The following is a 72,089-nucleotide window of genomic DNA, read 5'->3' on the forward strand; positions in this document are numbered from 1 at the left end:
TGCCTTTCTTCCATGGCTTGCTCAACCTACTTTCTTATAAGATTTCGGATGCCTGCACTGGAGTGGCACTACTCACAGTGGGCTGGGCACTCCCACATCAATTAAGAAAATGCCTCTCAGGCTTTCCCACAGGCCAGTCTAATGGGGCATTTTCTCAACTGAGTTTCCTCTTCCAAGATGAGTTTATCCTGTGTCATTCTGACACAAAGTTAACCAGCGTGAAGGTCCATGCTTGACTCAGCCTTTTCTTGTGTTCACAGTGCTTTTTGTTTGCACAAGTTGAAGAGCTTTGACCTATCATTCCTTCCCTACAATTATGATAAAGCTTATAGAATTGTAAACAAAACAATCCCTTTCTCCTTTAAATTGAGTCTTGTGTTTTATTCACTGTGTCACTAATGTTAACTGCTACTTTCAGTTTCAGTTTTATAGTTGTGTTGAAAATAGCACCTCTAAGCCTCAGTCTCCTCATCTCCAAAATGGGTTATCTCTATGTATTTGCCTCATAGAGTTGTCATAATAAGTTAAAATAATACATTCAAAGGCTCATAATAAATCCCAGTGCCAACTAAGCATTCAGCCTGTCATTAGTGTCTGGGAATATAATGTTCATTAGCTAATGAAAGACTAGATATTTATTCTTCAGGGAAAGGCGAGGTTCACAATTGTTTTAGTACCATCTAGGTTGAGATTTATGTGAAATTTAAGTATCAGGGCTGTAATTGCACATATGCACATAAGCTTGGAGGACACACATTACAGTGGGGACCATAGAAAGAGCTTGAAGGTATGCTGAGTAAATAGGAGCTAGTATAGGAAGATCTGAATTAGAAAATCCATGTCCATATTCTACTAAGATTCTGTACATGAAACATTTTCTTGGACATTTTACAGATGAGCTAGGGACATAGTGATATGTAGTTTGCCAATAAATATTTACTGTTGATAGCAGCATGTGTAATTTATATTTTAAAAAGTCACTTTCATACTTGCCCTGAGATAATTTACAACAGACAAATTAACATGATGGTTTACCTTTTCTCTTGATTAAAGGAATGTAATTGATAATCTGGCAGTAGTCTAGCAGTAGCTCCACCCACTCTATTATTTTCTAAGTACTGAAGAGTAGAGGATGTTATCTGGTGGGGTTGCTTGGCTCATTCATCTTCGGTAACAGGACAGACCTCCATTTCAAGGGGAAAGAGAGGAGAAAGACAAAGAAAATTCCTTGTTTACCAGAAAGAGACCATCTCCAAGGAAGCCCTAGGGGACTTTAGAATAAGAGGCAAATTTCTTTGGTAAGGATCATATGTACCACTTTGAACATCCACTTGGCATGAGCAGTATTTGAACTGATAGTATAGTTTTACTAGCATATTCTGAGAAAACTCTGAAATAAGAACAGTTCTCCCTTAAGTCATGTGGGGAAACAGAAAGCCAATGAGGACAAGCTTCTGGCCCGAAGACATCTAATGGATGAATAGTGGAACCGGAATTCAGGTTCAGATCAACCTGCACACTGATTGCTTTTCTGCTTCCTTGTGTTGTCTCTTAAGACAATCCTGCTCTAGGTATTTGATGAAGTTGGTCTGACATGCAAGGTGCTGAGCATTTAAACTGGAGTTCTCAGGATACCTGAAGAGTATAACATTTAGTTGTTGAGAAAAGTTTGTATTGCAGAGCCCCAAAGGGGGCTGTCTCTTCACATCACTCTTCAGTGTCTTCCCTGTGTATGCTCTTTTGGTTTATTTTTTCATCTGTTTGCTATATCTCCCATAAGACTAAACTCTACAAGAATGAGATCAGCTACCGAGATTCTTTACTTTCTCTACTAGCTGTGTAGCAAAAGCCATCAGTTGAATGAGTGCATTCATCTGAGTTGGTAATCAACACCTAACACACATGACTTTAGTATAGTAACCAGAATTTTTAAGTGAATAATTCTGTCCTTTTAAATACATTGCCTCACAGTTTATATAACGTATTCATGGATAACTTCTTAGAATACTAGTGCATTCCTATGGGATGGAGTCTTTTTATTAATGTGGCGTCCATTACAACAAAATGTTTATAAAAACTGACTTTTAAAGCTCTTACTTGGTTGTATGTTAGCTATGCATATCTGAGCTATGTGTCTTGGCTTTTCTTTTCTGGGATGTTCAGTGAGCAATGTAGTATTTAGCCCCTAATGGATTGTGGGTTGCAAGATTGGCAGAAGTACAAAAGAGAAAAAGGTAAAAATGGCATTTCAGGTGCCCAGAAGAAAATCCTGGTGTAGAGTCTAACAAGTGCAAAGCCATTGTTTGATTATTGGTTTAAATGCTATGATCACCCTGACTCGGGGTTCACACCTGCTCAGGCAGGAAAATTCAGCCCAGAATCTTGCTATGACCATGAAACCTGAGGCAAACACTTCTGGTTTTGAACACTAATAAATTTGAGGCTTCTACAACACTTGGCAGACTCCTTTCACCCACAGAGGCAAAGAAAATGACACAATAAAAAGGTGTTTGGAAGACTTCATCACTATACATTTCACAGAAGTTCTCAGATGCATTCATTACCTCAGTAGGGTAAAGAAACTGCAGACTAAGGGTTGGAGTGAGTGATCATACGAGACAAGGTTAGGAGTTATTCTGCAAAAGCCATTAGAATCAGAATGAGCCATGCTACTCAGCCATATCCGAGCTCAGGTGATAGTATTCCCATATGGCTGTTCTCAATTCCTCATAAAGCCTTCTATTGCTTCTTAATACTGACATTAAAAATATTTAATTAATGTCTTCTAGCACAAAAAATTCAAAGCAAATGTGAGTCCTGAGGAGGACCTATTTTTTGTTATAGTTTTGTTGACAACATGATTGTTAGAAGAAATATGAAAGCTTAAATTCTTCATCATCATTTTTACTTTTTTTAAATTAGACTGGGTATGTCTAAGAACAGACAGGCAGGCTTTAAATGCAGTTTTTAGGGACATACAAAGGCACGCCTCACAAGTGTTATTGATAAAATGTATCATGCCGTATGACAGCTAATCTGTCTAGGCAAGGACCGTATTCTTGTTTAAAAAAGAACAAGAGAGCATCCAGGCTTTAGCTATGATTTATTTAGAGATAACTGTGACTGTTGTCATCTCATCTTGGTTCTGACATCTTAGGCACTAAAAGGTTCTGATGGTGTTTATGAAGTGACTTCTCGAGCTGGAAGGGAAGCACTTGTGCTTAAAGGTGCTTTTCCAATCCTCTTATGGTATATAGAGTGAAGTAGCCTTAATTTAGCCCAAAGTAACTTTACTCGTATGTAAACACAAGCATGTACATGCACACGTGCATGCATGCAAGCACACACACATATTCACTCACGGTTTCATGTAATACACATACACTCACAGTCTTATGTGTGCACACATATGCATACATACAATCTATGTACACACACAGACAGTCTAATAGGTAGACACATATTCATAGTCTTTTGTACTCATACACAGTCTTATATACACACATTCAGTCTTATCTATATACACACATATTGACAATACCGGGTACGAATAAGCTAGTACACAGCTAAACACATAAAATAATCTCATGAATTAATATGTGGAGTGAAAAAGGATAAATCCCAAGACTGTTCTATTGGGTGGAAAATATGATTCTGGGACACACTATAGTATGATTGATATTTATTTGGGGAGAAATCACTTGCACCAGAAACAGATTTCTGCTACAAGGATGCCCCCAGATGCTCTCTGCAACGCTACTAGGAAGTAAGAGAGCAAGCTGGGGTCTGGGACTCCAGACCTAGACCCCACAGGGCATAGATGCAGGTGGGTTGGATACCTTACTACAGTGTTCACTTGTTCCCACTTTTCACTGGGTGCCAATGACAGACCCTGTGGTAGTAACATTAGAATTGATGGTGATCTTATGACTTTCACAATAGGAACAAGCTGTCCACGAGAAATTTAGAGGAGAGACTTGTATGTGAAGTGTTGGCATGACAAGTGGGAACGTCACTTAACAAAACATAGTTTTACTTTTATACTTATTTTTCCCATTTCTAATGTGGTGTATATATCTGTGTACAATTATAATTACATTTATATATATATATATATATAACATAACATGTATAGAATAAGATATTATAGGTCCATAAAAAAGCTTTTCTTTTTGAAGGGGGGGTCATAAAAATTATTAGTTAGACTAGATATTGTTGAGAGTAGTAGCTTCTAAAACCTGTGAGTAATTATTCATGAAAACACCCACAACTTCCTAAGCCTGATATTATCAGCAGCACCTTTGTGTCTGACAGGACTAAATGTCAAATGTATAACTTGAGCAATTAACTGAGACTTCTGGAAGGCTTCCATTTTTGAAGCCTTATTAATCTCGATACATTGATATTTATTTTTGCCTCTGATTTTAATTCTTTAATATTGCCCCAAATAATGAAGCTCCTTTTAATTCATGGCAAGATGCATTTTCAATGCTTTATTTTGTTTACCTCAAGAAATTTAGAAATGTTCTTTGAAATCCATGTGAAAATCTATTGAAATAGATTTCTGAGTTCTAGATTATGGATTTTTAAACTTACTGATATTTAAAAGTTCAGATCCCCAAAGAAAATGAAATTTATAATATTTCTAACTTGTATGTACCATTTAATAGTCTCTACGATCTGTCTGAAAGAATGTGTGTATTAAAATTACTTCTTCAGTAAATATGGTCCAACCAAGGCCTCCATATCACAAGTCACTGGCTCATATAAATTAGATGCTTTAGGAAGCTGATAGAACTGGCTAACAATTCAGATCTCAGGGCTCAATTACCCTGAATCCGTGGTTAACTCTCTTTCTTTAGTGAGATTGCCTGTCAGGGTTGGTTCAGTTCCATGCTCTGTGCCAGAGAGCCTGGCTTTTCATCATAAGACAAAGCATCATCAGTGTTTCCAGTGGAGCAAATGCAACCCTACATTAACATGTTGAATCCTTGCTAGCTCAATACACAGCCAGTTATCGCTTTATAGATGCCACAGTTAAGAAAAGTAAGGTTCTGAGGGAGAAGTCCTTTACCCACTGTAAAATACGTAGTGATAGACAGAGCTAAAACTTAAAATCTGACTCCAAGACTGTTATTCCATCAGCTTGCTACATTAGCACTGAGGAACTTGAACTCCTGCTGAAACAACAGAGCTCATCTAAATAGCACGTTGATTGCAGGATTTATTCCCTTGGAACCCTTGGTGGGGTGCCTAGTTACAAGGTATAAGACCCAATTGGTTCTGGCTTGCCAATGACCTCATTTCTAAGTGCCTCCTTCTCCTTCCCCCATCTTCTCTCCCTTCACCTATGATAATCATTGCCATCCACTTATGTCTAGAGTAGACCTGTTTTCAAATCTCAAGTTTGGGTACTTTGTTGACTTCTAAACCTTTTTCAAATGTTTGCATTTGAAAACTCAAGCTTTTTCTGTATAATTGGTTTAATATGAGCTCAGAAGAGTAACACTTCTATATTTGGCTTATACCAGAGCTGCTGGTATAAGGAAATGACTTGGTAAGATTCTACAACGTTGAAATTGGTATTCAGGAGACAGACTCCACACCCTACAGGGCAAAGGACACACAGACATGTAGGTACACATGGGGATATATTGCTGCTTCACCTGTACTTGGTCTGACCAAAGAAGACCTGTAGGAAAGATTCAGTGGACATTTCTCTAGTGCTTCTGGTGACCAGCTTATCTGATGTTGGGATTCCATGTTGGCAATCCAGTAGATGGTTCTCAGAGTACTCCTTTGGTAAAAAGATGAAAACCTATTTGGTAAGAGTTAGAGGCAAATTGACTAAAATCAACCAAACAAACACAAATTCCCCCCCAATGAAACCTCATGTAAAGTTAAAATGGTAGGAGAAGATGCCTTGGTTACTGTGCCTCACATGTGATGGGCTATAGGGTGCCTAGATTAAGCATTATGATGTATCTATGAAGAAATTCCCAGATGAGGTCCTGAGATAGCTCAGTAAGTAAAGTCATTTTCTGTCAAGCTTGATAACCCAAGTTTGATCCCTGTAACCTACTTACACAGAGGAGAGAATCAATTCCTGAAAGCTGCCCTCTGACCTCTCTCTCTCTCTCTCTCTCTCTCTCTCTCTCTCTCTCTCTCTCTCTCTCTCTCTCTCTCTGTGTGTGTGTGTGTGTGTGTGTGAGAAGAATTCTTAAAAATAAAAAGAAGTATCTGATCACCTCTGGTGGATATCTGATACTCTGGTGAAGCACACCAGTTCAGAACAGGTAAGAACCCTGCCTGCCCTCGGGATACTCCCACATCCTGGGTTCAGAGCCTAGTGACACAACCTCGTACCCAACCCCCCCTACTGTCATGCTTGTTCCTGTGCTAATACACACCTACTACTCAGGAACAGACCATGCCAGTCAGCCAGTCAGAGGAACAGAGATGCTCTGTTGGACCAAAGGCCTCATTAGCTGACAAAATCCCAGCCCCTAACTCTGACAGAGATTGCATGCTGAACCAGCACTCATGCCACTAGACAGAAACACACACAACAAAGATCAGAAGACCAAAGTAGAATCAGAAAACAAAGTACCCATCCAACAAAGACAAACTCAGAAATTGGGACCTAGACCTAAATTTAACCTAAACCAGATGCCTAGATACTGGTAAAAACACAAAATCAATATCAGCCAGGGTACCACCTCAGCCCAACATTCCTACTACAGTCATCCTTGAATATTCTAATACAGCTGAAGCACAATAAAACCACCTTAAAACCAACTTTATGACAATGATAGAAGTCCTTAAAGAGGAAATGAATAAATCCTTTAAAGAAATCTAGGAAAACACAAACAATGGGAAGAAATAAGCAAATCCCTTAAAGAAAACCAAAAAAAATTAAACAGGTGAGGAAAATAATAAAACTATTACACAACCTCAAAATTAAAATAGAAGTAATAAAGAAAACACAAACTGAGGGAATCCTGCAGATGGAAAATCTAGGTTAAAAAAAACCCTCAAACTATAGAAGCAACTATCACCAATAGAATACAAGAGATGGAAGAAAGACTCTCAGGCAAAGAAGACACAAAAAAGAAAGTATTACATCATTCAAAGAAAAAGTAAAACCAAAAAATTCTTGACACTATGCAAATGACCAGACCTAAGAATAATAGGAATAGATGAAGGAGAATTTCAAGCTCAAAGGCATAGACAATATTTTCAACAAAATCATAGAAGAAAAATTTCCTAATCCTAAGAAGATACCTATAAAGATACAAGACACTTACAGAACACCAAATAGATTGGACTAGAAAAGAAAGTCCCCAAGTCACATAATAATCAAAACACTAAGCATACAGAACAAAGAAAGAATATTAAAAACTGCAAGGGGGAAAGACCAAGTAACATATAAAGACAGAGCTATTAGAATCACATCTGAGTTTCAGAGAAGATTCTAAAATCCAGAAGGACCTGGAAAGATGTCCTGCATACTCTAAAAGACCATGAATGGCAGAACAGACTACTACTATACCCAGCAAAACTTACAATTCCTATAAAAGGAGAAAACAAGATATTCCATGACAAAGTCAAATTTAAACAATATCTAGCCACAAAGTGGCTCTGGAAGGTACTAGTTATAAAATTCCAACCCAAGGAGGTTAACTCCACCCATGAAAACACAGCAATAGATAGTCTCACAGCAGCAAAATCAAAAGAAGGGAATCATGCATGCACACATGCATGCACACATGCATGCACGCACACATACACACACACACACACACACACTACGGGGAGCTCAAACAACAGCAACAACAAAATAACATGAATTAGTAATTATTGGTCATTGATGTCTCTCAATATCAGTGGACTCAATTCACCAATAAAAAGACACAGACTAACAGAATGGATATGAAAACGGGATCCATCCTTCTGCTGCATACAAGAAACTTACCTCAACATCAAAGATAAATATTACCTCATTGTTAAAGGTTGGGAAAAGGTTTTCAAGCAAATGGATCTAAGAAACCTGCTGGTGTAGCTAACAAGATAGAGTTCAAACTAGAAAAATCCATCAAGATGACATAAAATTCTTTACATCTATATGCCAAACACATGATCAGCAACAATTCTAAAAGAAATATTGCTAAAGTTTAAATCATATATTGAACCTCACACATCAATGCTAGGAAACTTCAAAACCCCACTCTCACCAATGGACACATCATCCAAACAAAAACTAAACAGAAATAATGGACATCATGCCTTAAATGAGCCTGCAGGACATTTCACTGAAACACCTAACAGCACGTCACAGAACTTTCTCCAAAATAGAGCACATAACCTGGTTACAAAGTAAGTTTCATCAGATATATAGATATAGATATATAGATTTAGATATAGATATATAGATATATAGATATAGATAGATATATGTAATGAAATAAACCCCTCCATCTATCTGACCACCATGGATTAAAGTTGGATTTTAGAAACAACAGAAAGCAAACAAAGGCATGGAAACTGAACAACAAATATCTCCTGAATGATTACTGAGTCAAGCCAGAAAACAAACAGATTAAAGACTTCCTAGAATTCAATGAAGTGAGTAACACAGAGACTAATAGGATACACTGAAGCTGTACTAAGAGGACAACTGTACTCAGTTCATAGAGCAATTCCCTTCATAAAGTAATTGGAGAGATCTCAATAGTAATGTAACAGCACACCTGAGAGTACTAAAATAGAAAGAAGCAGACACACCCCCAGGGGAGTAGACAGAAGGAAATAAATGAATTGAGGGCAAAAATCAGTTAAATAGAAACAAAAGAGAACAATACAAAGCATCAGTAAAACAAAGAGTTCTTTAAGAAAATCAACAATCCCCCTCTTAGGCATATACCCAAAGGATTCACATCAATGCAACAAAGACATCTGTTCAACTATGTTTATAGCAGCACTATTTGTAATAGCAAGAACCTGGAAGCAACCTAGATGCCCCTCAATTGAAGAATGGTTAATGAAGATGTGGCACATCTACACAATGGAATACTACTCTGCAGAAAAAAATAATGGTATCTTGAAATTCCCAGGCAAGTGGATGGCACTTGAAGAAACCATCCTGAATGAGGTAACCCAGTCACAAAAAGAGGAACACAGTATGTACTCACTCATATATGGATTTTAGACCTAGATCAAATGATCACCAGCCTATAATTCACATCACCAGAGGAACTAGGATACAAGTTGTATTCTAAGAGATTCATATAAAGTCCCTCACAGAACTGGGAAGGGACAAGTCCCCCAGACCTCAGGTATAGTGGGGGAGGACAGCTAATGGAGAGAGAAGTAGGAGAAAATGAGAGGGAGGAGAGGAAGGCATGTGCGACCAGGAGGATTGAGCCTGGTTAGGAATGGAAAATAGGAAAGAGAGAGAGAGACAGAGACAGAGAGAGAGAACATAAAAGAGGGAGCCAATATTGGTTTGAAGATAAAGTTGAACACAAAGAAAGGTCGAGGGAACTACAAGACTGCTCCCAACTAACAATCTCAGCTTCCGTGGAAAGGCTATCATAAATGCCCTTCCCGGAGAGTGAGATCAACAACTAACTTCTCCATGGAGTCCTCAACTAATGCCTGTTGAAAACAGGAGCAAACACCCATACATAAACACTGAGTCAAACTAGAACCCAGAAGCAGATGGAGAGGACAAGACCATGCGGTAGAAGTACATAGAGACAGCTTACCTGAACAAGGAGGAGCTAAGGGCCACTAGACTGATAGCTGGGAAGCCAACAGGGGTCTGACTCGGACCCCCCTGAATATGGGTCTCAGCCAGAAGGTCTGAGCAGTCTAAGAGACCTCAGACAGTGGAGCCAGGATGTATCCCTGGTGCACAAAAGGACTTTGCAAACATATCCCCCATGGAGGGATAACTGCCTTATTCTAGAGATAGGAGAGAAGCCCTAGTCCCTACTTCACAGGACCTGTCAGATCTACATGACCCCAACTGGATGGCATTCCCCTACATATTGTATTGTGGTGGGGGGTTGGGAGGGGAGGGTGTTTAGAGTGCATGGGAGAGGGTAGAGAGGGCAAAAGGGAGGGAAGGAGGGAGGGAGGGCTTGGGGGGAGGGAGGGAGGGAGGGAGAGGGAACTGGGATCGACATGTAAAATAAAAAAAAAAAAAAAAAAAAAACGCTTTGACTCCAAAATATAAGTTGAAGAACAAGTTACTGGGGAAAAGTATTTCTATTTTTGTTTCCACAGAAAATGAAAAGATGTGGATTCCTTCCAGACTAATGTGGTTTGATCACACCAGACCGCCTGAAACAGAGTACAAGCTGATCCTACATTCCAAACAGCTGGACAAAACAGCCCTACAGACTACAGCTAGGATATCTGAATCTTCTTTGAATCCCCCAAGACAGCGCCCCTTACCAGCAGGAAGTAGTTTGGAAAGAACGACGCCCAAATTCCCAAATATTGTGTATAAATGTTTGTTTTCCTTTAATTGGACTTTGTTATATAAAATTAAATAAAAAATACTCTATATGCATAAAAAAAAAAAGAAATGGAGGAAAAAGCAAACAAAAAAGTGGAAGAAATGAACAGATTCCTTAAGGAAAGTACAGAAAGCCAAGAAAAAACAATTAAGCAGGTGAAGGAAACGATTCAAGACTTGAAAACTGAAATAGAGAAAATAAAGACAACCCAAACCAAAGGAATGCTGGAAATAGAAAAACTGGATAAAAAATAGGGAACTACAAATACAAGCATAACCAACAGAATTCAAGAGATGGAAGAGAGAATCTCAGGCGCAGAAGATAAACTAGAAGAAATAGGTCATCGGCCAAAGAAAATCATAAATCCAACAAATCCTTAACACAAAACATCCAGGAAATGTGGGACACCATGAAAAGGCCAAACCTAAGAATAATAGGCATAGAGGAAGGTGAGGAAGCCCAGCTCAAAGGTGCTGAAAGCATATTCAACAAAATCATTGAGGAAAACTTTCCAAATCTGAAGAAGGACATGCCCATGAAAGTACAAGAAGCATACCGAACCCCAAATAGGCTGGACCAAAGAAAAAAGACCCCTCGACATATAATAATCAAAACACCTAGCATACAGAATAAAGAAAGAATATTAAGAGCAGTGAAGGAAAAAGGACAGGTAACAGATAAAGGCAGACCTATCAAAATTACACCTGACTTCTCCATGGAAACCCTTAAGGCCAGAAGGTCCTGGATAGATGTTCTAAAAGTATTAAGAGAACACGGATGCCAGCCCAGGCTACTATATCCAGCAAAACTCTCAATCACTATAGATGGAGAAAACAGGATATTTAATGACAAAACCAGATTCTCCCAATACGTATCTACAAATCCGGTCCTGCAGAAATTATTGGAAGGAAAACTCCAACCCAAGGAAGGTAAGTACGCCCACAAAAATGTAGGCAACAGATAATCCAACTACACCAGAAACCAAGGGTAAAGCAGAACTAATATATCACAATACTACTGCCAACAACAAACCTAAATCAAACAAGCATCAACAATCAATGGTCCTTACTCACCCTCAACATGAATGGTCTTAACTCACCTATAAAAAGACACAGGTTAACAGAATGGATACGAAGACAGAATCCATCCTTCTGCTGCATACAAGAAACACATCTAAGCTTCAAAGATAGACATTACCTCAGGGTAAAGGGTTGGGAAAAGATTTTCCAATCAAATGGAAATAGGAAGCAAGCAGGCATAGCTATCCTAATATCTAACAAGTTAGACTTCAAACCAAAATTAATCAAAAGAGATAAAGACGGTCATTTCATATTGATCACAGGAGAAGTCCATCAACAAAAACTCTCAGTTATGAACATCTATGCCTACAATACAAAGTCACCCACATTCGTAAAAGAAACACTACTAAAATTCATAGCTCATATAAAACCTCACATACTTATAGTGAGAGACTTCAACACTCCACTCTCAACACTAGACAGGACCACAAATCAGAAACTCAACAAAGAAACAAAAGAACTAACAGGAGTTATGTCTCAACTGGGGTTAACAGACATCTATAGAACATTCCATCCAAAGACATGCTCCATCCATGCTCCACATGGAACCTTCTCTAAAATTGACCACATACTAGGAGACATAACAAACCTCAACAGATACAAGAGAATAGGAATAGTCCCCTGTATCTTATCAGACCACCATGCTTTAAAATTGGAATTCAACAACAACACAAATAGCAGAAAACCTGCAAACTCATGGAAACTTAACAATGTGCAATTGTACCACTCCTGGGTCAAAGAAGAAATAAAGAAAGAAATTAAAGACTTTCTAATATTCAACGAGAATGAGGATACAACATACCCGAACTTATGGGACACCTTGAAAGCAGTGCTACGAGGGAAGTTCATTGCGCTAAGTGCCCATATGAAGAAAACAGAGGATAGTCACATAAATGAATTAACAGCCCAACTGAAAACCTTAGAACAGAGAGAAGCAAATTCACCCGCAGGAGCAGACGCCAGGAAATAATCAACTTGAGGGCTGAAATCAACAAAATAGAAACCAGGAAAACAATACAAAAAATCAATGCAACAAAGAGTTGGTTTTTTTGAGAAAATCAACAAGATAGATAAACCATTATCCAAATTAACGAAAAAGCAGAGACAGAACATGCAAATTAACAAAATCAGAAACGAAATGGGGAACATAACAACAGACACAGAGGAAATCCAGTCAATTTTCAGGTCATACTTCGAAAATCTGTATTCCACAAAAATTGAAAATTCAAAGGAAATGGACAAGTTTCTGGATAACTATCACTTACCAAAATTAAATCAAGAACAGACAAACAATTTAATTAGACCTATAACCCGCAATGAAATAGAAGCAGTCATTGAAAGCCTTCCAACCAAAAAAAGTCCAGGGCCAGATGGATTCAATGCAGAATTCTACCAGACATTCAAGGAAGACCTAATACCAATACTCCTCAAATTGTTCCACAAGATAGAACCAGAAGGTTCATTGCCAAACTCTTTTTATGAGGCCACAATAACCTTGGTACCCAAGCCTCACAAAGACACAACTAAGACCAATATCCCTGATGAACATCAATGCAAAAATACTCAATTAAATACTGGCAAACCGAATTGAAGAATACATCAGAGAAATCATCCACCATGACCAAGTAGGGTTCATCCCTGGAATGCAGGGATGGTTTAACATACAAAAATCTATCAACGTGATCCACCATATAAACAAACAGAAAAAGAAAAAACCATATCCCTAGATGCGGAAAAATCCTTCGACAAAATTCAACACCCTTTCATGATAAAGGTCTTGGAGAGGTCAGGGATAACAGGAACATACCTAAACATAATAAGAGCAATATACTGCAAACCAACTGCCAACACCAAACTGAATGGAGAGAAACTTAAGCCAATTCCTCTAAAATCAGGAACAAGACAAGGCTGCCCTCTCTCTCCATATCTCTTCAATATCGTACTAGAAGTTCTAGCTAATGCTATGAGACAACAAAAGGAGATCAAGGGGATCAAAATTGGAAAAGAAGAAGTCAAACTATCTCTATTTGCAGATGATATGATAGTTTATATAAGCGACCCAATAAACTCTACCAGGGAACTCCTACAGCTGATAAACACCTTCAGCAAACTAGCAGGATACAAGATAAACTCAAAAAAATCAGTAGCCCTACTTTTTTCATACGACAAAGAGACAAAGAAAGAAATCAGAGAAACATCACCCTTTATAATAGCCACAAGCAACATAAAGTATCTTGGTGTAATGCTTCCCAAACAAGTAAAAGACCTATATAATAAGAACTTTGTGGCTCTAAAGAAAGAAATTAAAGAAGATACCAGAAAATGGAAAGAATTCCCATGCTCTTGGATAGGTAGGATAAACATAATAAAAATGGGAATCTTGCCAAAAGCAATCTACAGATTCAATGGAATCCCCATTAAAATCCCACCACAATTCTTCACCAACCTTGAAAGGATAATAATCAACCTTATATGGAAAAACAAAAGACTCAGGATAGCCAAAACAACCCTATACAATAAAAGAACTTCAGGAGGCATCACCATTCCTGACTTTAAGCTCTACTACAGAGCTATAGTTCTGAAAACAGCCTGGTACTGGCATAAAAATAGACAGGTAGACCAATGGAATCTAATTGAAAATCCTGATATTAACCCACATACCTATGAACACCTGATTTTCGATAAAACAGCTGAAATTATACAATGGGGTAAGGACAGCATCTTCAACAAATGGTGCTGGCACAATTGGATGAGGGTATGTAGAAGACTGCAGATAGACCCATGTCTGTCGCCATGCACAAAACTCAAGTCCAAATGGATCAAAGACCTCAACACCAATCCAGCCTACTTTCTCTTAGAAGAGAAAGTAGGAGGAACCCTTGAAAAAATTGGTATAGGAGACCGCTTCCTGAACATAACTCCAGGGGCAGAGACACTGAGAGAAACAATTAATAAATGGGACCTCTTCAAACTTAGAAGCTTCTGTAAGGCAAAGGACACAGTGGACAAGACCAAACGGCAGCCCACAGACTGGGAAAAGATTTTCACCAATCCTATATCCAACAAAGGGCTGATCTCCAAAATATACAAAGAAATCAAGAAACTAGTCAACAAAACACCAAATAACCCTATTAAAAAATGGGGTACAGAACTGAAGAAAGAATTTTCAATAGAGTTAATCAAAAAGGCTGAAAGACACTTAAGCAAATGCTCCACATCCTTAGCTATCAGGGAAATGCAAATCAAAACAACTTTGAGATACCAACTTACTCCTGCCAGAATGGCTAAAATTAGAAACACCAATGATGACTTGTGTTGGAGAGGATGTGGAGAAAGGGGAACACTCCTCTACTGCTGGTGGGAGTACAAACTCATATAGCCATTTTGGAGATCAGTATGGCGGTTCCTCAGGAAAATGGGAATTAGTTTACCACAGGACCTGGCAATCTCCCTCTTAGGCATATACCCAAAGGATTCACATCCATGTAACAAAGACATCTGTTTAACTATGTTCATAGCAGCACTATTTGTAATAGCAAAACCTGGAAGCAACCTAGATGCCCTTCAATTGAAGAATGGTTAATGAAGATGTGGCACATCTACACAATGGAATACTACTCTGCAGAAAAAAAATAATGGTATCTTGAAATTCGCAGGCAAGTGGATGGCACTTGAAGAAACAATCCTGAATGAGGTAACCCAGTCAGAAAATGAGGAACAAGTATGTACTCACTTATATATGGATTTTAGACCTAGATCAAAGGTTCACCAGCCTATAATTCACACCACCAGAGGAAGTAGGATACAAGGTGTATTCTAACAGATTCATATTAAGTCCCTCACAGAACTGGTAAGGGACAAGTCCCTCAGAGCTCAGGAGAAGTGAGAAGTAGGAGAGAGAAGTAGGAGAAAACGAGGGGGAGGAAAGGAAAACATGTGAGACCAGGAAGATTAAGCCTGGTTAGGAATAGAAGACAGGAAAGAGAGAGAGAGAGAGAGAAAAGAGAGAGAGAGAAAAAACATAAAAGAGGGAGACAATATTGGTTTGAAGATAAAATTGAACACAAAGTCTAGAGAACTACAAGACTGCTGCCAAATAACAATTTGAGCTTCCATGGAAAGGCTACCATAAATGCCCTTCCCGGAGAGTGAGATCAACAACTAACTTATCCATGGAGCCCTCAACTAATGCCTGTTGGGAACAGGAGCAAACACCCATACATAAACACTGAGTCGAAGTAGAACTCAGATGCAGATGGAGAGGACAATACCAGGCAGCAGAAACACATAGAGATAGCTTACCTGAACAAGGAGGAGCTAACAGGCCCCCAGACTGATACCTGGGAAGCCAGCATGGGACTGCCCCAGGCCCCCCTGAATATGGGTCTCAACCAGAAGGACTGAGTAGTCTAAGGGACCTCAGACAGTGGAGCTAGGATGTATCCCTGGTGCACAAAAGGTCTTTGGGAACACATCCCCCATGGAAGGATAACTGCCTTAACCTAGAGACAGGAGAGAAGCCCTAGTCCCTACTTCACATGACCTGTCAGACCTACATGACCCCTACTGGATGACATTCCCCTACATATGGAATTGGGGTGGGGGGAATGGGAGGGGAGGGTGGTTAGAGTGCATGTGAGAGGGCAGAGAGGGTAAAGAGAGGGAAGGAGCGAGGGAGGAAGGGAGGGATTGAGGGAGAGGGATCTGGAATCGACATGTAAAATAATAAATTAAATTAAAAAAAATGCTCTGACTCAAAGATTTAAGTTCAAAGGCATGTTACTGGGGTAAAGGATTTCTATTTTTGTTTCCACAGAAAATGAAAAGATGTGGATTCCTTCCAGAATAATGTGGTTTGATCAAGCCAGACCACCTGAAACAGAGTACCAGGTGATCCTACATTCAAAACAGCTATACAAAGCAGCCTTACAGACTACAGCCAGGATTTCTGCATCTTCTTAGATGTTTGGAAAGAACGACACCCAAATTCCCAAATATTGTCTATAAATGTTTGTTTTCATTTAAATAGACTTGGTTATATAAAATAAATAAATAAATGAAATATATATATATATATATAAAAAAAAGAAAATCAACAAGATAGACAAACCCTTATCCAAACTAACTTAAAAGACAGAGGGAGAATAACCAAATTAACAAAACAGAAATTAAAGGGAGACATAATAAAACCACCAAGGAAATTCAAAGAGTCATTAGGTCATCCTTCAAAAACATACTCCAAAAAATTGAAAAATCTGAAAGAAATAAAATAAAAATTTAAAAACAATTTTCTTGGTTAATACCACTTACCAAATTTAAATCAAGACCAGATGAACAATTTAAGTAAACATTTAATGCTACAAGCTGCAAGACCTCACAGTAATCATACAGCCATTTATCTTGAGGTAACTCAGAAGAATTAAGGGTTCTCCTGATGGATGAAACCAGTACAAAAAGCTGTATTTGGCATTATAATCTCGTGAATGAATTGGCTGTTTCTTGGTGTAGATTCTTCCTGTAGCTTTTTCCTCCCATGCATTTGGAGTTTTACTGATTACACTCCCTAGCATTGTGTAAAACCTGTTCTCCATTAACAAGTCCTAGTTTACTGATTATATTCCTCAACTATGTGTGTGACCTGTTTCCCACTGTTAGGTCCTTGTTCACCTGTTCATTTTAATTGCAGAGATCTGCCTTCCTGCAATTACCTTCATTGAGGGGCATTTGTTCAGTGTTTAGGGCCCCAGGCAAAAGTATCCATCTAAGACATGCCCAAATGTCCAAGGACATAGAATTACTACATCTCCAAAGTTGTTGATTCATAGCTGCCTAGATGGATAGAAAAAATCAGTATGTCCTTTGGCTTTGCCTCACTGGCAGAGAAGTGATAACCTAAACTAACCCTGCACTAAAAGGTTCTCAAACTTCTTAAGATTTTAGATCAGAGATTTACTGCTTCCTCCTGTTTCCCCTGAGAAGATAATGACAAAGGTAATCAGCCCATTTGCTCATCCTTGGAGAAAAGTAACTTTCCTAATGGCCTGTGCTACCACAGAGGCTACAGCACTAGAAGGAGCCAGATTTTGTTTCTTGTGCAAATTAAACTTAGACCCTTTCTTTGCAACTGATGCTAAAGGTTTCTTCTAGCAGTTTTAGTTTATTGCTCTGTGTGTAAATCTTACCTGCTTTGCTGACCTGAAGAAACTTAAGCCTCACTGTATTGTCAAAAGAATCACTGTTGCAAATGTGTATCTACATCTGTATTCCCAAGAGACAGAAAACAGAGAAACAAAGAAACAGAGAGAGAGAGAGAGAGAGAGAGAGAGAGAGAGAGAGAGAGAGAGAGAGAGAGAGAGGAGAGAAAGAGAGAGAGGAACATGCAGAGGAGCAATTGTGTGTGAGTCAATTTCTTTTTAGTTCTTTTTGTTTTTCTTTTTCTTTTTCTTTTTTTTTAAAAAACCCTGAGCAAAAATTTAGAAGCTGGACTTCTAAAGTTTTCGATTCTATAACACCCAAGGAAATAGAGGCAGTCATTAAAGGTCTTCCAAGCCAAAAACACAAACCAAACAAACAAAAACAAAAACAAAACAAAAAGCCCAGGGCTACATGGTTTTCTCAAAGAGTTTTATCAGGTTTTCAAAGATGAGGTAATACTGTTATTCCTCAAATTATCACACAAAACATAAACAGAAGGAACATTGGCAAATACTTTTTATGATGCCATGATCACTCAGAAACACTACATAAAGACTTAGCAAAGAAAATTACAGACCTATTTCCCTTTTGAAGATAGAAGCAAAAATACTCAAAAAACTCCAAGCCAAATCCAAGAACACATAAAAAAGATCATCCACCATGATCAAGTAAGCTTCATCCCAGAGATTCCAGGACAGTTCAACATATAAAAAAATCTGTCTATGTGATCCACCATAGATAAACAAACTAAAAAACAAAAACAAAAAGATCATCTCATTACATGCCAAAAAAGCCTTTGACAAAACGTAACGTGAGTTCTAATAGGTCTTAATAATAAAAACCCCTAGTCAGATATTGGGGCAAATGCTGAAAGAACAGTCAACTCTTACCTTGCTGATTCCTCAGCCAAAAGAGTGTACATTCCTGTCTCCTCCCACCTTATATTCCTCTCTCTGCCCAGCAATATCACTTCACTGGTAGGTGAGGGGAGAGGTTTGGATAGGTTGGATGGGAAGAGATGGGAAGAGGGGGAGGAGAGATGGGGAGAAGATGGAGGGAGAGAATCCTGGGAGAGACAGCCGGAACTGGGACTGGCATCTCTGGAAAGAGCTAGAAACCAGTGCAGTGGAATCTCTCTGGAATCTTTGAGGGCTGCACTACATAAGACTCCTGGTAATGAGTGATAAGGAGCCTGAACCAGCCATCTCTGTAACCAGGCAAATAGTGGAGGGGATGGGGCACCACCCTAGCCACAAAGCCTTCGACCTACAATCTTTCCTGCCTGCAAGATGTGCTGGGGTAAAGGTGGCAGAGAACTTGTGGGAGCAGCTGACCAATGGCTGGTCCAGTTTGAGACCCATGCTGCCCAGCCATATCACTTCCAGACCTCTGTGGCTATCTCTGTACTCTGATCTCCAGGCAAGCTTTATTTGTTAGAATATAAACACGATATCACCACAACAAAATCCAACACCCATGCCTGACACTGCCAGGAACCAGAGTCTAGATAGCCCATAGACCTAGGATAGAACCTAACATGACTAGAAAATAAAAAAGTTGCTGAAATGATTTCTAATGATATTTTGCTATAATCTGGAGCCTAGCATAATCATTATTGAAGAGGCTTCATCCAGTAACTAATGGGAACAGATGCAGCCCCACAGTCAAACATTAGGTGGAGTTCAGGGAATCCTGTAAGGGGGGGGGTGTTGTCCAGAGGGGTCAAGGACACCACAAGAAAACCGACAGATACAGCTAACTTGGGCTCATAGGGGCTCACAGATACTGAACTGACAATCAGGAAGCCTATATAGGTCTGACTTACCCTCTCCATACATGTTATGATATTGTAGCTTAGTGTTCTTGTGGGAAACCTAATAGTGGGAATGAGGGCAGTCTCTGATTCTTTTGCCTGCTTTTGTGACCTTTTCCTCCTACTGGATTGCCTCACCCAGACTCAATATGAGGGATGTGCCTAATGTGATTGCAACTTGATATACCATATTTGGTTGATATGCCTAGGAGGCCTCCCTTTTCCTTAAGGGAAATGGAGGAGTGAATCTGGGGAAGAGAAGTAGGGGTGGGGATACTGGAGGGAGAGGAGGGAAGGGAAACTGCACTTGAGATCTAATATGTGAGAGAAGAATAAAAATATGTGAATAAATAATATCCTGATGGGGTCAGCATTTGGAGTACTAGACTACTGTGTAACATAAATTGCCTTCTCCCCATAGTTATGGACATATCCAGTCCTCCATGAGGTGAGTAGAGCAAAGGAGAGAGGAAAGGACACTGTGCCTTGTGCCTTTCTTTTTCTATTTTCCTCTTCCTTCCTCATTACTTACACTGGAACATCTTGTCTAATCTTATCAATGAGCTGAGATTTATACCATTAGTCCTTGAAACTGGACTCAGTGATATCATTGGCTTTCCTTGATCTTCAATTTGCTAATGACAGATCCTGGGATATCTTAAGGTCAACATAGGTGTAAGCCAATTTCTTATAATGAATCAGTATGTTTGTACATATATTTGTGCACAAATGTATTGATGGTTTTGTTCTTTGAAGAACACCAACAACTATATATGTATTATGGAAAACTGCACATGAAGAAAACCCATATGTTGCCAGTTTGATCACATGGCAATATCTTTGCATGGCCATGTTTTAATCTCATATCAATCAACCTAGCAAACTGGTTCTGCTGGAGAAAGGCATGGATAAGAGAAGACATATATGTGAGTGCTTTGTTTATTATAAGTCAAGTGTTGTAATAATATGATGTTTAACCGATTGCTCAATTACATTTAAACCAAAGTGAAGCCTAAACTTCAACTAGAGGACATTTCCTCAAATTTGTAGACTTAAGACTATCAAGGTCAAAAACTGAAAGCATCACACAACATGATACTTGGCCTCTAGCCAAGAATCAGAGATCTTATCTAGTATCATGAATTTGAGTATTTGCTGAAGAACCTAGGGAATTTGAGACACCATACTTCACTCTGTATAGCAGGCTGTTTGCTGAATTGCTGAATGAATTCACAGAGGAGATGAATTTGTCCTTACGTTTCAGATAAATCTAGACAGCTTTCAAATTGGACTTAACTTCTACTTCTTTCTTCTCTTCCTCTGTCAGCTATTCCTCTGTGGAGATTCTCCTTGTCTCAATACAAGCGGACTGTTAGCCTCCAGATTTCCCAGTAAATTATTTTCAATTAACTGGCATCTTTTCTTTGGGCCTTGACATTAGGTCAAGTGCTCTCTTGCAGGCATAGCAGGCAACATTGTTGGAGATTTCAGGATTTTTTCCTTCTACCTTTCTTCCATTTTCCTTACACAAAAATATGTCACTTACTCTTTCTAGGGAAATAGTAGCAGTTTTGCTTCCTCCCTCATGAAAACTACCCAGTCACCTAGCACCTTGCTACTCAAATGAGAATGAGTAGAAATCATCATCATCTATAATCCAGTTTGCACTAGGCTTCAGAGCTACTACTCAGGTGGGTTATACATGTTTAATTTTAGAAGCACTGCTCTGGAGAAATTAGATGTTATGATAACATTAAAGTTAATTGAAAGAAAAATTCTTTCTATCTTTCTGTGCCCTGAGATTTTTTATTCTATGGCTAAATAGATGAATGGACTGGACAGCACTACAATAATAATTGTAAATGGAGTTCTTAATTGGTCTAAGTAATAGAAACCCAGAGTCAGATATAGAGGGAAATGCTGAGAGATCAGAAAGAAGGAGCAAGCCACAGCACACCTTACCTCCTTCCAGTCTCCGAAGACAAGAGAGCAAGTTCCTGTTTCTCCCTGCTTATATCCTGTTTCAACCCAGCTACCTCATTCCCTGTTTGTCTGTACAGACCTCCAGATCTCTATGGTTGGCTAGTGGCATGCTCTATTCTCTGACCTTCAGACAGGCTCTATTTGTACAAGCAAGATATCACCACAAGTAATTGAAGAAATGGAGGTCATGATGAGAGAGAGTTGGGAGCATGGGATATGCTTCCTGTGTGATTTTTTTCAAAGCTCATGATGACTTAAATTAAGGTTTGGAGAGCTATAGCATGTGTGTTCTGAGGTCTGTCACATGTCCAAATGGATTCTTAGTATAAGGTCCTCAAATGTTTTCTCACATCATACTCACCCAAGGTCTCTTGTTGCCTAGATAAGGAAGCTAATTACAATTGATAAAGAAGACTCAACAAAGGGTTCTAAAACTTTGGTTAAATGCTCAAAATGGCAGTCTTACAACTTTTACCTGACAAGAACCTGTAGGAAATCCTCAGTGGGCATTACTGTTTCTTGTGCCTCTTGTGACCAGTTTATCTGGCTTTGGCAACCAGTGCCAAAGTCTGAGCTATTGGGATCCCAGAAGATTTACTTTCTTAGAGAATGTTTATGAATTTCACAGTCTTATACAACTACCTAGACATCCACCTAGGGGTTCAGCTCTGGTTCTGAACTTCCCTAGTGCATACAGAAAGGAAAATTAGCCCCAGAGTTGCCCCTGGTTTCAGAAAAATGACAGACTCTGTTCATTATAAATGACTCTGATTTCAGTAATTTGGAACACAACCCTTACTGCCCAGAAAATTGTCAGATCCACTTTCCTCCAGAACAGGAGAACTTCTCGTGAAATTACATGATGACTTTGATATGCTCATAATGGCTCAGCTTTGAGAGGTGAGTAAAGGTTCAGAGTGGACCATAAAGCAGTCAAAAGAGAAGATGACGTAGTGAGGCTATAGATCCCACACAGAAAGAGGGGAAGGAACTGTGGGTGTAGAGGACACATCAGTGAGGCAGGTGAGTTTGTGTATTTGTTTCTAATATCACCAACAAAAGCTACGAGTCCACGATTTTCTGATCAGCCTTGCTATCTCTGTAATCTCATATTTCTTCATCGCTGTGTCGAAGACCTCGCCCTCCAGGTGCCTGGGCTTGCGCAACTGCTTCTTCTGGAAGTAAGCATCAGTCAGATGTTTGGGGAATTTAACCTTGCTGATATCAACTTTTGTAGAGGTGGTGATGACCAATTTCTGATGTGTTCTTCGCAGAGAAACACTGTTGAGGGCAATAGGTCCTGTCACAAGCAGCAGGCCGCTGCCCAGCTGCTTCAGGAAAACTACCCGTTGCCTCTGTGGCGCCCGGTGAGGATGATCAGAGACAGTCCCAGGGGTGATGCTGGCACACAGCTTTCTCACATGCTGACTGAAGGGCTCTTTGCCATGGCTCAGCAACTTCCAAGCGACATCTTCAGTAGGGTAATACCGGGGCATTTTTCGAAGGTTAACCACCCGGGTACCACCATTCTTGTCACCACCAACTGGTTTAGTGACAATAACAAGGACCGTCTCCTTTTTTCTTCTTCTTTTCCACCATGGTTTTTGCAGTTGACTATTTTCTTTTGTACAGGGCCCTTCTGCAATACATAGCAGATCGGGAGTAAGTACCTGCCAATTCCTCTAATCAGGACAGGGCTCCTGCTGCAATGTGGCATCACCTTCTTGGGCTTTTTAACCTTAGGGCCACCTTTTATGGCTGCACAAGCAGCAGGGGCACCTGCAGCATCACCACCAGCCTTCTTGGCTGCAGGGTTTTCTCTCTCAATCTCTCTCTCTTTTTTGGTCAGGCTTCTCTGCTTTTTTCACCCACCATCTTGCAAGATGGGAAAGAGAACTAAGGTGGTCCCTTCTCTCCAATTTCTAAAATGAGTTTTGTGCTGATTCCATTTTTATAATTTTTGGTGTGTGTGTGTGATGTAGAACTTGAAGACTAAATGTGTCTATGTACATATTCATGCACCTGAGTACCTGAGCATAGATATATACGCCTATGTGCATATACCTAACATGTCTTATCCACAACTATGTCTACATATATGCACACATCTCTTGTTTCACTCCCCCATGTAAATTTCAGATGAGAATTTCTGGTAGAAAGTTGATGAGAGATACTTTATAGTGTGTGTGTGTGTGTGTGTGTGTGTGTGTGTGCGCATGCGTGCGTGCGTGCGTGCGCGTGTTGGGGTCAGATTTATGAATTGGAAAAGGATGGGAGGGGTTTTTGAGAAATATTCTGTTTTTCACTGGAGTTTCCAGGGCTGTTCCTTGAAAGGGAAGCAGCTCCAACTTTTCAGGTGCCTGGCTGGCAGCTTTTGTCTCTCTTGTGTGTGGCAATGTGACCTTTGAATGCACAGAGACACACATTGTATTTGGTTTACACAAACATCAGTGACTTCTCCCTTGCACAGTCTGATAGATACATTTTATTTTAATAGCTATGGTGAATGGTATAGAAGACACTAGGGGAGAGAAAATTTGCCCCTTTAAACCAAAGCAAGTTACATGGCTCAGCAATCAAGAGTAATGGCTACCCTTTTAGAGGATCCAGGTTTAATTCCTAGTATCTGCATGTCAGCTCACAATTATCTGTAATTCCAGATTTTCCAGGGAATCCAATACCCTCTTCTGCCCACTGTGTGAGCACCAAACGTACATGTGCACAGACATTCATGCAGACCAAACACCCATACATGTAAAATAGTATTTAAAAAACATTTAAAAAGTCAATTTTCTCTAAAAATGAATTTTTTATGAGCATTCCCAAAGATTAATGAAATGGAAACACTATTTGATGGAGATAAAAATGGAGCAATTTGCCAGACATCTCTGGTTATGAGCATTTCTGAATGTTTTTCTAAAAAAGAAAGAAACTGATTTATGATAAGGCATTCGTTTTGGAAGTATGTGTGGAGCCTACCTTAGAAAGCATCTCTGAGTTGTTTTTTTTTTTTTTTGTCTTTGTGTGTGTGTGTGTGTGTGCTCACACATGCACAATCATATATGTGAATGAGGGCCTGCACATGCCACGTTGTGCATATGGAGGTTAGAGGACAACTTCCAGTGTCAGCTCTCATCTTCCACCTTGACAGTGTCTCTGTGGTTTGCAACTACATGTAGGGAAAACTAGCTGCCCCACGATCTCCAGTGATTCTTGTTTAACTGCAGTATCATACTGGGTTGTGTGTGTGTGTGTGTGTGTGTGTGTGTGTGTGTGTGTGTGTGTGTGTGCGTGGGCGCACGCGCGCGCACGTGCATGCAGCTGTGCTAAGTTTGGGTGATTAAAACTCTGTGTTAAGATTACATGGGTTTGGGGGATTCAAATGCAGACATATCAAGTGTTTGGCCCACTGAGCTATCTTCTCAGTCCATAGATCAGAAAGTACCTTTTCATGGGTTGTGGTTTCAGTTTGGATCCTGATTTGAATTTAGCCAGTAACCAGATTCTTATTCATTCTTCTCCTTCTCTCCCTGTGTCCCCACTCCTAGGTTCTAGTTTCTCAATACCCATTCTCGGTACTCTATCCCTGGCCATAGACTATAGGGAGAACTCTGCTAAGTCGCTAAGCTAGACTTTACACAGCTCCTTGAATCATTTGGGAAATAAGTGTGAAGCAGATTAGAAAGTGTATTGCCTTCTTGTTTATGATGGACCACTTCAAGTTAGAAGAAAATGACTGTGGACCTATGTTTAGATGTTCCTTAAACAGAATTTATCAGTTACCTATTTCGGATTCTCTTAAATGCAAATTTTCTCTTTAAAGAACAATGGATGCACTATAAATATTTAACAAACTGGAAAATGAAAATATTGAAGATGTTTCTTCTTTGTGTCAGAGAAGAGATAAAGAGTGAGCATGCCAGAAGAAATGCCCATGTGTGTCTGCTCATAAGCAGTGTCAATTAGCTTCAGAGCTTTTGGGGACCTGTTCGCATACACATTTCAGGCAGAGATAGCCTGTAACTGCAGGAGAGGAAGCCCGGTTAAAAGAGTGTCTAAAAAGACTGAGAGACCACCTTGTCCAAAAGGAGAGGATGGATAGTAAACATATATCAAACTTGCATACCCACTGGATGAGGGCTTGGGGGATTCAAACTCAGGAAATTCAAGACAGTCAAGTAGAGGTGCAAAAACAAACTGCCATCTGTGATTTCACATTGTTACTATGTAGCGACAGGTACAATCAACATTCCAGTGGTGGCAACAAAGGGAGGGGCCATCTGCTGCTTGTCAGAAGCCAGCTGACATGTCTGGGCATGTTAGGAAAGCATCAAGGTCCCTCCCAGCTTTGAGAATTTGAAGGACAGCTTTGTTAGGAGCAGCCAAGTTCTTATATAATTGTCATCATCATCATCATCATCATCATCTCTGGGACACAGTATACAAAAAAGACTTTATTTGGTCCTTACCCCAATTTCTGCCACAGAGCTCCTGAAACACATTGGCATTTCCTTCCTAGGCTATAGAGATGTTTTTAGTTATTCATCCCTTCCAAGAGTTTATGCTAATGGGGTGACTCTTGGTGGGTCCAGAAGGTCAGTAATGAACGCTGCCATTTGGGGGACAAAGGGCAGGAACTTTGCGTCACAAAGGGAGTGAGCATAAGGCTGGAAGTCCAATTTTACTATCAGTGACCAATGAGATAACACAACCTTGAAAATCCCTCCATTTATAATTTTTGCAGAGAGAATCTTGTGTTATAGCTCTAACTAGTCTCAAATTCACTGTAATCCTCCTGGCTCAGCCTACAAAATAAGCAAACATACCTGGTTTCTTTGAAATTAAATCTTTTTATTTTGAACTTGGTGCATGTCTGCCCCCCATATCTCTCTCTCTCTCTCTCTCCCTCTCTCTCTCTCTCTCTCTGTGTGTGTGTGTGTGTGTCTGTGTGTGTGTGTGTGTGTGTGTGTGAGATGTGTGTGGTAAGTTGGTGTATAGACCATGCAAGAATAAAAATCATCAAAGAAGACAATAGTATTCCCCTCTATCTCTCCATTATATTCCTTTAAAACAGGGGCCTTCACTGTACCAGAGTTCACTGGATTGGCCTGGTTGGGCAGTGAGTTCCATGGATTAGTCTGTTTCTATCCCCCAACACTGGAGTTACAGGCTTGTGTAATCATGCCTGGCATTTTACATGGGTGCCAAGGATTTGAACTTAGGTCCTTGTGCCTGTATAGTAAGCACTATTACCCACTGAGACATCTCAGTATAGTGTAGAGAGTTTCAGGTATGTGCACACTGACTTGCTGGAAGGTTGTATGTATGAATATATACTCTGCCCTCTACCTGCCCTCGCACCTTGCTATGTTAATTCATGTTACATTCGGCTCTCTGTGAGTTGTGTGTTTTATACTAAACAGTAATGGTAAGTCAAGTACTTTCCTGAGTTCTCTGTGTGCTTCCACAGGTAGTTGATGGGAGATGTCATTCTGTTTCTCTTATTGGTTAATGAATAAAGCACTGTTGACCAATAGGAAAGCAAGATAGGCAGGACTAGGAGACAAGGCAGAAGTAGTAGGGAGGAATTTCAAGATGTAGGACCAACAGGGTAGAACTCCGGGCCCCACTTCGGTAAGATAAGACCATGTGGAAATACTAGATTAATAGAAATAGGTTAATATTTAAGACAGAGCTAGCCAATAAGAAATGTTAGTAACGGGCCAATAGAATTAACATCAAATACAGCATCTCTGTGTGTTATTTGGGGTTGGCGTGGCTAGAACCAGGCCAGTGGGATAAACCTGCTCATAACAGGTAATAATTGGAACCCCTGAATTTGTAGTTAGCAGATTGGGGAAGGCCTGGTACCATCATTTGTAGCCGAAATGGGGACAATCTAGAGGAAATGAGTCCTTAACCTGTGGAGTTAAGGTTCTTCTGAGAAAGCCTTTAAGCAGAGAAAGTGTCAGGGTTGAATTGTCACATATAGCTCGTGTTATAGAATTAGTTGGTATTGAAAAAAAATACATGTAGGAAGAATGAAATTAACTCAAATAAAGGGAAGCTCATGAAAAGAGTTCTAGAAAACAAAACACTGTAATTAAAGTTCACACTTACCACACTGAATCATGATATCCGCAAAGGTGTTTGCTGCAGAGAGTTGGTAGAGATGTTCCCTCTATACAGCCGCAAGGCTATAACTGCCCAGACTACTTTCCTTCCTGGTCCCATGGAAGAAGCTTGTTTCTTAATGCCACTGCTAGAAAATTAGATGATTCTAAACTCATCCACTATGCATCATCAATAAATTGGAGCATACTTCCCAACTGGCTTTTGGATCCACAAGACTGAGGCCATGTTCAGCTTCTCGAGATGAGAAAGAAATCAGTTTTTGCAAGCCTCTTCCTTAATTTAGCCTCCTGGATTTCAGATCCAGTTCTTTTATTTGTCATTTAAGTGTAGAAAGATGCGCACAAGCCAATAGTTACATGGAACTAAGAAACCAATGTCTATAATCGGCACTGGAAAACTCTGGAATTGTGATAGCTTCCCTTTTACAAGAGGTTAGCAAGCAAAAGCTTAGAGTTGCCAGGTGACCTTCCAAAGATACCCAGCAATTAAAGAATGGGATAGATAACTATCCCACGTTCTAAGCCTCATGATTTGAACCCTGTCATCAGTCCTTATGCTAATGTTACTGTGTTGGTCCCTGAAGTTAGAGTCTTAGTAGCCAGTTCATATCCTTTGTTATTACTTCTTTAAATGTCTTCATCCTCCAAAAAGTCTTTTATTTGCCGGAGGTTATTTTATTCTTAAAGCTATAGCTGTCAAATCCTCGTAGCTCATGATTATCTCATACTCACATAAAGACATCTGTAGTTTAGTGGCTCTGATTGCTATGTCCTCAGCAACAGAAGGCCTATAAGGACTTGGTGGCTGGGAAAGAGATAGAAAAAGCCTGGTAGCTGACAGACTATTCACTAGAACTATAGGTGTGGCCTTCAGGTTGGCATGTGGATGGCACAAGATAGGGCATGGATGCCTGGTGACTGACAGCGGTTGGGGGATAGGATATTCTGATTTGCTAGCAGTGCCATCACAGTTCATCCCCAGAAGAGGCAGCAAATCAGCACTGTTGATTCTGCTAGTCAGTCTCTTTAATGGTTGGATCTTGTAGGCAGTTTGTTTATATTGAACAGAGAAGGTATGCCATCCTTCCTAAGAGAGACACTGATGCTGTATTATGTCTGTCTGTGTAGTTCAGAATACCCTCAAGTAGGCACTCATCCATGTGCCTTCTCTTGCTTAGAAATCTAGATCCTAAAAAGACCCATTTTCTGCTGTCCTTTATTATAACACACAAAATGATCCAAACAGAGAGTGAGGGGTCTGTGTGCACACACACATGAGAGAGAGAGAGAGAGAGAGAGAGAGAGAGAGAGAGAGAGAGAGAGAGAGAGTACAGGAGTGAGCCAGACTTGGCTTTTTCTACCTTCATGCTGGGGATACAAACTCAGAACCTTGTGTTTGTGTAACATATACTCTCTTCCCACTGACTCATCTTCCAAAACCCTCAAGTAATTTCCAGTTGTCTAGAGACCAAAAAATAAGGGGAGGTGTCCAGTAGCCACTGGCTTCCAGGAATCTGGCCTTTTCTAGAAAAAGGAAGGCTCTTGTTCTCCCAGGTGGGGAGATTCCTTACAAGGCTGTGGGCAAAGGTTTCCTTTGTCAGTTGTTTCTCTGGGGACTCTGACTCTGCTTGGCACTGACTGGAGTAGGGATAGGACAATCATCCTCAGAGGTTGCCCAGTTTTCATGACACTTTCTGTTTGTGACAGGTAGAGATCTGACTGTCATTGTTAGTCATGCCCAAAGGCTTTTAGCTCCTAGCTTCTGGTTGCTGTGGGCAATGTGTTTTCTTTGAGAAATAACTAAACTTCTGTCGATTACTGCCAGTATGTTCCACGAGACAAAGCCTTGAAAACTTGGAGGGAACAATTTTCAAATGTATTTGAAGATTTCTTTCCAATCTTTGTCCCAAGCAGATGGCCATTCCCTTGAGGCTGTGTTGAATGGTGAATGGAAAATCCATAGCCTATATTTTGTTTTTGCTGTGAGTCCTTGGGCCCAGTAGAGAGAATGAGTTGGGCAGTAATACAAAGCCCTGAGCTTAGGAATTGCACACATTTCATTATATCGTTTGTTATTGTAAGCTAGCTGGTTCTTCCTACTACTCATCTCTCTAGCAATGCTTTACCATAGGTATTGTAGCCATCCGCAGCCAGACAGCCAACACCTGCTTTCAGAATGGCTGCCCAGGGTCAGCCTGCTAAGGTGCACATTGGCACAGACACCCAGACCACCACTGTCTCTCCCTAGAAAGCAGCTCGCTGTTGCCTGCTGCCCAGCAGCTAGAGAAACTATGTATTGTTAGGGATTTTGCTGTGATAACAGCTGGCTTCTGGGTTCCATTTTCTGTATTAGAATAATTAATGACAAAAATCCCAGGGGCTGAGTAGCCCTGATCCTTCAGTAGATGCATTATTAGCAAATGTCTTAGTGTGAAAGTGGCACGGTTCCCCTAATTCATTTTCCAGGATTTGACTTAGGAAACAGTCCAATTGCAAAACACAGGGGGCAGTGAAGCTGAAAGCTAGAGGGTTTCTAACCACCCCCTTCACACACACACACACACACACACACACACACACACACACACACACACACACACACCGGCTGTTTACTGCCCACACTGTTATCACTAATCCAACCACCAAGACTCCCTTGTTTTCCCAGAACTCCCTGGGAGGAACTGGCTGATCCTGAAAGCCCTGTGACAATTAACTGACTTTGTTAATGAGAGTCACAGCATGGTGAGGCAGGCAATGGTCATCCTGCAGGCTCTGTGGAACCTGCCATCTAGTCAGGAGGTGTTGGCTATTCTGTGGAACAGCCTCTTCCCCTTGACTCACGCTCTTTCTGTTTGTACTCCTCTTTTTCCTTCTCACAGCTGGCTTTTCCAATTGGTCCTGCTGGGATAAAAGCAGACTCAGGGTTGTAGTTATTTAAACTATTAAGCTGTTTTTGTCATATTTTTTAAAGTAATACATTTTGAGTCAAACTTGAAAAATATAAACTATATAAAGGATGAATAAGGTCATTCACTATTTTATAACATAAGTATGATCCCATTAACACTTCATATTATTTCCTTCATTTTTTTTTCTCCCAGACAAATTTACTTACATGTAACTGAAATGTTATACTCATTTTTGAGTCCTGATTTTCTTGATAATTATATGCATGATCTTACTAGTGCACATTTTAACTAAGGTAAAATATACCATATAATTGAACATGCAAAGTGTATAATTCAGTGGCGTTCACACATTCTCACAGCTCTTTAATTGTCCATTGGGCTGTGCTATAATCTGAATATGTCCCTTGAAATTTATGTTGGTGGTCCCTAGCAAAATGGGGATGGTAAATGAGGCCTTTAGGAAGATATAAATTTAGATCTCTAGCATCCCACATGGGGAAATACTGTAAAAAGGCCCTACACAGGCACCAATAGCTTGAGCATGACTTGTCAGCCATCAGAATACTGAGAAATCCATTGTGTTCCATATGATTTATCTTGTCTAAGTCAGGTTTCAAGCGTTGTTACTTCCCCAAGGACACCACACCCACTGGTAGGTGCCCATGCCCTTTCTAGTTTCTTGGGACCTAGAACTCAGCTGCCTACCTTCTGTGGCTTTACTTACTCTGGATATTTTGTCAGTGAACTCATAATAACAGCCTTCTGTACATTCACTTGTTAGTTTGTATAGTTTTCTCAAAGTTTACCCATACTATAACATGCAATTGTGTTTCACTATTTTTAGGTAAAATAAGTGAAAACATATTGTTTTACTACACAATCAAGTGACTTGTGTTAAAGACAAAAGATGTCTGTCCAAATTGTGTCAAACGTTCAGAGTATCATTCTGAAGGTTGTAGAAGAAATTAAAACCCATATGGAATAGTAATGTGTATAAAAACTACTTTTAAATTGTTTTTGAGATATGAATAAAATACTTGAGCAATAGAAGATATCTGTAGACGTTTCTGAATAATTTTTAGGTTTTGAATATGAATAACTAATAACTTAAAAGGTATAATGGCTTTTTTAAATTAGAGCTTAGTAGTTGGCTTTAAAAGCAATTTTTTTTTTATTAAGTTAGTTCTTTGCATTCTGGTTGTTCATGACTGCAGTGCTGTGTATTATCCAGAAAACAGAACTCCACAGCCCTTCTCCTAGTCTACGACTCCTATAGTCTTTCTGCTTCCTCTTACAGTCTTGGAAGGGAATGATTCTTTAGAAATAAGCACTCAGCTGTCATTTATTCTCAGCATGTGGTGTAGCTATAAGACGGTCACCATCACAGTTCACTAGGAAGAAAGGTTGAGAATAGTAATTGTTTATGAGCATAACCATATATATTTTAGAAGGTGATGAGTTTACCTAAACAACAGAACCATTTTCCTTCTTTCAAGTCCAATATCCTTCCCAGTCATAGGCTCTTTGATGGCTCTATAATATCAGTTATGGATTCCCTCCTGTGTGATGGGCCTCAAACCCAACCAGAGCAGTTAGTTATCCTCATAATAGTTGTGCCGCTATTGCCCATGTGTTGTTTGTATAGTACTAGTTAGCATTCTACCTCAGTATCAGCTTAATTTTTTTTCTATATGCAGCAACCCAGGTGTGAGGTAACTTCAATAACAGGGTCTTCTTTAGTTCTATAAGTAACCAGGAGCGGTAGCACAAGACTGTATTGTTTTGTGGACCTCTGGGGCCTCTTTGACCTAGAACCCATAAGTACCCCTGATGGAGGAGTTTGCTTAATAACTCATAGCTGCAAGGAAGAGCTTTGACAAACCTTGCAGGATGTGTCCCTTCCAACATTTTTATTAATTAGTTTGGTTATAAGATTATAGGTTTCCATTCATGTCCCTTCATTTTGGTTGGCCCTCTCCCCACAGTCCCTCATTTCATGCTATATTATTTTCCATTCATATCTGCCTTCTGCCATTGCAACCTTCCCCCACCCAAAATAATAATAATAATAAAATAAAATTTAAGTGAAAAAATGGGTAAAATGCAATCTCATCATGGAAGCTAAATGTGCAAGTATTCATTGTAAAGAGCCATTGGTCCGGTTTGAGGCCTCTGGTTTCTCCTGCACTGGGCCCTCCCTGCAACTCCTCTTGGATATCCTATTGTTGCACTGTTGGAGAGATCCTGCAGTTTTGGGTCTGCAGGACGGCCCTTTCGTGTGTTCCAGCAGATCATAGGCAGGAAAGATGTTGGAGTGGGCCAACTCATAACCCTGGTTCTGGGCTTGAGCAGTTGCAGGGTTGATCAGCCCGCCATCTCTTCCTTGTCTTCACTACCAGGGCGAGCTCTTCTGTATTATCCTGGTTAGTTGACTCCTTGCAGCAAAGAGCAAGGGGTAGGGCCAGGTCTCCTGCTCTAAGCCCTCAGGGTCAGCTGTCCCATACCTTCACCATCAGGGGTATCTCTACTGTGCTTCCCAGGCAAGGCTCAGGGGCCACTCTCCTGAGTATTGAAGCTGGTGAGGGACAGGGCAGGTCTCCCATGCTTATGACCTCAGGGCCAGCCCCTGTCACAGGTGGGGAGGGGCAGAGGGAAGGCATCTCTTTGCCATTTACAACACTTTATGGCAGATGAGGGGCGGGGCCGTATCGCCCAGGCTCACATTCTCAGGGTGGTTCCACCGAACCCTGGTCAGTAAGGCCAGCTCTACTGCAATGCCCAGGTACAGGCTCCACTTTCCTGAGTGTTACAGCTAGTAAAGGGCAGCGTCCACTCCCTGGCCGGCCACAGGTGATAGGGAAAGGAGGGAGGGCATCTTTCCCTCCCTCTCGCCACCACATGGCCATATCCTCAGGGCCAGCTTGCCTGTGCCTCCATAAGTAGGGTCAGCTGAATGCTGTACTGCCCAGGTGAGAAGCAAGGCTTGATTTCCTAAATGCTGCAGCTGGTAAGGGGAGGGCCAGCTCTTCTGTCTGTTGCAGGTGGCGAGGGGTGAGGAGTAAGGGAGGGGCGACTTTCCCCCACTTACATCTCCATATAACAGCCAAGTAGTGGGGACAACTGTCTCATGCTCGCAACGTTGGGGCTGGCTTGCCCACACAACAGTGTCAACAGAGTTAGCACTACCTTGCTGCCCAGCAGGTAAGATGCAGGGCTGGCTCTCCTGAGTGCTGCAGGCAGAGGGCGCAGGAGCAGCTCTTCTGCTCTTAGGACCTCAGGGTCAGGTCTCGCATCTGCCTCAGGCATATTTTTTTTCAATCTTTTTTCTACTTTTATACATTACATCCTGAGTTTCCCTTCCTTTCACTCTTCCCAGTCCCCTCCCTCAGATCCATTCTTCCCCCATTTCCCAAAAAGAAAAAAAGAACAAAAGAAAAAGAGCGGGCCTCCTAGTGATACTAACTATGACATAATAAGTTACAGTTAGAATAGGCACAAACCCTTTGGAAATACTGTGTATACTTAGAAATGGAATTGCTAGACCATGTGATAATGCTATGTTAAACCTTGTGGGAAATGATCTGAATATTTTTTACTTTTTACATTGTTTTATAGTCTCCATAGTGATGGGTAAGGGTTCACTTTTGCGATGTCCTTTACTGATTCTGTTTTCTTAAAATATGATCACAATCTCCTTGGCTTTGTCTCTGCGGTTCACAGTGTTGATGTCATGCATATTTTCATGTGCTTCTTGGGCAGTTTTACATCTTTGGTCTCCCCAATTCATTTGTTCACTTTTTATTGGGGCTCCTTTGGAACATGAGGTTTTTGACCCAGCAGGTCCCTCAGTCCTTGAACCCCAAAATAAACACACAGACACTATATTAATTATGAAACTGTTGGCTGGTGACTAGCATTTCTTATTGGCTAGCTCTGTCTTAATGATGAAACCATTTTTATCAATCCATGTATAGCCACAAGGCTGTGGCTTACCCAGTTATGCCCAGCATGGTATTACTCCTCCAGCAGCCATCATGAAGAGAAGAGAGCAGTTTCCTGTTTGTCCCTACTTATATTCTGATTCTGCACAGCTGTGTCACTTCCTGCCTGTCTGTACAGACCTCCAGACCTCTATGGTTAGTTGGTGGCAGTTTCTGCCCAGTTATGTCACTTCCTGGGATCACATGAAGACTCCTCTCTGCCTACACTTCCCAGAATCCTCCTTGTCTCCTTATCCTATCATCCTGCCTGGCCAATCAGTATTTTATTCATCAAACAATAAGACAAACATATACACAGAACACTTCCCATCATCTCCTCTTTTCTGTCTAAATAACAAAGAAAGATTTTAACTTTAACATAGTAAAATTACATATAACAAAACAGTTATTAAACAAAAACTAAAATTACATATTTAATCCATTAACATTTAGTAAGATTAATCTCAAGTTTGTATCAATATACAACATTTGCATGCAATATACAGAAGTCTAATCCAATGTAAAATGTTTAAAGCAAGTAGTTGCTTTTTAGAGTAGGTTCAATAATTGACCTTTTCATCTCAGCATCTCTAAATCCTCCTTTATTCTTTTCAGAGTAGATTAAGTAATCTACCCTTTTTATCCTGCCATGTCTGGATTCCCCTCTTTTCTAACCTTCAATATAATCCCCTTAGTTCAAAATTTTGTAACCAATCCCCCTAAACAATGACAAATATCCATAACTCAAATAGTGACTAAAAACCACCCACCCCCACCACTTGGGAATATGGGCGTCATGTTCTTAAAGTTACTTCCTGTGGTCTGAGGGCAACGACATCTTTTGGGTATCCTGAAAAGAAAGTTTTGGTTAATTGTTGTTCAGTCTCTGAGTACTGGGCAAGTAAAAGGCTTGTTTCAAATGCTGGCTAAAGTAGTCTGAGTCTGGATCACCTTAGTTAGCCACCTCACAGTTGTTCCAAGCAGTGTCTGTGAGGCTCTCAGCAAATCACCTCAGCATTGTTATGAGCAGTTTTTAGTCCAAAGCTGATCTTTAGTTGGTGTTGTTAAGCATAATGATGTTGTGATAGTCCTAGTGAAATTGGCATTGTGGGGCCCCATCCTCCTTTTGGAGACTTCAAAGGTCACTGTTAGGCATGGTCGTGGTTCACAATAGAAAATGGATAGATACTCAAACAAGAAATCATGTACAGGAAAGTAGACAGAAAACTTTTTTAGAACTGGTTAGTACTCTATATGACAATTAGTACCATGGCAAAAATTATGAGATTAATAGCAATACAATAGTCCTAAATATTTGTTCTTCTTCTGTTCCATATCAGATGGCTCTTCTGACATGAGACAGAGATTTTATATTTTACTTTAACAAGTAAACAAGTTTAGAGAAGGAGAGAGCCATTCTCCAGCTCCAAACCCAGCTTTTTATCTTTAATTGGACTAAGACTACAAAAAGGCCAATCGTGTATTATGTCTGAATAGAAATAAGAAACAGACACTTGGGAAGACTTATGTAATTCTATGCTGTTGTAAATGTGACATACCACTAGGACAATTTACTCCTTTTTTGGGCACACTTTTTCTAGATGTTTTATCCCTTTTCCTTCAGATGTCTCATTTGTCCAGTGATCTCTGGATTCCTTAGCTGGATATATTTTATTCTCCTGGGAAGACAAAAATAAAACCTATCCCCAACCCTAAATTTTTGGGGAAAATCTCCTAGGCAAGTTATATCTGTTCAAATGAAAATTATTTGTCAGTATTATAGGTTAGTTTAGATTAAACAACTATGCTACTTGATCTTCTCTTCTAGCCAAGAAGTGTCTTGTTCAAAATGAATTTTTATCTATTTTGATGGTATCCATATTTTTCCTTCACCTGTGGAAACAAAAGCAAAATCCCTTCCACGGTGTAACACATGTCCCGGTTAACATTTAGAGGTCAATGCATCTTATAGGTAAAAGGAGGTCTCAATTGGTCTAGAGATGCTTAGGAGGTTAGTGTGCTGTGGCAAGCTCCTTCTCTCTGATCTCTCAGCATATTTCCCTCTATATCTGACTCTGGCCCTTTATTATCTAGACCATTTAAGAACTCTGACTTTTCTGTTCACTCTTGAGAGTTTTCTGTATATTTTGGATGGTGTACAAAATCATCACTAATGATCTTATATCATTAAGTACCAGTTAAATTATGTATAAACATTTCCCCCATTTTGTAGGTTGTCTTTTTTTTCCTTTTTGAAAGCTGCAAAAGTTTTAAATTTTAATGAAATCCAGTCCATTTTTTCACATATACTTTAGTTGTCATATCTAAGATTGCATTGACAATTCTCCCATGTTTTCCTGGGGAACTTTGTATTTTTTTCTCTTTCATTTAACCCTTTAACCAATCTTACATTCCTTTTTTAACACGATCTGAGGTGAGGCCCTGGCTTCAGTCTTTTGTATCTAGGTGTCCTAGTATCATTCACACAAAACTCTTGCTTTCACGTTAAATGGCCTTGGCAGCCCTGGTGAAATCAATTGACTGTAAACATCTGATCCCATTTCAAGACTTTCAATTTCCCTGCATTGATCCACATATTTCTCATTATGCCCAAACCATTCCTTTTGTTTACCATAAGTTTTCAAATTGGAAAGTATGATTACTATTTTTCTTTTACTCAAGACTGTGTAAATAGAATCCCTATACCTTAAAGACATTGCATGACATTATATTGACATACCTCCATCTATTTGCTTTTGTTTTTGAGTATGGACAATATATTAAATATCAACTCCTCATAGAGAAAACCCAAAAGTTGGGGTTAAACGAATGCAGTGATCACGTGTGAAGCTGCAGTGACAGAATTATGTGCAAATAAAAAGAAAATGAAATTGAAAAATATGGGTACAGGCCATGAATATATCTATTTTCTCTACTTAATAACATGGGAAACTACCCTCAAACTAACATTTAAAGGATCCCTCTGTCCAGTCAGTGTATTTCTTATAATTGTTGCAAATCAGAAATTAAATCATTTTCAAGGAAGATACCTGAATCAATCCAGTGCATATTGACCAATATCTGATTTGGCCTAGTTGCCTCCACAAGAGACACCTTTCAGCCTCAATGGAAAGCACTGATTCTCATTTTTAATATTTTTAAGGCAGATGTATGGGCATGCAGGGTAGCTAGTAGGGACCTCTCTACAGTTGCTCATCTCTGCACTGCCCTTGCCCAGAATCTTGTGTATGGTATGGACATCAGAAAGGTCATTAGATTTTATTTCTATCCTGGTAAACTGATGGCATGTAGAAACTTTGAATGTGAGTAGCTGTTATCACTGAAGACAAAACAGAGATGGAGATGGGAAAGTGCTAGAAACTCGAAAGTTCTCATACTATAGCCTGCTGCAGTTCCCTGCTTCATAGTTTAGAACACAAGGACAGCTTGAACTCAGACCTTGTACACAGTGCTACCCTGCCAATTCTGAAGCTAATGCCATTGCCACACCTCTCTGCCTTCTTTTAGTGCGCATTTTCCTTTCATGTGTAATTCTTCTGTTATCACTGTGAACGTTCATCAGGTTCCTCATGTAGCTGCTTCCGTTTTACTGCTCCTCTCTTAGCTCTGCCTGGTTGCCCTGTTCTCATGACATATTCCGTTTCTGAGGGCTCTTCTACTTTCTTTTGATTTTGTAGTTTATAAACATTTACCTACCTAGCTCTCAAAATTCTTGTTGTATCATGTTCAACACAGAAAACCCTTACAGTATTTCTTCCATGTTAAAATAAAACAGACATGATAATTTGACAAATATTTTATTTAACATTATTATTGTGATGAATTATAACTTTATATGGATGCTTTAAATATTTAATAAGCCTGGTTTTGGAGCCATTTCTGGTTACAAAAACAGTAAGAAGAAAATTCAGATTTTCTCCACATCCTGGTGCAGGTCCCCAGGCTACTCAAATGTCCCTTTAATCACCTTGTGTTAATGAGATACATTGTTACAATTGATGAGCCAACATTGCCACAAGGTTATTACATGAGGTCCACAGCATTAGAATTAATTTTTTTATTATGCATTCTGTGTATTTTCACAAATTTTTACTAACACACAAATGCCCATACTCTGTCTTTCTATTCCCCTTTTCCTCCCCTTGACAGGCACCCACTGGTCAGATAGGATTCTTTCACTAGCCATACCTACTTGTGTTTCTTCTGTCTTTTCAAAGCTTGATGCACATCCTCTAGGTAAATGCCTCTAAGGATGTACCACCATTAGTTTGTTCATTGGAGCCTCTTTATTAAGTGCACAATCTTAGCAATTTTAGCTTCCTTTAGCCTCAACAATAGATTTATTTTTTCTATATTGCAACTTATTCATCACGGTGCCTTTGGGAAAAAAAAGTCCCTACATTTACATGAATTGTAATTCTCAGGGTGCTTGGCTCAAACCTGTAATCCAAACATGTAAGAGGCTACGTACACAGGTTGCAGGCCAGCCTGCACTTGTAGTGGGTTGTAGGGCAGACTGGGAGATCCTGTCTTTAAAAAATGAACAAACAAGTAGAATTAAACAAATGAAATTTATTAAAGAAACCAACAAGAACATATTACTAGATTTTATCTTCAGTCTCCATCCTTAACTGCTGAACTATCTCTCTAGGCACTTGGAACAGATTCTCATGAGCCCATGCTAATGTGCAAACTTCTCTCTCTCTCTCTCTCTCTCTCTCTCTCTCTCTCTCTCTCTCTCTCTCTGTAACAACACTAAACAGCATATATAGATAGACAGCTTTTGAAGGAAATGATCATGTCAGGAGGGTCACTTTATTCCAAAGCAGTCGATCCACACATGCTGATTGGTGTTTCCATGAGTAGTGAGTGCCTTTTCCCTTGCAACAGCTGCTCAAGGATGGTATTCTCATATTAGGAATGGAAGCTTGCCAGCCCTAGCAAAGATGCAGCAGGATACATATGATGATATTCAAAAACTTACTTCAAATAGTATAGCTTATCTGGACTCCCAGAAAACTGGCATAAACTGTGGCATTTAAAGATGGCATTTCTTATTGGATGAGATGAGTTTCTGCATTCCAAAGGGAAATACAGTAAATACAGCAGCATGTGTGCAGGGCTGTGCAAAATGTAAGGGTACCTGGTGAAAGGTAGGATGCCTGTGTTACTAGAACATCCAATCAATAATGTATAACTTTTAGCAAAAGCATGTCTCAAACAGAACTGCTTAATTCGTACTTCAGAGAAACAACAAATGATTTGTGTTACTAGAGGCTCCCAAATAGCCCAGTTAATTTTCAGTTCCTATGAAACACTGTGATTGACAGTCCTTCCATACTGCACAGATCTCAGGAAGAATTTTTATGTGAATCACTAGTAAAGTTAAGAAAAGTGTGTTGAAACTGAGAAAGGAGGCAGCCTCGGAGAATGGCTATAACTTTGAAATGTTGACATTTCAATAACCAAGTCAAACTTCCTGCCAATGATTAGTTGAAAAGAAATGACAATGAAGACAAAACAATCTAGGGCCTTAAACTGGCCTCAAAAGTAAAAAGTAAGCTGACAACTGTACAAGTGGTTCTTTATTAATTTATAGCCTGTAGCTTGAGACTCGGTTCTGCCTGGTCCTGCTGGCCTTCAGTCCCAAATAAACACAGAGGCTATATTAATTAGAAACTGTTTGGCCAATGACTTAGGCTTCTTACTGGATAACTTTCTCTTAATTATTAACCGATAACTACTAATCTATGTATTTCTATATGGCCCTATCTTACCAGAGAACGCCTAGCATGTCCTGTCTTCTCAGCATCTACATGGCGTCTCTATCAGCCTTTCTCTGGTCACCCCACCTATAGTTCCTTGCTACTGGCCAATCAGTGTTTTACTCATCAACCAATAAGAGAAACATATGTGCAGAAGGAGATTCCCCCATCAATAGCCCAAGGATAACAATAGCAAAAAATGAACCCAAGATGGTAAAAATCACTTAAATATCTCCTATCTCAACTTGCACACTCATCCTGAGTCCTTGATCACATCATGCATCCCTTTACTGACTATAATAGAATGAAATCAATTATTTCTTCTTCACTGGCTCAAGGAGATGGCACAGAGTTTTATACTCAAGGCTCATGGCATCCTAAGCAGAAGGCAATTTTGAGGCCCTCAGTGGACCTCAGTGGACAAAGACTTGAAGCAATTTCTTTATCTTTTCCTGGGTCACCTACCTTTGCCTCTGTTCACAGAGATCTTCTCTCTGGTTTCACTGAAAGCTCTTTTTGTATCTCTTCTGGTCTCGTTGGTTCCTGGGGAAGGTTCTGAGGCCAAGGATTCTTAAACTTTTCCACTTGCAGATTGTTATCTCAGAGAACTCTTCACATGTCTTTATCTACATGGGTATAGAAAGTGGGTATATTCTCTCTTTTTCCTGTTGCTGTGATAAAATACTTGACAAAAGCACCATAATAATGAGGGACATACAACCTGTTATGGGGGGGAGGGCATGTCAGCAGGAAAAAGAGCAGGCACTCACATTGCACTGACAAGCAAGTAACAGAAAGTGAAGAATAGAGGAGGCCAGGATGTAAGACCTCAAGGTCAACTCCCAGTGACCCTCTCCTCCAGCCACCGCCCCCCACCTCCTAAACATTCCACAGCCTTGCCAAATAGCTCCACCATCAGGAGACCATGTATTTAAACATGAGAGCCTACAAGGAGATTTCACATTCTAACCGGAGTCCATACAAATAAAACATTTATTGATAATAAACTATAATGAAACATATTGCTAATAGCCTTTTGTGTCCATTATCATTTATTAAAGACAAACATAAATTTCGCATATTAATGAGATGGATGTGGTTGCTAATTTTTTTACATAAAAATAATTCTTAGTTAAATATTGGACACTACGGGACATAAGCCATCTTCAATCTTTTTCATTTGATTGATATTTTAATTTTATAATGATCAGTATTGAGCTTTTTACTACTGAGCCATCTTTCCAGCCAGTGCCAGTTCATTTCAGCTATCAATTTAACACAAACTATAAAATACCCTGGGGTTTTGAAAGAAATTACCCCCAAAGGGAATGGCACTATTCAGAAGTATGACTTTGTTGGAGTAGATGTGAATTTGTTGGAGGAAGCATGTCACTCTTGGGTAGACTCTGAAGCGTCCTATGTTCCAGCTACTCTCAGTGTCACAGTCCACTTCCTGTTTCATGTATATTAAGATGTAACCATTACCATGTCACCCTGCATGAGCCCATGCTCCCCATCATGATGATAATAGACTAAATCTCTGAAACTGAAAGCCACCATCTTGATTAAATATTTTCCTTTATAAGAGTTGCTGTGGTCATGATGTCTAGTTACGGCAATAGAAATCCTAACAGACCCTTAATAAGTAATTATATATCAAGCTGGCTAGTGGGTATGTCTCTGGTGGATTAGAGGAAGTCCAAGCAGATAGAGGGGGAGGAACAGTTTAAGAAAAGAAAAAGCTAGTGAGAGCAGTGAAGCAAGGATGTGCTAATTCACCCTTTGTTCTTGACTTCAAATACACTATGGCCCGCTGCTTGAGCTTCTTCTGCTTTGACTTCCCTATAACTTGGAAGTATAAGCAAAACCCTTTCCCCACTATGTTGGTTTTGTTTGTCTGATTGTTGTGATATTTGTCATAGCAACAGAAGTGAAAATAGGAAAGGGCCTTCAGAAATTGATGTAAACCCTGTCCAAATCTCAAGCCCAAATACATTTAACTAGTTTTTAAAAATGAAACCTGAGTCAGCAACTCAAAAACCAATCTTTAAAATCAACATCCATAACATAATGCAATCAAAAGACACACTAATTTGATTCTCATATGTTGAGGAACGACAATAGGAAAAATTTTAAACACCTGCTCTACATAACCCACATAAAGACAGAAAACTTTGTATTTGTAGTAAAAATATTCCTATTCATTACATAGTTTTAAATCTGACTTGAGTCCAAGTGAAGGTGTTTAGACAGCATTCATTGGTGCTATGCCATATGATGGCATTTGCAAGTACAGAAAACATATTGTACACTCAGGCAAATTGTACTGAGGTCCCTCAATGCAACATGGGTTAATGTTATCCCAAACACTTTGATTTTTGAGATTTCCATTGCTGCATATTCAGACACCTTTTACTATTTCTAAACTTTCACAACCCTTCCACATTCAATCGCATAACCCCAAGCAGGGCTACAAGCTACAACTTAGAGAGCTGGAACCTTAGGCAAGCCTACTTAGTCTTCAGCTGCTTCATCCAAAGACCCAAGTGATTCCCCAGTTTTTAGGTAACAACATGACTTGAAGAAACTTTACAGTCACGAGAGACATAATTGTTGACATTAGGCTAATAGAGAAAAATAAGTAGTTCTTTAACCCATAAATGTTTGTGGTCATGCTTAAATTTCTTTAATTCCTTAATTCCCATGTTTTAAGTGTTGGGAATAGAACCCAATGCTTTTTGTGCTGGGCAAGTACTACATATCTAACCATCTAAATTCTCAAGGAGTAGGCTTTTTTCCCCAATCATGAGTTCTTAGATTTAATTGAGTGAAACTGCAACATTTACTCTAGGGTTTAGTTCTTGCAAAAACTAGCTAATGACTTTATTCTCACCCAGGTGTATTTCATTTGCCTTCTTCATATTTCTTAAAATCTCTTCTAGCTATTATGTCATGTGGTAAAGGAAAAAATGACCACCATTTCTGCCTGTAACTAAACCCATGCAAGTTTTGAATCAGAAAATGTGATGTTTTTTGTGGCTTCCCAGAGAGAAGTGACCTTTGAATTCAGAAGACAGCAGGGGTGCCTGGGTCACCCAGCTCTTCTTAGAGACAGATTTTCCTGACTTAAGCTTTTGCTGTGCAGAAGTAGCCCATTGCTGGTTTCTGCTGCTTCCTTCCCAAGCATGAGCATGAGCCTCTGCTGTTTTAGAGTCTTTTCCTCAGCTTAGATGGTGAAATATCTCTGCTTAATAGGTTGTGAGGGTGACGGCACCTGAATAGCAAACCTACTCCCTCCCTGCAGCTTTGGTACCAAAAGATCAATCTAGCATATAAAAGCAGGCACAGATAAATGGCTAAACACTCTAGTACAATGAAGGCATACATCTCTAAAATGAGAATCTTGAAAATCAATAAGAATTGAAATTGAAAAAGGAAGAATTGTAGCTGTCAAGGTGCAGGATGCCATTGGGATATTCACAGGAGGTCCATTTAGCTCCTCTGGTGACTGGGAACATCGTCAATTAAGAAAAGTTGTCTCTGGGGTGACCTTTGTCATGTGTCTTAGAAAAACATTGCATCTCATCCCCAGGATAGACTCTTCTCCCAAGTCAAAATTGACCTCACCCATCATGTCAGCTTCCAGTGAGGAGATGTTCCTCTAACCCGGGGTTGGAACTGTGCAGAGGAGTTACAAGCCACATTTGAGAGGTTCTGGAGGATGGGGATGGATCCTGTAAGGCCAGCATAGTTCAGTTTATTCTGCCATTTTTCTGAAATTTTTAAATCTTAGAATTCAGCATAACAACTCTCAAATCACGATGGAAACAGGAATCATTTGTTGAATATTTGGATGTGCCTGGTATTGCAAAAGCACCAACTTGTGTTTTTATATGACAGTGGCAAGAGCGATACTAGCAGATAATGTTGGGTATTGTGCATTGTGCCATGAACTCTGTGACACTCCTTTGAAGTATGTCCTGTTATTATCCTATCTTACAGATAAGGAAATTGTAGCTTCCAAGAGGTTGAGCACTTTGATCTATGCCACACAGCTAGAGCTGGACAAGCTAGACATCATTCTACCTTGAAGGGTTCCAGAAATTTCCTCATTTCCTATTTCACATCTGTTCACATTCACAGTTGTCAGTTTGGTCTGTGTCTGTTCTTTTGTCTGTGACTCACCCCCACTTCCTGAGGATGACTTACTCAGAACTGTTGTCTAGTCTTTAACCCTGCCACACTCTGCTAGCCTGTATCCACATGAGCTCATAACACTACCTACAATTCCTTCTGGGACATGGTTCTTTTTCCATTAAAGTTACACCAACCAATTTTAGAAATCAGTAAGAAATTGTGCTGCCTAATTCTGCAAATCTCTTACCACCAGCATACAACCAGAAACAAAATAGCTATGGTCAGAGCAGGGCTATGATTTGTCACAAAGTATCCTCCTGTGATGACATAAAAGCAAACTTCTGTTGTTAAAAGATCTGCTGGGTATGGACTTAACAATGGGACACAGTGCTACAAATCCAAAACCAGCAGATGTAGGTTTGTGTATCTCATCCATTATCCATTATGAAGCTTTTTTTTTAATTTAGTTTCTCATGAAAAAACTGTGTTTAATAGTTCATGTATGTACTTTGGTACCTTTAGCTGGCAGTTTGTCCAGTAGAACCATTTTGCCTTTGAAATGTAAATCAAAGGGTACAATTCAAACTAATGTGAAAAACTCCATTAGCAAAGTATGTTCTTAAAACATATATTAACATTTTCATGAAGACAGAGAGCCTGAAGTCTCTCTACATGTATTTTTCATGAGCTGGGTATTTTTCTCTCATATCTGAGGCTTCATAGATAATCCCCAATGCTGTTTATCAAACTCTAATGATGTTTGCCTCACTTGGGGATCTAATACTTACAATGTACCTTCTGGGCTGGGGGAGATATCTCTGTGGGTAGAGCTCCTTCCTTGTAAGCATGAGAATCTGAATTTGATTCCAGGATTCACTTAAAGCTGGACTTGATGGTACACATCTGTAAATGCAGTGCTCCCATTGTGAAATTGGAGAATCCCAGGAAGCTCTCAGCCCAGAGAGGCTGGCTTATACAGCAGTGAATAACAAGGGGCCTTTGTTACGAGTATGTTTTTCTGCTGGCCTGGTCCCAGAGCCTCATCAGCCCCCAAATAACCCCCAAATAACACACAGAGATGCTGTATTAGAGATAATGCTGGTGGCCTGTTATTAGCATTTCTTATTGGCTAGCTCTGTCTTAAATATTAACCCATGTCTATTAATCTAAGTATTTCCATGTGGTCTTATCTTACCGGAAAAAGGGCCTGGCATTGTTCTCTCTCATTCTTACATTTTGAATCTCCTCCTACCTCTTCCTGAAACCTCCTTGTCTCCTAGTCCTGCCTATCTTGCTTTCCTATTGTCCAACAGGGTTTTATTCATTAACCAATAAGAGAAACATATTTACAGAATGATATCTCCTATCAGACCCTGAATCAAATAAGGCTGAAAGTGAAGACTGACACCCAAGGGTGTCCTCTGATGTCTACATGCTGCCATGGAAGTGCATGGCTGCACTTACAGGAATGATAACACACATATGGACACATAATACATATAACACAGGCACAGAGGAAGGGAGAATGGGAGAGAGGAGAATAGGGAGAGGGAGGAGTGTTATTTTTCTTCAGTTATGGCTACAGCTGTGAAACACTAAGCATCAAACTCAACAAACCCATATGGAGTTTATTGGAGGGATAGGTGTGGGCTAACCAGGGAAGGGAGATGGAAAGGGGAAGGAGTGGGGGATGAAGGGGCAGGGGGGAGGAGAAAGAAGAAAGGGTGAACAGGCCAGAGGTGCTCTCTTAAAAGGGAAAGCTTGCACACGCATACAGAATCCTTTCGCAGCCACACAATGTGTGACATAGCCAGGCAACACAGGACACACTGAGCTGCCTAAGTATCTGCCTGAATGCTGGTGTGCATACCCTGTCAGTTGTCAGGATACCAACAAGGAGACTTTGTATTCTCGGAAGCTGAGGTGGGATTGAGACTCTGCATCCTTCCAAGTGGTGTCAGAGCATCATAGCTAGCAGAGCAGGCCTTGGGTGCACTGGGAGTTTTGTCACCATGAAGCACAAACACTACTTCAGAAACAATTGTTATGCTCCATCACTAAGATTCCTAAAAGATAAAACTGCCTCTCCTTGTTTGTTTTCCTTCCCAAGCTCTAATTGAATTTGTTACTGAAGGGGACTCCCACACAGCCAGGGCTCCCTTACAGACCCCAGATTAAGCACAAACTTCACCCAAACACCTGCTTTTTTTTTTTTTTTTTGCTTTTTTTTTTAAATTTAAATTAAAGTCAATCTTATTTTACAAACCAATCCCAGTTCTCTCTTCCTTCAATCCTCCCATGCTCCCCACCAACCCCCGAATTCCACCCCCTTATCCACTGCCCAAGGAGGATGAAGTCTCCCATGAGGGATTATCAAAGTCTTTCACATCATTTTGGGCAGGGCCTAGGCCCTACCCATTTATCTAGGCTGAGAGACTATCCTTCCCATAGGGAATGGGCTCCCAAAGTTCTTGCACTAGGGATAAATACTAGTTCCACTGCCAAAGTCCCCATAGACTGTCCTGACCTCCCAACTGACACCCACATTCAGGGGGCCTGATTCTGTACTATGCTGGTTCACCAGCTGTCAGACTGGAGTTCATGAGCTTCAACTTGCTCAGGTCAGCTGTTTCTGTGGGTTTCCCAGCATGGTCTTGACTACTTTGCTCATTCCTCCTCCCTCTCTGCAACTGGATTCCAGGAGTTTGGCTCAGTGCTTAGCTGTGGGTCTTTGCTTCCATCAGTCCCTGGATGAAGGCTCTAGGATGGCATTTAAGGTAGTCATCAATTTCATTATAGTAGAAGGGCATTAATGTTGCCAGTCCACTATTGCTCAGATTCTTAGTTGGGGTCATCATTGTGGATCCCTGGACATTTCCCTGGTGTCACATTTCTCTTTAAACCTATAATGGCTCCCTCTGTTAAGGTATCTCTTTTCTTGCTCTCCTTCTCTGTTCTTCCCTGGACTAAGTTTTCTTGATCCCTCATGTTCTCCTTCCTCCTAACTCCCTCCCCCTCCCCCTTCGTGTTCCCAATTTGCTCAGGAGATCTTGTCCCTTTCCCCTTCTCCAGGTGTTGTATTTCTCTCTTAGGGTCCTCCTTGCCTCCTAGCATCTCTGGAGTTAAGGATTGTAGGCTGGTTATCCTTTTCTTATGTCTTATATCAATTTATGAGTGAGTACCTATCATGTTTTTCTTTCCAAATCTGGGTTATCTCACTCAGGATGGTTCCTTCTAGTTCCATCCATTTGCCTGCAAATTTCAAGATTTCACTGGTTTTCGTTTGTTTTTGTTTTTCCCACTGAGTAGTACTCCATTGTATAAATGTACCATATTTTCTTTATCCATTTTTCGGTTGAGGGGCATGTAGGTTGCTTTCAGGTTCTGCCTATTACAAATAATGTTTCGATGAACATAGGTGAACAGATGTCCTTGTGGTATGAATGTGCATGCTTTGGGTGCCTGAGTAGAATTGCTGGATCTTGAGGTAGACTGATTTCTGGTTTTCTAAGAAACCACCATACTGATTTCCAAAGTAGCTATACAAGTTTGCACTCCTACCAGCAAAGCAGTATTGTTCCCCTTTCTACATATCCTCTCCAGCATAAACTGTCCTTGGTGTTTTTGATTTTAGCTATTCTGATAGATGTAAGATGGTATCTCAGATTTGTTTTGATTTGCATTTCCCTGATGACTAAGGATATTGAGCACTTTTTTAAGTGTCATTCAGTGATTTTAGATTCCTCTACTGAGAACTGTACATTCAGTTCTGTACCCCACTTTTTAATTGGGTTATTTGGTGTTTTGATGACTAGCTTTTTGAGTTTTTTGTATATTTTTGAGAACAGCCCTCTGTCAGATGTGGGGTTGGTGAATCTTTCTCCATTCTGTGGGCTGCTGTTTTGTCTTGTTAAATGTATCCTTTGCCTTACTGAAGCATCTCAGTCAGGAGGTCCCATTTATTAATTGTCGATCTCAGTGTCTATTCTGCTGGTATTGTGTTCAGGAATTGGTCTCCTGTACCAATTTGTTCAAGGGTATCTCCCACTTTCTCTTCTCAGAGGTTCAGTGTGGCTGGATTGATGTTGAGGTCTTTTATCCATTTGGACTTAAGTTTTGTGCATGGAGACAGACATGGGTCTATCTGCAGTCTTCTACACATCAGCATCCAGTTATGCCAGCACCATCTGCTAAAGATGCTTTTGTTTTTCCTGTTTTCAGGAAACACAGGGAAGGAAAGTTAGAGTGGCTGCTTTCTGACTCAGGCAGAAAAACTGTGCAAAGGACTTTGCAGGTGTCCTTCTAAAGAAGAGAAAAAGGTCTGTGTTGGCATGGGCTAGGGTGGGGTGGTAAAGATGAGGGACAAAAGAAAGGGGACAGGAGTATTTGTCCCTGAAGGACAAAGGTAGGGAAGAGACAGACAGAGAACATAGGCAAATGGCAGTTTGTAAAGGAAAAGGGGGTAACCCATGTTATAATGAGGAGCCTAATTTTAATTAGGTGTTTTAATTAGGTGAGCCAAAGGGGCCTTCTGACAGTTGGACCTTGGTAGTCAGCCTCAGGAGGAGGAAGTGCCCAATAGGGATTAGAGCTCAAAGGCTGTCTGTAGGAATGTAATCTAATGTTTTGTTTGTTTGTTTGTTTTTTTTTTTTTTTTTTTTTTTTTTGCAAATACTAATTTCAACTGAAACTATCTCTCAAGGGTTTTGTGGTGGGTGTCATCCTGTTGTGTTGCATATAGCAAACAAAACAAATGGTTTCATGGCTAAATCCTGGAAGACTGAGGAGGAGTGACCCTTATAGAGGAGCATCTGGTTTCAAAACAGCTTTGAAAACAGAAATTTGAAGTGAATACATTCCTTGACGACTCTACCCCCATTCAATGTCTCAACTTCTATTTCTGTGAACACTAGCATAATTGCAGCACTTAAAATTTAGTATCATCAGATCATATTTATCAAGATTGCCTGTTCATGGCATTGCAATTTCTGTCTTAGCTGCATTAACAACAAAAGGTTCACAGAGAAGAAACCTGGTGTTTTTGGAGGGGACTTCATGCTGTTATATCTGCTTTCTTTGTGCCTCAAATGAAATGAGTGGGACACATGGCATTAGATTCATTTACTAAGTGTGAGAAGGAAAAGATAGAATACTGCCACAGTGTCTTAAGAACTCTGGGTTAGGCTCCAAGAACTTTTTCCCATGGGGCAAAGAGGAGCTCTCTGAAGGGATGAATCTTTCTTAGGTTGTCCTAATATTCTATAGCTGCTGTAGTGGGCTTGTATAATCAATCCTTGGATAAGTCTGGGTCTATCCAAGAGATGCTTTCCTTTTTCTCTATTGATCATTCCCACAGTTTAAATTTCTTATGACTTGTATTCACAAGGGTTTGACCTATTTTTTTGTATCACTGCTAGATACTACCTAGCCACTTCATCAAATCTAGCATTGTCTGTGAGAAGCTACTGTGACAGCCATGCCATTCAAGAAGATGCAGCTGAAAAGAAACGTCACTTTAGGTATTCATTGCTAAGCCCCCAACCCAATTTAACCAGAGAAAACAAATTTGAATTATGAGGCAAGTCTAAAAAAATACTACAAAATGCCATTGTTTCCAACAATGGCAAGGTGACTACAAACTAAGACTAGAAAATAGAGCAGGGGAAACAAAGACCCCAGAGAACTGAACGTGTACTGACTCTTGGAGCAGGGTATAGGGTGTAATAGAAATACAGCTGCTCCTGGAATTAACCACATAGTGTTTCCGGGCATGGCAGATATGCCATAGTGATAAAAAGACAGTGAAGGGTGGAAACTCTCCTGAGCAAGAGAATTGGAGAAGACCACTGCATTGTCTTAGCAACATTTGTATATACCCCAAATTCTTCCAATATGAAATATTCATTGGAACTTCTACTGAAAACAGCTTGAGAAGGAAAGAGAGGAATTTAAGGAATTACTGAAGCATTTTTGACAAATGTTTTATTGAAAACACACACAGGCACACCTGTTTCATGTTTCATGGGAGTGTGTATTTTACTAGTTCAGTTCGGAAAATAAATACAAAAATTCAAAGACAACCACACAAAAAGCAGCAGAACACCTCAGTGTCACTTGGACTGTGACTTGGGAGGAGACTTGGATCTCATAAATGTAAGCCAGATGCTCAACTGACATTTACCAAATTGCTTTGAAGGCAAACATCGTCCGGAGGAGCCGTTGAGAAATTTGTCTGGTGACTAATCCCTGCTTGGATTCCAATGGAGGAAATTGGAGAGATCCATTAGGCAGACAGGGCTGTCCATTTCCTCGAAGTTATCGACCGTGGCAGTGCCCTTGCTCCGTGCACATGCGCCACCTCAGAAGCTCTCCTGCCAGAATCGAGTTAGTGGGAACATCACAATCAATAAAAGACACTCTATTTTCCATTTGCTCATTGTTTTTTAAGGGCTTATTTTGTAACAGCACAAGAAAGATTCAATTCAATATCAATTCACCTTCTGGGTGGGGAGAGGACTCAGATACTGACTTTCAGTGCTAGATAAAGTTTGTGATGAGACAGCTTGCCGAGGTCCTTACCAACGTGCAACCTCAGTTTGGAGGACCCGAGCCAAGATGAGAGGATGTTTGGCATCACTTTGTGTGCTAGTACCTATTCATTTCAGCACTGACTTAACAACAATGGTGATGGAAGCTCCAACGGGTGCAACCACAAATTTTCTCACAGTGGTTGGGTACATGGAGCCTCCCCTGTGTGGGTTTGTTTTTCCCAGAACCAAAAGTCTTAGAGATATCCACCTCAGCTGCTCCTGCTGCCCTCCCATCCCCATCTCCCTGTCTAGGGAGTTTAGAGCAGTTAATATACTTAGTTTGACACTAGGATTTTGAAATTTGAAATTTTGAATTTTTAAATAGTTATAGCAGGAGAGGTATGAAACTCAAGAATGTGTTTTCATACAATGTCCTTCTTGGCCCTGGTCAAAAGTTAAAAAAAATGAAATTAGTTTAGCATGTAGTTTTTGGATATACATTTTTTCAGTTTTCAAAGGAATTGACTCAAGAACCCTATGGATAACAAAGTTTGAAGATTGTCAAGATTTTCTAAAAGGTAGTATTTGCATGTGATTCATGTGTATTCCCCATATGCTTTAAATCCCCTCTAGATTAGTTATTTTGTCTAACACAATGCAAGTGTTGTGTTAATAGTCACCATGTGATGATTTGTTGTCTAAGCTGGCTGCTTATTATACAGCTATGTGTTATGTATCATAAATTACTTAAGGAATAATGACAAGAACACATGTCTATACATATTCAACACTGAAGTTGATCAGGCTATTCCCTGCTCTACGTTATTCCATGATGTATAAAACAGTGTTTAGCAGACTCTGCTTTGTGCCCCAAAGACTTCATTTTTTTCCAAGTAAATGCTTTATTTTCTCTTTTATTTTACATATTGATCCCAATTCCCTCTTCCTCCCTCTCTTCCTCTCTCCCTCCCTCCCTCTTTCCTTTTCTCTCCCCCTCAAGTGCATCCCCACCAACCTCCCCTTCCATCCTCCCCACTCCACATGTAGGGTGATGCCATCCAGGAGGGGTCATCTAAATCTGTCAAGTCATTTGAAGTAGGGACTAGGACTTCTCTCCTGTCTCTAGATTAAGGGAGTTATCCCTCCATGGGGGATGTGCCCTCAAGGTCATTTGTGCACCACGAATACATCCTGGTTCCACTGTCTGAGGTCCCTTAGACTGCTCAGGCCTTCTAGCTGAGACCCATGTTCAGGGGGTCTGAGTCAGTCCCCTGCTGGATTCCCAGCTATCAGTCTGGGGACCCATTGCTCCACCTTGTTCAGGTCAGCCGTCTCTATGTGTTTCTAGAATGTGGTGTTGTCCTCCCTCTCTACATCTGGATTCTAGTTCAGTTCAGTGTTTAGTTCTGGGTGTTTGCTTCTGTTTTCAACAGGTACTAGATGAGGGCACTTTCTCTCTCTCTCTCTCTCTCTCTCTCTCTCTCTCTCTCTCTCTCTCTCTCTCTCTCTCTCTCTCCTGTCTTCAATCCTCCCCTGACTCAATCTTCCTAGTCCCAACTGCATTCATCTCCTCCCCTTCTTTTTCTCCTAGTTTCCTCTCCACTCACTGCTCCCCGCCACACACTCCCCATGTGCACTGGAGAACTTGTCCCTTCCTCCTTCTGTAAAGGACCTTATATGAATCTCTTAGAATCCACCTTGTATCCTATTCCCCTGGCGGTGAATTATAGGCTGCTGATCCTTTGCTCTAGGTCTAAAATCCATATACGAGCAAGTACATACCATGTTCCTCTTTTTGTGACTGGGTTACCTCATTCAGGATGGTTTCTTCAAGTTCCATCCATTTGCCTGTGAATTTCAAGATTCCATTTTTTTTTTTTTTTTCCACAGAGTAGTATTCCATTGTGTAGATGTGCCACATTTTCCTTATCCATTCTTCAGTTGAGGGGCAACTAGGTTGCTTCCAGGTTCTTGCTATTACAAATAATGCTGCTATGAACATAGTTGAGCACATGTCTTTGTTGCATGGATGTGGATCATTTGGGTATATGCCTAACAGGGGGATTGCTGGGTCCAGTGATAAACTGTTTCCCATTTTCCTGAGGGACCGCAATACTGATATGCAAAATAACTGTACAAGTTCGCACTCCCACCAGCACTGGAAGAGTGTTCCCCTTTCTCCACATCCTTTCCAGCATGAGTTGTCATTGGTGTTTCTAATTGTAGTCATTCTGGAAGGAGTAAGATGGTATCTCAAAGTTGTTCTGATTTGCATTTCCCTGATAGCTAAAGATGTTGAGCACTTTCTTAAGTGTCTTTCAGCCTATTTGATTTCCTCTATTGAGAATTATCTCTTCGGTTCTGTACCCCATTTTTTAAATAGGGTTATTTGGTATTTTGTTGACTAGTTTCTTGAGTTCTTTGTATATTTTGGAGATCAGCCCTTTGTCAGATTTAGGATTGGTGAAAATCTTTTCCCAGTCTGTGGGCTGCCATTTGGTCTTGTCAACTGTGTCCTTTGCCTTACAGAAGCTTCTAAGTTTGAAGAGGTCCCATTTATTAATTGTCAATCTCAGTGTCTGTGCTACTGAAGTTATGTTCAGGAAGCGGTCTCCTATACCAATTTGTTCAAGGGTACCTCCTACTTTCTCTTCTAAGAGGTTCAGTGTGGCTGGATTTATGTTGAGATCTTTGATCCATTTGGACCTGAGTTTTGTGCGTGGCGATAAACATGGGTCTATATGCAGTCTTCTACACACCATCATCCAATTGTGCTAGCACCATTTGCTGAAGATGCTTTCCTCCCCCCATTGTATACTTTTAGCTGTTTTTTCATAAATCAGGTGTGTGTAGGTGCGTGGGTTAATATAAAGATTTTCGATTTGATTCCATTGGTCTACTTGTCTATTTTTGTGCCAATATCAGGCTGTTTTCAGGACTACAGCTCTGTAGTAGATCTTGAAGTCAGGGATGGTAATGCCTCCTGAAGTTCTTTAATTTTACAGGGTTGTTTTGGCTCTCCTGGGTCTTTTGTTTTTCCGTATAAAGTTGATTATTATCCTTTCAAGGTCAATGAAGAATTGTGCTGAGATTTTAAGGGGAATTGCTTTGTATCTGTAGATTGCTTTTGGCAAAATAGCCATTTTTAATCTGTTAATCCTACCTATCCAAGAGCATGAAAGATGTTTCCATTTTCTGATATCTTCTTTAATTTCTTTCTTTAAAGGCAAAATGTTCTTATTATATAGGTCTTTTACTTGTTTGGTAAGCACACCCCAAGATACTTTGTGGCTATTGTTCTTTGTGGCTATTGTAAAGGGTGATGTTTCTCTGATATCTTACTCAGCCCCATTGTTGTCTGAATAAAGTAGGGCTACTGATTTATTTTTTAGTTTATCTTGTATCCTGCTAGTTTGCTGAAGGTGTTTATCAGCTGTAGGAGTTCCCTGGTAGAGTTTATTGGGTCTCTTATGTAAACTATCATATCATCTGCAAATAGAGACAGTTTGACTTCTTCCTTTCCAATTTGGATCCCCTTGATCTCCTTTTGTTGTCTTATAGCTTTAGCTAGAACTTCTAGTACGATATTGAAGAGATATGGAGAGAGAGGGCAGCCTTGTCTTGTTCCTGATTTTAGAGGAATTGGCTTAAGTTTCTCTCCATTCAGTTTGATGTTAGATGTTGGTTTACTGTATATTGCTCTTATTATGTTTAGATATGTTCCTGTTATCCCTGATCTCTCCAAGACCTTTATCATGAAAGGGTGTTGAATTTTGTCCTCGAAGGCTTTTTCAGCACCTAGGGAGATAATCATATGGTTTTTCTTTTTCAGTTTGTTTATATGGTGGATCATGTTAGATTGGTAGATTTTTATATGTTAAACCATCCCTGCAACCCTGGGATGAAGCCTACTTAGTCATGGTGGATGATTTTCCTGATGTATTCCTGGATTCGGTATGCCAGTATTTTATTATTTTTGCATCAATGTTCATCAGGGATATTGGTCTGTAGTTTTCTTTCTTAGTTGTGTCTTTGTGTGGCTTGAGTACCAAGGTGATTGTGGCCTCATAGTTTGGTAAAGAACCTTCTATTTCTATTGTGTGAAACAATGAAGCCATCTGGCCCTGTTTTTTTTTTTTTTTTTGGTTGGAAGGCTTTCAATGACTGCTTCTATTTAGTTAGGGGTTATAGGTCTAGTTAAGTTGTTTGTCTGTTCTTGATTTAATTTTGGTAAGTGATAGTTATCCAGAAATTTGTCCATTTCCTTTGAATTTTCAAATTTTGTGGAGTACAGGTTTTCAAACTATGACCTGAAAATTGTCTGTATTTCCTCTGTGTCCATTGTTATGTCCCCCTTTTTGTTTCTGATTTTGTTAATTTGATGTTCTCTCTCTGTTTTTTGGTTAGTTTGGATATAGGTTTGTCTATCTTGTTGATTTTCTCAAAAAAAAAAAAAAAAAAAAAAAAACAACTCTGTGTTGCATTGATTTTTTTTTTTTTTTTTGTATTGTTTTCCTGGTTTCTATTTTATTGATTTCAGCCCTCAAGTTGATTATTTCCTGGCATCTACTCCTTCGGGGTGAGTTTGCTTCTTTTTGTTCTATGGCTTTCACTTGTGCTGTTAATTCTCTAATGTGACTATTTTCTGTTTTCTTCATGTGGGCACTTAGTACAGTGAACTTTCCTCGGAGCACTGTTTTCAAGGTGTCCCATTAGTTCGGGTATGTTGTGTCTTCATTCTCATAGAATTTTAGGAAGTCCTTAATTTCTTTCTTTATTTCTCCTTTGACTCAGGTATGGTACAATTGTGCATTGTTCAGTTTTTATGAGTTTGTAGGGTTTCTGTTATTTGTGTTGTTGTTGAATTCCAATTTTAAAGCATGGTGGTTTGATAAGATACAGGGGACTATTCCAATTTTTTTGTATCTGTTGAGGTTTGTTATGTTGCCTAGTATGTGGTTGATTTATAGACAGATCCATGTGGAGCACAGAAGGTATATTCTTTTGTGTTTAGATGGAATGTTCTATAGATGTCTGTTAAACACAATTGAGACATAACTTCTGTTAGTTCTGTTGTTTCTTTTTTAATTTTCTGACTGGTAGTCCTGTCTAGTGGTGAAAGTGGCATGTTTAAGTCTCCCACTATAAGTGTGTGAGGTTTTATGTGAGCTTTGATTTTTAATAGCATTTCTTTTATGAATGTGGATGCCTTTGTATTTTGGCATAAATGTTCAGAATTGAGACTTTGTGCTGATGAGTTTCTCTTGCGATGAATACAAAATGACCATCTGCATCTCTTTTGATTAATTTTGAAGTCTAACTTGTTAGATATTATGATAGCCACACCTGCTTGCTTCTTGGGCCCATTTGATTGGAAGACCTTTTCCCAGCCCTTTACTCTGAGGTAATAATGTCTATCCTTGAAGCTTAGATGTGCTTCTTTTATTCAGCAAAAGGATGGATTCTGTCTTTGTATCCATTCTGTTAGCCTGTGTCTTTTATTGGCTTCTTAAGACCATTAATGTTGAGGGAGAGTAAGGACCATTGATTGTTAATGCTTCTTTGTTTTAAATTTGTTGTTGGCAGTGGTATTGTGAGTATATTTGTCCTGCTTTACCCTTGGATTCTGGTGAAGTGGGATTATCTCTTTCCTATATCTTTGTGCATAGTCAACTTCCTTGGGTTGGAGGTTTCCTTGCAGCACTTTCTGTAGGGCTGGATTTGTAGATACATATTGGGAAAATCTGGCTTTGTCATTAAATATCTTGTTTTCTCCATCTATAGTGATTGAGAGTTTTGCTGGTTATAGTAGCCTGGGGTGGCATCCGTGAACTCTTAGTACTTGTAGAACATCTATCCAGGACCTTCTGTCCTTGAGAGTTTCCATGGAGAAATCAAGTGTAATTTTGATAGGTCTGCCTTTATATGTTACCTGTCCTTTTTCCTTCGATGCTCTTAATATTCTTTCTTTATTCTGTATGTTAGGTGTTTTGATTATTATGTGTCGAGGAGTCTTTTTTTCTTTGTTCCAGTCTATTTGGTATATACATTTTGGTACCTAGCTAGTTCATTTCAGTTTGGTAGACACTGACATATTTATTGAAGCAAAAGTGTTTTATTTATTTTCCTGTTTCTGGAATAAAACATCATGTTCAAGACAGTGTATAGAAGGAAGAGTTTATTTTGGCTCATGGTTCCAGAGGGGTAAGAATCCATGATGAGAATGATGTGTGGCTTTGAAACCTCAAATTCCAGTGTCATACTTCCTCCAGCAAAGTCAACTCTTAAATCTACCTAAACAATGCAACCAATCTGAGACCAAGTATTCCAACATATAAGCCTATGGGAGACACTCAAATTCTAATCACCATAAGAAATGTAGGGAAAGCATTGAGCAGAACCTTTGTCTGGAATATTTAAGACCAGTATGTAACATCCCCTTGAGATTTTGCTATCCTACACATATGGCAGAAGAGAAGCAAAGGGAATCTGGCATAGTCATTTCACTACCAACGGCACTTAGACTAAGTAAATCTGCCTGCCCAGTCATTGGCAGTGCTATCCAGGTTGTCTGGCTAGAGTGGACAGGACACCCTGCCTTTCTGTTTCCACATGTAGGCTGACTCCAGTTTCTCCATGTCCTCACTGTACATGCCTATTTTGGTGTCCAAGATGCTTCCTAGTAAAACTGATAAGCTGAAGGCCTATCTCCCTCCGAGTTTCAGGATTGAAATCATCTGTGATTGGGGGCCTGCCTTCTTAGTTGTTTCTGAGTCCCTAGCTGAGCTTTGCAGTTGGAGCTTGGTGAATTTTTGCTCTATGATTGTGGAAGTACTTTGACCTCACCTTATGCCTGTGGTTATTAAAAAAAAAAACCCACAGCCACACACATCATCATCTTTAAGACACATAAAACAAGAGATTATGATCAGCTGCCCATGACATACAGTGTCTGCTACACACCTTCCTGATTTTACAGGTACATGCTCACTTTAAGACCAGTCAGAAGCCACTGTGACAAGAAGGGCTGATTATTACAAGCTTTTACCACTGGTGCACAAACTTAATCACCATCATGATGACAGAAATTTAAAATGACTTAGAGACAGTCTGAGTACAGCATGGAATGAAATGCAATAGGGATTAATTGAGTTTCTTGCTTTATAGTTTTAGAAACTTTAGCAGGGAAAAAAGAAGTTTCTGTGAAGAAAGTTGTTCTCAGATTCTACTGGTGTGTGCTACTTGTTGAAAACATAGATTCCTGTCCCCCATCCCCAGAACCTTGTGATTCAGGAAGTCTGAGATGGAGATCAGGTAACTAGGTTCCAGAAAGTTACCACAGGGTTAAGGGATTTTATAGTAAGAAAGAACACAGATGTCCCTGATCCTCCTGGTGTTGAAAGGCCATCTTTTTTTATGTACGGACACAAAGTCACCAGAAATCCAGGAAATGCTACACAACCAGTACTCCAGAAGTCCAGCACAAAGCAGTCCTAGCTGTTAATTCCAGCAAGTCCGGGGTCCTATAGCTGCGCACACAACCATTAACATTCAGGCAAAATGCTTAGTCACCACAGGTGTTAGCATTTCCAGGGTCCCACGGAGAACGTGCCATCACATTCACAAAATGCCTAGTCAGGGCCTTATGTAATCTATGTTCATGTGAAATGTGGTCATACAATCTATATGCATAAGTGGCGTAGCCATGTAAGCCCATACACATGTGCTCAGTGACATTTAAATGCGGACATGCCCGCCTCACTTCCTGTCTCCTGTTTCTTCCAGACAGGCCTGTGCACTCCTTCTTCCTCCCTTTCCCCACCCTACTAATAACACTCTTAAAGTGGGTTTTGGTCTTCTCACACACGGTAAATAACATTGGCACTATTACTCAGATTCAGACCGAGATTGCTGTGGCCACAATGCTGAGTACTAACCACCAGGCACAATAACACTAGCTGCTGACCGGACCCCACTGACTTTGGAGTTTGAATTTCTGTTCTCCCTTAAATCAAATATTGAGATCTCCTTACAGGATGTGGTGCTGCCTTTCATGATGCAAAAACTCAGACAATGGCAATGGGGACATTCAGGATGTCTCCACACTCAAAGGCAGACAGATGGAAAGAACAGCTTTGATACAGAATGGGCTTCTAGAGCTGAGTGCAGCCTTGTGCTCTTCCTGAGTCTCGGTGCTTCCAGGAGTTGGTGACACCAGGTGCCATCTCAGCCAGCTAAAGTTTCCCATGCCAGCTTCATCAACTTGGCTTTTCTAAAGTATGATTAACTTGATGGGGATTTTCTAAGATCTGCTCTTGCCACACTTCAGAAGTTTAAAAAACCTTCAGAATTTACATCCATGCTAAATAACATCATTTTCAATCTTCTCTGCATGTACATGCCTGGATGTATGAATGGGAAATGAAATAAAAGTAAAATAAAGCAAATATTTTCCTTACATTCATTCCCTGTCCCTAGGTCATTAAGATTTCTTTTTGGACAATGCAGTGAAACCTAAGTAATTACCTTTGTGGCTCTGTATGCCTGACTAAACCCCTTCAATATTATGTGTTTTCAGACAACATAGCAGCTGTCAGATGGAGGGAACCTGGGGACTATGGCGTGGCTCTACCCCACACCTTCACTGAGAAAGGCATATAAATAGCATTATAGGCTCACACCAACAACTGAGGCGGAGCAGTAGGCAGCTCTCATACCCAGAGCTGGAGGTGGAAATGAATTCCAATGCCTTCATGTTCAGAAACAACAATAAGATTACAGAGAATGAAGCTTTTGTTATGAGAGAGCCCAGCATTTGAAGTAAATAATGAAGATTGATACCTTTCATTAGCATATAGCTTTCCTCTTTGTGTTTGCAAAGAAAAAACAGCTGTTTGCAGTAGAGCAGACTCCCCCTATCCCTGTAGAGAGGCACTCTCGGCCTCCCCCTCCTCTAAAAGCCATGCCAATGTTGATCTGACCAGGTAGTAGGGGAAGAGATGCCTGTTACTATAACATATTATTTGCTCTAATTATTAGAAAAGGAGACCACAAACGCCTTGATCTAGAATGTTCTCATCATGCCATTTCTTATCTCAACTATTCCCTGCCCATTTCAAATCTGTCACTACCTGCAGCCTGACTCCAAGGTATTAATTACTCAGTTTTCCTCTGCCCTCTTCTCAAAGGGGGCTCACCCTACTTTAAACGCTCACAGCATGCCCTCAAACAGTGTGTCATGGGCTCAGCACTTATACAGACCTTTATTTGTTCTACCTTATGGCTCATGCATGGCATCTCCATGCCACGCTTGGGTTTTTAACTAACCAAGAATACAGAAGCCTTGACAGGAAATATACTTAGAGAGTTCAACATATTTCTAGATTCCTTATACATATAGATATATTAATTTTTTTCATATAATATATTTTGTTCACGTTTTCCTGTCCCAACTCCTCCTAGTTCTTCCCCGTCTCTATAACCACAAGACTTTAGGTCTTTCTTTCTCTTTCTACTGACCCGCACACACAAAATAAAAATGAGTTCAAAACAAATGAGCAAAAGATCATTAAGCTAAAAAATGAAACAAAAAGTCCACTTTAAAAAAAAATCAAACATGGAGTTCATTTTGCATTGAACAACTACTCTTGTATCTAGGGTCTGCCCTGAAGTGTGATTGATACTTCACTGGAGAAAACTGATGTTCCCTTTTCCAGTGAGTTAATGGATGCATTCACCTTCTTAGGAATGTGAGCCTGTGTCCGTTTCCTCCTCTCAGTGCTGGTACCCGGTCTGGCTTGAACTCTGTAGGTCTTGTGCATGTTGTCACCATCTCTGTGACTTTTGTGCATCAGTCCTGGTGTCTGGATGATGCTATTTCCTTGGAGTTATTCTCTACCTCTAGCTCTTACAATCTTTCTACTTGCTCTGAGCCTTGGGGAGGGGGGCAGTGGGGAGAGTGCCGAGTACTCTGAGGTCTATCAAGCTCTGCATACTGTCCTGTTGTGGGTCTCCATGTTGATTCCCATCTGCTGCAAGAAGAAGCTGGTCTGATGAGTATTAGAGTAATAGAGGTTGAAATCAGGGAGGATGATACTTCTGGACATTCTTTTATTGTACAGGACTTTTTTTTTTAAAGCTATCCTGTATATTTTGTTTTTACATATGAAGTCAACTATTGTTATTTCAAGGTCTGTGAATAATTGTGTTTGAATTTTCATGGTAATTGTGTTGAATGTGTAGGTTGCTTTTGGTAAGATGGTCATTTTACTATGTTAGTTCTACTGAGCCATGATCATGGGAGATCTTTCCCTCTTCTGATATCGTATCCAATCTCCCGCTTCAAAGAAGCTCTTGTCATGCAGGCCTTTTACTTGCTTGGTTAGAGGTTACCCTAAGATATTTTATGTTATTTGTGGCTATTGTAAAGGGTGTTGTTTCCCTGATTCATTTCTCAGCCCATTTATCATTTGTATATAGGAGGGTTACTGACTTATTTTTCTTAGTTTATTTTGTATCCAGCCACTTTAAGAAGATGTTTATTAGCTGTAAAATTCCCTGGTAGGATTTTTGGAGTTGCTTATATATAGTATATAATTTTCAATTAGTGATCCTTTGACTTCTTCCTTTGCAATTTGTATCCCCTGACTCTTCCTTCTCTCTCTCTCTCTCTCTCTCTCTCTCTCTCCCTCTCTCTCTCTCTTAAATGCATCATTTCTTTTACTTTATTGTTACACACACACACACACACACACACACACACACACACACACACACACACACAAGTCCTCACAGTGTTTTAAGCAAGTTTACCTTTCTATGTTGGCTCATAACTATCTTGGGAGGTAGGCTGATACCCTTGCAAGTTTCTAGAATGAATGTGAACAAAATGTGATACAATCTTTTCTGGGCAAAAACAAAGTTGCCAATGGAAGATACTGGAATATTCCTTTCTTTCTTAGCTATAGGGACCACATAAGCCTAGTAGAGATGGACACACCCTAGTCAGGTTGGGTCCCAGAGTAACTGAACAAGCAGCTCTCACAGAAACCCATGTAGGGAATATAAAAAGAAAAAGCTCTGGGGTTATAAATCATGAAGAATGCAGGTAGGAGTTACTGTGTCATAACTCTGCCTTTCTTAACTCCCCTGTGCTGTCTGAGCAGAACAGATGTAAACTAAGTGATGTAAAAGTATATCTCCTCTACAGTGCTCTCTGCTAAGAAGCGCCTGCTTCCTGCTTAGGCAACTTTGGAGATGCTGCTCTTGGTACCAGTTGTTGAGCTATGGCTGTGATAGTTACATATTGTGAAATAGGAAACCAAACTAGACAGGACATCCATATGCCAGCTGGACAAAGCCTTGTGCCAGTGTGAATACACGGCTTTACATTCTTGCATTTACGAATGCCTCTTGTATTTATGGCATTGATGGCCTCTCAGACTGCTTCATCAGACATTTTCTGATGTATGTTTTCTGAATTCCTGTTTTCTTTATGGCCATGCAATCAATAAGAGGGCGTCTAATTAGTAGCTATTGCAGTGCTCTACAGACAATTTACAAATCGATTCTCCAAAAGGTAAGAAGTTAATGAGAGGAGAACCCTGTTGCCCAGCCCTCCAGAGGAAAGCCCTCCCCTTCATATTCATCCACCAACTCCATCCCTTCATTTGGCCGAATCTGGTCAGAAGGAGCCCTTGGCTGCTCACATGACAATGACTTTCTTTGACCTCTTTGGATTGAAAAGTTATTGCTAGTTTACTCAGCCCTCCCTGTTAGCATGAACAGATAATGTGAAAAATCAAAACTGACAGCACATTTAAATCTAACCCCTAACTCAAATTGGGTATCTGTACATCTCAGGGAGTGATTTAAATCTACAGATGGAAAAGTGGGGACCATCCCTGCAATCAAGGCAGGATTGTACCAGAACTTTTTTGAGCCAGACAGACTAGGTTTAAGTGACAAGTTGGGAAGTCACTCTCCATTCCAGAAAACTGGAGAAGCCACAAAGTATTGATATACTTCCTGATTCTAGACTAACATACACCCACAGAAGCAATATAGCCAAGGGAATGTTTTCTCCCTTTACTACAAAATAGCTAGATTAACTCAATAGATATGAGACCATATATAGTTGAATTTTAAATATATATATATATACATATATATATAACTCAGGAGGAATTGTTCTCTTTAGCCTAGGTGTTTAAGACAAACCCTGCAACAGATGTCATTGACTTACAGGTTATTGTGGAGATACATTTTGCTAATGTATTAAATCAAAGGAAACTTCCATTTTGTTCATCATAACATCATCATGTTATGGAGGCAGAGTTATAAAATAATGGGGTCAGTCAGAATCTGTTCTGAGGAAGACAAAAAGATGGAAATTCCAGTGCAGAACTATAGTCAATGTGTTTATTTCAAATCATTACCTGAGACACAAGGTCAATACCATGGCAATGGAAGTCAAGATTTTTTTTTTTTTTTTAAACTGGGAAGAGGCAAGAAAGAACCAGTTGCTTTTCTGTGGTGATCATTGCTCAGAGAAATGAGCACATTTTGAGTAGCATGGCTTCCTTCCTTCTGTCTTTAATAAGGGGGTGTGGGGATTGAGACACAGTTCATTGTGTGCCTCAGGTTAGTTTTGAACTCGCTATGTTACCTGGGCTGGCCTCAAAGTCGTGCCATTCTTACTTCCTCAGCTTACAGGTGTGAACCGCCACACCCTGTCTGAGCAGTCTTTCTTTAGAAGGTGGGATCTTGGGCTATGTGTGCAGAACTTGGAATGTCTTCTGCCAGAGGCACTTTACTTGTTCCAGGCTTAAGCTAGGCTGTGGGTGTCAGTGCACACAGCTGCAACTTTGCCTGACTTCTTAGACCTTGGCTGTGACAGCCAGTTGGCAAGAGCCCTGTGACAGCCTTGACACACAAGTTCACATGTGCACAGCACCTCCTGCCTTATTTGGGGGCTTCTGTGCTGCTATGGCATGGAGTGACTGCCAGAGCTCCTGGGCTAGTTCATAAGTAGAGTCTGGGAACAAAAGAGTTAGGAGTTTTCCTGGTGACAGAGAGAGGAAATGGCAGCTGTGAAATGGTGTTTGTTTGTTTGTTTGTTTTTTCTCTTCCCCCACTGGACACTTTTAGACACATTTCATAAGGCTCCACAGAGGGTTCCAGGGACAGAGTATCCCCGCGTGTACAGTGGAGCAAATGTGATAGCCTAGTTTGTAGCCTTTCTATTGCATGTCTCACACTGTTATCTCTTGTCCTGGAAGTCGATTGGTCAAATAAATGTAGTGAGTCTTTCTTTGTACCACCAGCCAGCTCCCAAATAATGACATGGAGACTTACTGTTAGTTGTAAATCTTGACCTTGGCCTAGGCTTGTTCCTAACTAGTTCTTAGAACTTATATTAACTTATTTTTTAATATATATTCTCCCATGAGGCTCATTACCTCATCTCCATACTGTCTTTCCATCCTGCTTCTTCTGGGTCTTGTTGGTGACTCCCGGCTTGCCTACATTCCTTTTCCTCTTCCTGTGTCTCCCCAAAGTCCCCCTATCTTCTCTTCCCTAGCTATTGGCCTTTAAGCTTTTAATTACACTGGTCACAGCAACATATCTTCACACAGTGTACAAATATTCCACAACAAATAAGCATGTACACATCAAGTTTTCAGGCATCCTTTTAAGTAATTCTGCCTGGTATAGCACACAGTTCTGGCTGTGACGTGGCCATCACAATCTTCACCTGAGAAGCTGTGACGACTCATGTGAGGACTCTCATCAGCTCAGACCCTCACAATCAATCCTCTCACAGAGAGAGAGGCTGAGGAGGGTCAACACAATAGACCCTCACCGGAGATTCTAGTCATCCTCTCCCTCTCTCTTTCTGTCTCCTCCTCTCTCCTTCCTTCCTTCCCTCCCTCCCTCCCTCCCTCCCTCCCTCCCTCCCTCCCTCCCTTCCTCCCTCTCTCCCTCCTCTCTCTCCTGAGAGCCCTCTCCAGCCGCACAATTGCATAATTGTGCAATTCAGCCACATGTAGTCTTGAGAGGTGCTGGGATATAGGAAGAATAAAGTTACTGAAGAAAGACTCTATCTACACAGGATTCAGGAGGGTGTTACCCATGCTGGGACTTTTCAGTGATAAAACTATTTGCAGGCCACCCATGGGCTTGTAAGCTCTCATGCTTGTTCTTATAAGAAAGCCTCACAAGCTCACTGTTTGGTCAAGCTAGACTTGAGCAGAATTGTGTCTTTCATCTGGCAGTGGTGCCCTATCTGGGATAAATAGAACTTTGGTCATGTCTCACCAGGAAAAGTCATGCAACACTGCTAAGACACGCTGCATCCACTGGCCTCCGTGCTTTGTGCAGAAGTGTGTAATTGTAGACCCACTTCAGTCTTACTGCTGCTTGGATGTTATTAACAAACATAAAAGATCCAACTCACTTTTCCATTTCCAATATGGTTTCAGCACCAGGGGCCAGCAGTCTGAAATGATCCCATTAAAATGGTCGATGACCTATTTCTTCCTTTTGATATAGGAAAGGTCCCTTTAATACATGTTTCTTGCCCACCAGATTGCTCCTTTGTGAGCCTCATTATAAAGCCCTGACCTTCAGAGGAGAAATTAAAGCACAGGGCCATTTCATGGTATTCACCTTCTTTCTGGTATGCTTTTGATCTTTGTGAAGTAGAAACAGTCTAAGGAGCATGCTGGTGAGGTCAGCATGGTGGCCACTATCCTGGCACAGCTGATCAGCGGTGCATGCAGGAAAACCATCACATACCCTGAAATTGCGCTGTGAGTTCTGGTGGAACGTGGTGTAAGTGTGTGATATTGGTCACCTGGCACAGCATGTCATCCTTTCTCCAAAACACTGAACGGCAATGACTCCGAAGCACGGCACTGTATGTGATAGAGGTGAACACATTTTTTGTACAATGGGTTGTGTTTTTAACTGGATAAGCAAGGCTGGGGCTCAGGTAAGACTCATGGAGGCAATGTACTAGAGAGTCAGGAGTATAAGGGTTAGAAAACATTAGGACAATTTGCCACATGAAATGAAAAACTGAAAGATGCTGGGCATGCACCAAGTGGCTTCAAGATGGGATGATGAGGGTTGGCACCACGATGAGAAGGAACTATGCTGCATACTGCAGGATCCCTATGCCCTTCCATAGTGAGAGATGCTGACTCCATACTAGAACGGAGCCCTTGCCTGAACACAGAAGTTGTGTTAGTACAAAGAGGTGTCTGGCAGGAAGACAGTAGAAGAGTCTGGCTAGCAGTGATCTGGTGAAATGAGGCAGGAAATGAGAGAAAGAGAGTGATGACTGTGTACAACACCCATGTGGGAATCCGGGTAAGTGTCTGGGAGGAAGAGAGTAGAACAGTCTGGCTAGCAATGTTCTGGTGAAATGAGGTAGGAAACAAGAGAAAGAGAATGATGACTGTGTACAACACCCATGTGGGAATCCGTGTAGAAGTGGGGATGGAAGTGTTAATAGACTCATTGGTTAGAACCTGTGCTCTGCCAACCCTGCCAGGCTTGGCCACCTGTCCCCAATATGCCAATTCAAAATACGATTAGGGTGAGAAGAAGAAAAAGGAGATTCAACTAATGTGGGCCCATTAGGGAGAGTGACAAAGAGATGCCCTGCAGTCCATCTTTGGGGTCCTAACATGAAAGTAAGATTTAAATGGCAAAACTGAGCAGTCCAACAAGGTGTAGGTTCACCCATCACTATCTCAGCTCCAGTCTCTCCTAAAAGTCTTTCTCTCCTGCAAGGTCAGGACAAGATGCAAATTCTTCTCTAGGAGATAAATTTCTAATCTGGCTGCCCCCAGGGACCAGCCTTTCATTTTCCCAACATGAGATCATGGTACAATTCTAATTTTACAGACCATTGTTTTCAGTAGTCTGATAGCCAAAGGGAGAAGCAAGATTGTCTCTTTAGAATATCTTCATTTCTAATGGGCAGAGTGGTTACGGGACACCTGTTATCCCATGGACTCGGCTGGGGCTTAGTGAGAATGAAAGACCCACAGAGGGCGTGGATCCTCACACCTGACTCAGGAAAGGCGTCCCCCTCCCCCAAATCACTCACAGGAAGCGGTCTTGATGCAAAAGCATGAGGTCTTTTATATTCCAGTACACTGGGGTCCATAGCCATACTCCATGTGGGGTAGAGGACTGGGAACCCTGGCTACAGGGTTTAGACAGCTTTTATAGGGTTACAACAAAGCCTGTGCATCATAAACCAATCATCTCATAGCATCCAGTGTGGACCAATCAATTTGAACTATCCAAGCCCGCGCTTAGCCCAGGAAGTCTGCTTTCATTAGGGCTTCTGGGTGGTGTGACAAGGCTGATTTCCTGTGTTCACTGTCGTAAACAGTCAAGAATGTGACCTTTTGCCTACTCACTGCTAGGGGACAGGGTCTAGGGAGAGTTAGGCTAAATTTTTCCATCCTCAGCTCTGAGGAACTCCTTTCAAACATGAGTGCACGCTCTAAAACTTGATGCTCATGGTGACTCACTTTGGCACTTTTGCTTCTGCTCCAAATGGACTTATTCTGCAGCCACATTTCCATGGCAACATCTCATCCAGTGTTCTATTGACCTTGAGTCTTAGAGAGTACCCTAAAGGAGGCCTGCAACTTGCACAGCTTTGCTAAGAGGAACACTCATCTCCAAGGAAAAGAGTGGTGGAGTTCAAGCCAATGGTCCAGTAATATGAAGTTGTTATTTCAAAGTTCAAAATCATATAATATAAACTTAATTATCTCAAGTGTTCAAGCAAGCTAGTACAATGGCACATACCTGTGACCACAGCCTTAAGCAAGCTTAGACAGGAGGATTGCCATCTTGGATTCCATAGACCCTGTGTGTCTAATTAAGAGCTCAAGCAGAGACAGTATTCACAATAACATGAACCACCACTTACTTATATCTGGTTCTAAAACATTTTTCTCAGCCCTAGATGAGACCCCATAGGAATAGGGTTGGAATACTGACAATCCCTGAAATTGGCTTTTTTTTTTTTTTTTTTTTTTTTTTTTTTTTTTTGAGGAGCAAGGTTTTCTTTGCCTTAGAAACAAATCATGAACCAGGGCTCTGGCTATGAAGTGGCCCTCCAAAAGGCTCATGCATTAAAGGATCGGCTCCCAGCTAATGCCTTCAGTCATTGAGAGCTTCTTGGGGTTTGAGGGAAGTTTATCAAGGTCTGAACTTTACTGATAGAAAAATCCATGAGTTCATAATTTTGTATTTGTGTATATATGATGTGTGATCATATTTATGTTCAAGAGTGTCTGATGTCATGCACAGGGCACTACATGGGTGTAGAAGTCATGGGGCAGTCTCAAGTATGAATCCTTGCATTCTGCCTTGTTTGAAAAGGGTCCCTTATTCACCTCTGCTTATGCTGAGCTGACTGGTCCATGAGCTTGTCTCCACCTCCCATTCTGTCATAGAAGTACAGATTGCAGATGTTTGATCCTGCATGTGGGGAAGTGAGGTCTGAAGGGAGGAAGTAGATCACCGAGAGGGGCTCTTAAAGGGCATCATGTTCCTAATCTTTTTTGATCTTTCTTTCCTGTTTACTGCTTTTATGAAATGAGTGGCCCCAGGCTATCCTCTGCTGCCACTATCTTCTGCCTTGACTAAAACCTTGGAAACTGTGAGCCCAGGTAACTCTTTCCTCCTTTAAGATTATTTTTGTCTCAGTGGGCAGTTTCAATGATGGAAATAACTAACACAATCACGTTTTATGTCATTTAATTTTTAACTGCCATATCATTTTTGTTTTCTCCAAATTTATGTAGAAAATATAGCAAAACATGGAAAAGTCAAGGGAGAAAATTCCTCTAAATATAATGCAAACATGACAAAAGCCAGAATTTGAGCCAAGTTACTTTTAAAAACATATTGCTATACAGAACATGCTCTATTCGTTAACACATTCATAACCAGGTAGGTGTTTTATGCCAGAATCCCTGAAAGACAGTGGATAGGCATATTTTTCTCAGTCCCTTGGATGTCATCCAGCCTGTTGTAGCTATCTTGAGACTCCTGGGCAAGCAGTAGTTAAGGTTAGGTCAGATCTGAGCACTGATGATCACTTTCTGACGTTCTTTCTTCGTGTGGGTAACATTTTTCTGATTTTCTTTTCTTATCTGTGAAATGGGGACAATTCCATTATTGCAACTCTGTTGAGAACATGAAGCACCCAACACTGAGTAGATGCTGGGTAAATGGTACTTTCGAAGGAGGCAGACAGAAAGGCCAATGTCTTTAGCCAGCATGCCCAGCTCACAGGCAAGTGCCTTTTTTTGGCATTTCTTCCTCACAGTACATTTGATGTTAGGCTCTGCTACTGCAAGTAGAGTAAACAGACAGACTGAAGCTAGTATCCCCCCCCCCAACACACCTCTACTACCGGGTATTGCCATCTAAGGCCAGACCATGTCTCCCAATGTCATGCAAGGTCAGTTTCAGTACCAAGCAACCTACATGGGGTTAATGGTGTAAGAGAGAACTAGATGCATGGGAGAGATTCACTGCCCTGAATGACAGGCTTAGTAAAATCAGAGATATAGACCAGGTCCCGTCCAGTTTGTTCATGGCACCAGTGTACCCTGACTGCCTGAGGTCCTGCTGACAGGAAACTCCCCAGACTTCCAGTTCCGGGCCAGGCTGGTTTTGTACAGGTAAGTCCATTTGCCACAATGCAGATTTGAAGTAAAAATCAGGCATCCCTGTAGCTTTGTTAAATGATTTGTCCAGCCTTACCAGCTTATAATTTATTCAACAAATTGTGAAATATCTATGGACCACATACTACTCATGGTGGTCACATAAGAAATAGGAAGACACAGCCCCAGTTTTGCTGAAGTCCAGTCTGTAATGGCTGCTCCCAGAGTGACTCATACATCTTGGTCTCTGAAGATGTCTCATCCATCAGGAAAGTATAGCACAAATAGTAAAATCCAGAGACAGATATTGGGGTTCAAGCTAATAATCATCAGAGAAGCAAAGCGGCCAGCTACTAAAGAATTCTAATCTCTACCACTGCTCAGACCCAAGGGGAGATCCTGTCCTCAGATTGCATTACCGAACTGCACTGCTCCTCAGACTGCCTAGACTGCCATGAGTTCATGTCTCCTCCAACCTTATATTCCTGTCTCTGCCCAGCCACTCTCTCCTTAGTGCTGGGTTTAAAGGTGTGAGACTGATTCATTCCCACATAGTTCAGGGTGGCCTTGAACCCACAGAGATCCATCTGCCTCTGTCTCCTGAGTGCTGGGACTAAAGTTGTGTACCATCACTGCCTGGCCACTGTGGCTGTAGCTAGCTTTATACTCTGATCTTCAGGCAAGCTTTATTTGTTATATCATAAACAAAATATCACCATGGGAAAGTATTCCCTTGTCAGGCAGGTTGAGGACATACTGCACAACACCTAGTCTCTCCTGGAGTCCTGCTGTGATGTATGAGCATTTGTGGCCTCTGGCTCATGGCAACAGCTTCCTGTGCTTATTGTATTATCCCTGGATCTATGCTCCCTTTTGGTCTAGAGGAAATCTATTACAATAAAAGATCTCTAGACTATTCTTCATATAAAATGCAGATCCCAGCAGAGACTGTAGAAACTACTCTGAAGGGAGCCTGCAAAGGAAGATGCCTCTCTAGTCAGAAGTGTGAGCAAATACAGTCTGCCTGATGGGAGATGGGGTGTAACCACTGCCAGTCTCTTAGGTGGCTTTGTGCACTGGAAACTCACATTTTCTGCTACTTGGCTAATGCGTAGTGGGAATGTGGACCAGACACTTGAGAGTGAGTCATAGAAGATCACACCTCAAGTATCTAAGTAAGAAAATACATATTTGAGTCAGTGTATCATACATCTTGGGATATCCATGAATTTACTATGCAGTTGAGGGTAACTTTGAACTTCTTCTGTTGAGTGCTAGAATTCCATGCCTATGCCACTGTGCCCAGTTTTTAGTAGTAGTCCTATGGGTTGAAGAGAGATTCCTGCGAGCTAAACAAGTACTCTACCAACTGAACAACATCTCCAGCCCATTAAGTATGGAATTTTATAATTTTCTTATTATTTTAATAATATAAAATATGATATTGGATCCACATAAACAATAAAAGACAAAAATAACAACTACTAACTTGGATGTGAACCAGCCCTATCCAAGTACTAGATTGGGGAAGGAAGCTTGGAGTATGTTGCTGTAAACGATGCCTTGGGCTAGGTCATTTTAAGATAATAGATGTTTTTGTTTAAGCTCATAACTCTGTAATTCTAGATGCCCGAGAGAGAGAGCATGGTACTGGGAAATGCTGAACTTCTTATACTTGGACTTCATGCTACATCACAAAATGTTAGAGCCTATTCCACAGCCAGCTAGGCAGAAAGTGCTTTTGCTATTGGTGGTGGTGGTGCTTTATTCTTCTCTTATGCATTACATCCCAACTGTGGCTTCCCTTGCTGCCACTTTATCCCAGTCTACCCTCTTCCCCACCACCCAGATTTACTCCTCCTGTTTCCCTTCAAATAAGGAGCAGGCCTCCCAGGGATACCAACCAAACATGGAATAACAAGTTACAAATGACTAGGCACAAACCCTCACATCAAGATTGGTCAAGGCCACCAGATAGGAGGAAAATTATGCCAAGAGCAGGCAAGAGTCAGAGAGACCCCCCACTCTCACTGTTAGGGAACCCACATAAACAGCTTCACCACCATAATGTACATGCATACTAGCTCAGACCCACACAGGTCCATGATTGTCACTTCAATTTCTATGATACCCTGCTTGCCCTACTTAATTGATTCTGTTGAGCTATGTTCTTGTGGTGTTCTTAACCTGCCTGGCTCCTGCAATCCTTCTGTGGGGTTTCTCTAGCTTCATCTAGTATTTGGCTGTGGGTCTCTGCATCTGCTCCCACCAGTTACTGAATGAGGCCTCTCTGATGACAATTGGGCT

The 72,089-nt window shown here is 40.5% G+C and overlaps 1 pseudogene; it reads right to left on the bottom strand.

Annotated features, from left to right (window-relative positions):
• Positions 1-22,607: 22,607 nt before the first annotated feature.
• On the bottom strand, positions 22,608-27,729 carry LOC127238220 (60S ribosomal protein L6-like; annotated as a pseudogene).
• Positions 27,730-72,089: the final 44,360 nt, after the last annotated feature.

Source organism: Phodopus roborovskii, unplaced genomic scaffold, assembly GCF_943737965.1.
Source record: "Phodopus roborovskii unplaced genomic scaffold, PHOROB, whole genome shotgun sequence".
Taxonomy (NCBI): Eukaryota; Metazoa; Chordata; class Mammalia; order Rodentia; family Cricetidae; genus Phodopus; species Phodopus roborovskii.